General features: G+C 43.8%; 2 protein-coding genes across 3 annotated transcripts; one reads left to right on the top strand and one right to left on the bottom strand.

Moving 5' to 3' along the window:
• Positions 1–5,858: 5,858 nt before the first annotated feature.
• Positions 5,859–19,598, bottom strand: tut4 (terminal uridylyl transferase 4). 2 transcript variants are annotated; one of them, XM_087784654.1, is made up of 30 exons: positions 19,474–19,598; positions 17,559–17,985; positions 17,330–17,481; positions 17,043–17,159; positions 16,794–16,971; positions 16,406–16,494; positions 15,168–15,219; positions 14,647–14,716; positions 13,714–13,840; positions 13,516–13,635; positions 13,009–13,203; positions 12,514–12,688; positions 11,890–12,395; positions 11,663–11,813; positions 11,413–11,499; positions 11,032–11,135; positions 10,769–10,826; positions 10,376–10,479; positions 10,214–10,303; positions 10,020–10,133; positions 9,781–9,858; positions 9,417–9,594; positions 9,297–9,344; positions 8,345–8,427; positions 8,117–8,232; positions 7,878–8,032; positions 7,718–7,815; positions 7,001–7,520; positions 6,464–6,616; positions 5,859–6,381 (listed from the first exon to the last, which is right to left on the bottom strand). In XM_087784654.1, the coding sequence occupies exons 2-30, from the start codon at positions 17,959–17,961 to the stop codon at positions 6,293–6,295; spliced, it is 4,410 nt and encodes a 1,469-aa protein (XP_087640780.1). In that variant the 5' UTR covers positions 17,962–17,985; positions 19,474–19,598; the 3' UTR covers positions 5,859–6,292. The 2 variants fall into 2 exon arrangements, with proteins under 2 accessions (XP_087640780.1, XP_087640781.1); XM_087784655.1 differs by lacking the exon at positions 19,474–19,598 and adding an exon at positions 19,034–19,117.
• A 1,117-nt stretch (positions 19,599–20,715) lies between these two features.
• gpx7 (glutathione peroxidase 7) lies at positions 20,716–26,525 on the top strand. Its single transcript, XM_087782945.1, has 3 exons — positions 20,716–20,874; positions 23,805–24,066; positions 26,289–26,525. The coding sequence occupies exons 1-3, from the start codon at positions 20,743–20,745 to the stop codon at positions 26,450–26,452; spliced, it is 558 nt and encodes a 185-aa protein (XP_087639071.1). The 5' UTR covers positions 20,716–20,742; the 3' UTR covers positions 26,453–26,525.
• The last annotated feature ends 39,870 nt before the right edge of the window (positions 26,526–66,395 follow it).

The following is a 66,395-nucleotide window of genomic DNA, read 5'->3' as shown; positions in this document are numbered from 1 at the left end:
ATGAATCAACTTTTGTGTTGTGTTTCCAGCAGCCCTGCTACCTACTGGCTTTGAAGCTCAGAGTCAAGGGTGTACTTGCATGTGGCTGCAAGGCCCGAGATCCACTAAAAAAGCCAAAAATTAAATAGATTAAATTAAAACCCAGGAAACCCACGAAAGGGGTAAAATAAAGCCCCAGGAAGGCAAACGTGACACCATAAGTACCACTGCACAGTAATAGGAAACACAAACAATCAAGGGAAAATAATTAACTGCAAGACTACCTAAAAATAATTGACTTGACCATCAATATAATGTAGAATATAAATTTAAATAAATACCACAATAGTGAAAGCATGCATTCAGGATCATCCCAAAAATAATTATATCAGAAAAAAAAACTTTAAAATTAATAAAAAGTTTTATTATGGCAAACACTGTTAACTATTGATTTTTTTTCATTCAGTGGAAGTACATAATAGTCAACTGTATTGGTAAACAGTATTTAACAACCGTTTACAAAATAATCTGGTTATAAAAAGAAAAATGGATTTTAAAATCCATCTTCTTTCTCCCCACGTTCCAAAAACAAACAGATGTTAATAGAGAGCTCTAAGTGTCGGTAGATGTGTGTGTGTGGTTGTACGTCTTTGTGTGTCCTTCAACAGATGTGCGATCTTTTCGGGGTGTCCACCGCCTCTTGCCCGAAAAGGCTGGAATAGGCTCCAGCCCAGATATAATAACATCGAATAGCTTTGCAGCAATATCTTCAGCAAAATACCATGTCATCAGCAAACATCATGGACCACGGAGACTCCACCGTCATCTGTTCTTCACCTGATAAAACCAGAAAAGTTGATCCTTGATATCAACCGGCGCGCTTAGATAAATACTTTCCATCATCATGCTTCTCTACAAATCAGTGGTCCAGCTAATAACTCTGTAGCAGCTGGTCCTCGACGCCTCATCGACTTGATGGAATACTGATAAAAGCCGGATCACAACAGCATACCAAGTGTGTGATTAATATTCTAAAACACCCGCATGTGCACGAGACTCAACCCTGAAACCTTTAGGGTGGGAAAAAAAAGCTGCTTTTTACTTCCGTGCGTCCTCTGACAGCCCAGTGGGCTTCAGTGGTCTGCGTTTTCTGTCCCATCGCAGCCAGTCAGTGGATAAATCATCAGAATGTGTTGCTCCACAACAGCAGGTGGCAAGTGATGGTTTCAGGGGGAAATCAAAGTTTCTTAGCTTTCAGGTGACCTGAGGGGGAGAATCAAAAAGAATCTTGACATCAGGGTGAATGAGTTTCACCCTCGTAGCTCTCAACAGTAAAACACACCTGGAGAAAACTCAGAGTAGAACCACTTATCTGAAAGTGTCCCGTCATGTTCTACCAGGATGTCTTCAGGGTTCGAGCGACGATGTCTCTTTGCAATGACACGGAAGAGGACTAGGAGTCAAAGTATTGTTGACGAGTTTTAGGGACTATTCAGTTCAAGGACCACTACCCAATTTCCTAGGAGATCTCCGGAGGGATTAATAAAGTTTATTATTAATAATAATAAAAATAATACTATTGAGATATTTCCATGACGTATACAAGATAAGAGCAATACAAGGAGCTCTAGGAAAAGGAAAGAGTTTTTTGTGTGTTTTTACCCAGATGGAGTTTTCTAATCACCTTAGAAAACAATGTTTAAAACAAAAAAGGGATCTGAAGACTCCAAATTGGAGAGAGTTCACAAACATGTGGACATCTCGGGCTAATCGCAACATAACTGTCAAACGGTTCAACTCGACCTCCAGGTAATGCTGAGTTGAAAAATGTACCAAAAATTGGATAAAAAGCTGACAATGTTCCTCCATGATCAAAAATGTTCTGTCCACTGTAACATGAACCTTTCCTGTAGCAGATCGTAGATGAAGTTGTGTGGGTCTTCCTTTGATCACTTGAGGTTATCCTTCTCTTATAACAGTCTCACAGGTGTCGAGCATGAAGCTGATAATCCCAGAGCCCTTGGGTAATACAAGTCAAACTCGAAGCTAGGGGGCCCAAATCCAGCCTGCAAAATCATTTTATGTGTCCCGCTGGATGGTTGGTTCAAGATCAAAGTAGATTATTGTTGATATCCTGACCTATGAAGATGCCAGTGATCCAGTTAAGGAACAGAGATAATGGGAGTCAACAATTATACAAAGACACTGTAGGCGGTGATATTTCCATTAGAGTTTTATAATGGGCACTACAAAGAAGCAGGATGAGAGAGACCAGGTTTAAAAGCCCTAACCTAGACGTCCCCAACCTTTTTGGAACTGCAGACCAGTTGATTGTCTGGATTATATTAACGAACCAATGTTTAGTTAGAAAACTACCATAGCATAACCTTAAAAAAAAAATTAATTAATTAAGTGCATTCAAAACATCCTACTATAAGGCTGAATAAGAAAGCGATCTGGACTGGTTACTATAAGATGTTTGAGTATTTGCATTATTGTATATTTCATTGTATGCTGATGATGGTGTTTTGTATGTGTGCGTCTCCTTGATTTTAGAGACTTCAAGCCAATGTGCGAGCATGTTTGTGTCACATGCTAATGGGATTTCAGAAATAAAACGTTTTTCTTTTTCTAAATGAAACATCCTTTAGGCAGTAATAATAAATAGAACCATTTTTTTTATTTCTAAGCAGCCTGGTAACAACTGTCTCACGGACCGGTACTGGTCCCGAGGACGACCACTTCCCCGACTTACACAGAGCTTGTGTTGATACAAGCGTCTGTGCGGATGTGTGACTCTCAGGGAAGTCGACACATATATGTGATTACTCAGCACATCCCCACTGTTGGGATAAGAACCATGTTTTATCTGAACTGAGCCCACATTTGGAGTAGATTGTTCTGGAGGGTCACTGTAAGGCGTCTGGAGAAACTCAAACTGAGTCACAGGAAGAGCCACTCAGGGGGGTTAGAAGAACAATCTGACCGACTCGGTGGGGTTGAGCCCCCTAGTGATGGAGTTTAAAGAGGAAGAAGAATGTGTCCTTTGGGAGATTGAGTGAGTGTCCGATGGAGTAATGTGGCGTCATCTTTAGGTGAGTCACTTGTGCTCGAAGGACAGTTCCTCAAGAGCTTTGGAAGTTTCTCTCGGTTAAACCCTTGTGTTATCTCAGGGTCAAGGTGACCCGAAGGCCTGAAAAAAAAAGGTTTTAAAAGGTTTGTGGTATACCTTGTGATGCCTTTGTGTTCAAGGTGAACACATTTGTTAATGGGCCGTTGGGTCACCTTGACACTGAGATAACAAACAGGTTAAAAGGTGAACTCAATGCACAGGTGCAGTTCTTCTGGTGTCCACTTGAGGCTGGCCACATAATGCCAGAAGTCACATACACACCCAGCCAAAACAAGAGACATTACGTCATTAAAATTTGATACTTTGACTTAAAAAAAACAAAGTTCTGTAATAGCAAAACATTCCTGTCTTTAACAATAGCTTGAAGAATCAACAGACATTTATGAAATGAGGAGGAGGGAGTGAAGGAAAGAGGAGGAGGACGAGGGTGGGGGGGGGCAGTCGTCCACCTTCCTTGCGGCGAGAGAGATTAGAGGGCCGCGGGACTTATTGACTCAGATTCCTTCCTGCAGGTCGACGCTGATTAATGTAATTAGACTGTTTCTGCACTCACGTCTTATCAAAGCGGTTTCGTTATCGCGGCTGAAAATTTAATTAGAAAATATACTGGAATTAATGAATTGCAGGAATTAAGGAAGGTCGTTCACTCCTCGGTGGACCAGAGCCGGACGCTCGGGTGGGCAACATGCTTGAGATGATGAGTCTGGAGGGAACTTGTTTAGGAAAATGTTACCTTTATGGAAAGGTTAATATTTTCAGGAATTATTTTATCTTTGTGATTTTTTTTTTTTACGACAGCTTTTATTATCAATTTGTTAATTTTTTTAAGTCTGTGATTTAAGAGCTGTCGCCGTGGGTCAGGTCTTAGACCAGTTGTCTAAATAAATATACGACCTGTGGAAGAACAGACGGCATGTGGCGTCTCCAGACTAACACCTTCCAGCACAAAGCGACATGTGAGATTAATGCATTTCCTGCTCTGCCGTTCTCCTCCTGGGGATTCCTGTCACCTGCAGCAGGGCTCAGAGAGACGAGTGCAGACCAGTTTGTGGAGGCAGCGACAGGTAAACACGAGGAGACACAGATCCGATCATTTGACGGAGAATACAGAGTGAGTTGTACTTTTCCATGTCTATAACATTTTGGGTGCTGGTGACGATAGGTCTATGCCCTTCGATCTGGACAGAAGGTTTCTTCTTACCGAGAACCACGGTCCCAGATTTAGAGGAGCTGCTTTCATCCAGGCTGTTGGGTCTGAGGTCCGAGGCATCTGCAGCAAACCAAGACCACCAAAGTGAAGACTTGCTCAAACTTGCCTGTGCTAAGAATAATCGACTAGTTTGTAAAAATGAAACCTTTTATTTATTTTAACAATATAAATCTTGGTGTGAGTAATACTACGGGTACACAATGCAGCTTCGTTTTCTTTGTGTAGTACATCTTATCTTTATAATTTGAAGAATATGTTAATTAAAGTTTGTAATTTATCTGTTTAATACCTGTACCTATCAACGAAATTTATTTATTTTTGTCTGATAAGTACTGGAGGGCTTTGCTGTAATGGGATTAGGTGTTTAAATGGAGACAGAAACTTTTAGTGTTTATATAGCAAAACTGTGTGTAACCAACCAAATGGTTACAAGGCTTGATTACGCAACATTAATTGTAAACGCTGACTTTCAGAAATAAAGCCATGTTTTGAAAATGTTGTTGACTGAGTCCTGAAACTATAATGTAATTTAAAAAATGATTGAAGCCATAGAACCAAAAAGAACTCCGGGGGTCTGCAGGTCCTGGCTAGACTGTCTCTCATTCCTCGTGTGGGGAGGAAGGAGTCGAGGTAGAGAAGGTGTTTACATTTTTTTTGTCCATTTTCAAGTAAGCTCACGAGGTGAATGCCAAAAGTTAAGTATGTAAACAGGGAAAATATCATGTTTTAACCCTAGAAAATGCAAGATGATCCCATATTTTCAGAAAGTTTGATTAAAGGTATTTTTTTTATTATTCCTTGAGTAGAGCCTATTTTTATTATTATTATTATTTAAATAATAGTAATTAATATCTTTAATGAGGCACATGGTGGCGCAGTGGTTAGTCTGTATGTTCTCCCTGTGTTGCGTGGGTTTACTCTGTGAACTCCAGGTTTCCTTCCACAGTCCAAAAACATAAAGAGTATGATTGAGAACTTGGTGAAAATTGTGTTTAGGAATGAGTGTGTGTGAATGGTTGTCCGTCGCCCATAGAATCTGGGATAGGCTCTGCCCCTCGCATCTCCAATAAGGGATAAAGCGGTTAAGAAAATGAAGGAATATAAATAACATTTTATCTTTTGTATATAATATAGAAAAAGCAAATTAGCTTATTTCATAATTACCTTATTTATTTTCAAAACATTGAGTTCTCCCATCATATTAAAACTCTTCTTATTCATCTTATTTCTTTTGCCTCGATGGATCCTTACAAAAGTCACATTATAGTGCGGCCCCTCAGTATATCCGACTGCTCACTCCTGGACAACCAGTTTACTCCTAGTTGAGTTCATGGTGAACACTTAACTTCCCTTTGAACCTAGACTTCAGCAGCATCTTTTCCACCCTCTGGTGGACACTTTCGTCACTGCAAACGATGTGTGCTCCTGCTGTCGCTGTAGGATCAGTCAAAGATTCAAGTCTCACAGGTGCCATGACTCGCCAGCAGCTTCCCTAGAAGGTGTTATATTGAAGCAGAAAAAGGAAACCACAAGTGATTTGTTTTTCTTCTTTTTTGTTTAATGTTTTTTTTTTCTTTTTTCTCAGCGTTTGGCACTACAGTTTCCAGGTGACACGGTAAGACTGTTTTTTGAAACAAAAGTCTGTTGAGAACAACCTTCATCTGTGGACAGCAAAGTATGAATGCAGCTAAAAAAAAATAAAGGTTTACCATTTTTTTTTGTCACCCTGCCTTTCTTTACACACAAAATGCTTTTTCGAACCCCCTAAAAAACGGGAGTATTAAAATAGTCGACATTTGTATCACAAATCAATGTTATGGGGCCGTAAAAGGGGGGGGAAAAAAGAATGAAAGCATAAAAACTGTACAAAATGATAAAATTCATTTTAAAAACCCCGGCGATTAAAAAGATGCAGTACGCGAGTCGCTCGGCCGCCAGTGAGTATTTAACTCAAGAAAGGAGGTGCAAGTTCACTTTTTCTGTTGGATAAAATTCAGGTTGACCGGGTGACGGACGTGTGGGACCAGCGGGAAACCTGGACCGGGGTGCACCATGGATCCTGCAGTCCGCAGAGACACACACACAGAAGACGAGAAGTCACGTAAAAACATCTCCACCACATGACCTGGTCGCAGACTCACCTGGCTGGAAGCCTCCGTTGCCTTGCTGGATGAAGTTGTGGGGCATCCGGTAGGGCCAGGACGAGGGGGACAGAGAGAACTGGGACGCTTTGTTCTGCTCCCAGAGGCGAGAGCCTTGAGTCACGCCAACAAACTGGGCCGGGTGAGCAGCATCTGTCGGGAGAGGTTCGGGTTTAGTATGGATGTGAACCAGCAACACCCACCAAATCTTATTTTATAGGACAGTTTTCGTTTATGAGGTGTTGTACTTTAATTGATCAAATTTTGCACTGGAATGTTTTGCCAATAAAAATATAAATAAAAACCCATCAATGTAGATGTTCCTTAAATCTGTCATTTCCATCTAAATTCCATGGATCGACCTATACTTTGATTCAAGCACTTTAGGTACTATACAAAATTTTGACCAAAAATATTAAATATAAAAAAAGTGTTAAAGTAGAGACAATAATACTGGGGTGGTTGGAATCTTCAAAGAAAAGGGAGGGTGAAGTGGGGAAAAAGAGAAAGTGCCACCAAACGTCACCCGGTGAATACCTGACTTGACCACAGAACCGTTCCCCATGAGTGACCCCGACTGTGCCATGTGATTGTGCCAGTGTCCGTCCCGGCCCGGAGGAGCGCCCACGCCCAGCGGCCTCCCCGCCGGCTGAGCAAAGATGATGCTGGGGTCGTTCAGGTTCATCGGGTTCCCCGCCGAGCTGGTTGGGGTCACGCTCCCGGTCGCCGGGCGGACTGCGAATTTGAACCCGGGCGGGGAGGGGGCGGTGGGCGAGGACGAGGTCAGGACCGGGCCGTGGATGGGCCAGGAGGTGGCCGGGAGCTGGAGTGGGTGATGAGGCTGGGCCTGGTGCTGGTGAGAGGGGAGGAGGCCCAGTGCGGTGAGGGCCCCGGCGTGGTACTGTGCCGGGTGCTGGTTGGGGAAGCCAAAGAGCGAGAGCGGCACCTGGTGGTGTACGGGCTGCTTCTGGGGGGCCGAGGTCTTGCTGTGGGAGGACTGTGGAGAGCTGGAGGAGGTCAGCTGTGGGGAGAAGGGCGGGGTCTGACGAGTGTCCGACTGGAGAGAAAGAACACGTCACAAAGTCAAGAGTCGGACACATTTTACAGCGGACAACATCATCTGAGAGGGAATACTGTATTTGTTCCCTCTATAGTGAGCCGGCCTGGATTAGAGATTCCCTCAATATAATCAGAAATGCGCCTTATGTTGAATATAAAGCATCATTAAATGATGAGCCAGGATGTGCAACTCACACATTCCGAGGAGAGCCTTGTCCGCCCTGGTCCATCCGAGGAGGTCTGGGGAATGGGGATGGACTGGGAATTGGTGATGGTTCGTACCATGTGAGGAGCTGAGGATAAGAGAGGAGTCAGCAACAGTTTCCACACGTCAGGGCATCTCTTGCTCGGATACCTGGTGGTCCGGTGGCCCGCTGCTTTAGATGCCGGTACTCAGGGCAGTCTCGCCGCACGTGTCCCATGTCGCCGCACTGGAAACACCGTCTGTCCTTCTGCTCCCGCTCGTCCTCTTTCGTGTCCTCCTCTTTGTCGTTCTCCTTCTTCTTTATCCTGAGAAGAACATAATGACCTGAATATCGTGCACCCCATGATCTTTCACCAAAAATCAACTTTTTCTGAAGAATCCAGCCCAACCTGCGTCTCTTGGGACAGTCCTTCATGTAGTGGCCGATCTTCCCACAGATCCGGCAACAGCGGTCGTTAGGAGCCAACTCCCCGTCAGTCAACACCCTCGAGTCGAAGAAGTAGGCCTGCACAGCAACAGAACACACGCAGGAAGGTCAAACTCAATCACAAACATCAGAGACTCAAGTCAAAAAGTCACTTCGGAGGCTTTTCCTGAGAGGCTGCTTTGGAACTTACCGCTTCATTTCCACAGATGGGGTAGAACGGGGTGCCGAACAACTTCCTGCCATTGATAAAAGCCTTCATGATGAAGTTGGTCACTGAAAAAGGAACAAAGGATCGGTCAAAAAGAGGCAGAACACGCCACCAGAAACCAGGTGGAGGTAGATTTCATATACCATTTTTGTGGAAGCACAATATAGGAGGGCCAAGATGTCAAAGACGGATTAGTTTGTGGAAAGAGTAAAAATCATAAAAATGCAGTAAGCTCTCTTTAAAAAAGGGGGAAACTATATATTAAATATCAAATAAAGCAGTCTCCTTTTTAATGACTGCTTATATTAGCAAAAAATGTATGTGGGCATCTTCACGACACAAGAGCCACTACCGTTTCATTTTTTTGATTTCCCATTCTCCTTTTAACTGTCTCAATTTTAGGAGCTTCACAGAAAATGTAAGAATTCTAATCTTTGATGGTGATCCAAAATTTGTTGTGCTTAAAGTCCATATTAAATTACTTTTCGGTCCAAATGTAACCCATGAGTTGCGAGTTAGACGTTTTAGGATGCCAAAGTTGCAAACAAAAGTAAAAGTTCATGTTAAGATGTCAGAACCGAGAGGAATTTATTGCAGCATCTAAATATCCCTTTTTTTAGATTTTGAACTTGGGAAAATAATACAAAATCTTTAAGAATCAACGTTGTGGTTTATCAACCAATTGAAGATTCTAATTATGATCAGTATGATAAAGTTGAACTACCTATCTATCTATCTATCTAAATACATAAAAAAAAATTGGACTTGTTGGCAAGATTTTATTTCTTTAAGAAGATTTTGAAACAAAAACATTTTCAAGGTGAAGTATTGTTTTAATCAGAATACTGATGAAAAATAAATGCCTGACTTGACCAACTTGACAAAAAACGGACAGAAGTTGAAACAATTCAATCACAAAGGGACGACAACTTACTTTTGCGTGAAACGCCGGCACCAAGATTATGATTCAAATCAAACGGATCTGCGGGGAGAGCGGGAGAGTGAGTGGAAAAGATCGAGTTGCGAAACGTCCAAATGTGCTGCGTTCCTTTACCTTCAATGGCGATGCATTTGCTGGTCCACTGCTTCTCAAAGGTGGTGAGTCGTTTCTTCTGCCGGATGCTGATGACGTGCTCCTTGAAGTCGAACTCCTCGGTGTAGAAGCGCAAGAGGCCGAGCCAAAGTTCACCCACAGACTCTGTGTTTGGCTGCTCTTGTGACAGACGCCGACGCTGCACAAAAAAACATCATCATTAGGACACATCTTTTTTGGGCATTTTTAGGCATTGGGGTTGCACAATTTTTTATTATTTTTTTAATCAGCCAGCAGCTGCATTCATCTCCCCAGTTACTTTTCAATTCCCCGATTATTTTATGCTCAACGTCGAAGGAAACATGTTAAAAGATTACGTTCTCACCAGATCGTCCAGGTCGTTAAAAAAGAAAGCGTTCCATCCATCAACCATCCTCTGGGGGGCAGTGTTGCCATCAAAGATCTGACACAGAAACACCAAAACATAAGTTACATCAGCGGTTAACAAACATTTACTTAGTATATTGCCCCAGCACGTCAACATACTTCCCAGCATTTGATGCATTAACATTCCAAACTTTGTTTTACAGATCATCATTCTTATAGACTTGTTGGGGACATTACCTCCTGCAGGACAGGGATGACTGGCGGCTGCCTCTGCTGCAGGAAGTAAAGCACCATGAGGATGTAGGCGTACGAAGAAAGACTTCCCCTGGAGGCGTCTCCGATGTCACAGCGCTACATTGACATGGAGGTCGTTAGTAATTGAAAGAGTTAAAATTAAGTTATACATTTTGTGATACTGGATGAAAAATAACCTTTGCGAAGAACTTCATCGTGAAGCCCAGGTACTGGACTCGTGTGTCCAGCGCTGCGTACGTCGCCAGCATTCTGGTGTTGTGTTGCGCCTGCGAGGAGAATTTTCTTTTAATGCACCTAGCCTGAAAAAGGAGAAGCAGGTTGAAGAAGTGTTCACTCACCAGAGTGTTGTAGAGGCTGATGTCCCCCTCCAGCCCGCTCTGTCTGTGTTCAAACTTCACAATAGGCACTTTAGCAGTTGTGATGGGCAGGATGTTCCTCAGGCCTGCATTGAAAGTTAAACACATATAGATCATTATTTTTGACATCTTGATTCTTCTCAGGGCTGCCAGCTTAGACATTTCTTTTATGGATTTAGCTATTCACAGATAGCTTTGGTTTTGATAGTACGGCTGTAGACCTTTTAGAAAATATTCGTCACTTTCTAACTCAAGTTAGTTATTGTACTGAGAAGCCATAACTCGTGACTTGGCCACAAACAACTAATCATTAGTTGTCCGCAAAAACCAATTGCCAGAAGAGATCAGACCAACAAGGGTCACCCTCATACTTACCAGTGTGCTTCTTCAGAACTTTGGCGAGACCTTCGATGATCTCCTTGCAGTTCAGGTTCTGTTTATAGGAGGAGAGCCAAAGGTTTGATTCTTGAACCCCTTATTATCATTATTAGGATTATGTTCAATATGCAATTATATTCAGAGATCGTGTTTAAATTCAAACTCAAGTTAAATAAATGGTTCAAAATCTTTGCCCTGCAGCTTCCTACCAACTTTAAAATTAAAAAGAAAATGTACATTTACAAAAACTTTTGCCACACCTCTGCTGTCTCGTGTCCCTCTAGAGTCATGCAGATGTCCAGGTCACTGTCGTGGAAGCCAAAACCATTCTTGGAGGAGCCAAAGAGACACAGTTTCGCTTTATCTGCAAATGAATCAGACAAACTCGTCAATTAAAGGATGTGATAGATATGCAGACAAAGTTGCACTTTCCTATACACCAACTTAAAAAACATCTCATGAAAACTTAAAAAAGCCTTGCTGTTTGTAGCTAAAAAGAAAAACACAATCATTAAAAACCTTACAGGGAAAACCAGACTGTAGTACAAATTTCTCCAAGTTGACTGGTCAATGTGACTTTCCCTCATGACCTTTGACTGAACATCGATGCAGATGTGAAAAGATTGTGTAAAAAGCTTTACCGTTGTACTCTTTTCTGATGAATCGTTCTAGACCGACCAGGATCTGCTCCCTCTTCTGCTGCTCCAGATGGGACGGTGAAAGCTCGTCTAGGCATCAGAAAACCAGAAACTGATGACAAAACAGGCTCAACATGACAAAGAAGGTTTATAAATGAGGAAACTGGGTACAAATTGCATTGAGAAGTTGACTAGAAGCGTATTAAAAAAAGAAGAAAAATACAAATACAGCCGGAAAAAAGGTCTAACTTACTGTAGCACAGCTCTGACAGCCGGTCTAGAATGTCTCTAAACCGGTCGTTCATGGGCGGCAGCGGCTTCAGCTCGATCTTCTTGAAGTCTTCAGGACACTCATCTTTCAGGTGACCGTCACGCTTGCAGATGCTGCACACGACAGTCGGAGGCTGAACAAAATAGTTGGGTAAGTGAAATGAGGAAGTTAGCCATGTGGCCAAAGGTGAAATCAAATCACGGCACTACCTTCCCGCCGGTGAAGATCATCTTGTCGAACACATAGTGCAGCTCGTCTGGTCGCTCAGACATGACGCTTGCCTCCTTCAGGTCCTCTCCCTCGCCGTCGCTGTCCAGCAGCCCATTGGGGGAGAAAGAAGGCGTCCCTGGCATCTCTCTGGAGTTGACCTCTTCAATGAGAGCCAGGTCCTTGAGTCCAGACTCCAGCGTCGTCTTACCGGGCACATCTACACTGCCTTCATCGTCGCTCTCTGATGCTCCATCTTCTATCCCAACACAAGGTCCCTTCTGGGCAATCTCTTTAACATTCCTTCCTTCACCGTCTTTTCTCACACATGGAGGCTCTTTCCTCCTGCTTGCCTCCTTCGCCACAGTCTTTCCAGTTTTCTTGCTTTGCCCTCTTCTCTGTGGACAGGCAAAGTACTTGTACGCTGTGCGGAATCTTTCCTGGATGTACTCAAACACCATTTGGCTGTTTAAGCTTCGTGCAACATTCCTCTTCAAGGCAAAGGGATCTTCAGAGGATAAAGGAACACACCATCTCTTGTTATTGATACAGCATGACCAACAGTCTCTGTGTTGTAATTATTTGATTCATCTTCAATAAATCAATCTGTGCAGCCTTGTTCTTACCTTCAATAGCAAGCCTGCGACGAGGCCAGTTCTTCATTTCTCGGGAGAGCATCTCCTTCACTCGGATGCTGATGATGTTTTCTTCCAAAGCAAACTCCAGTGTGTAAAAGCGCAGCAGCTCCAACCACAACTGTCCCAGAGACACACCTTTGCCCTGTTTCAACGTCAGCCGAGACTTGGGGGACAAACATTAAAGGTCAGTCAAATATCGGCCATTAAATATCAGAGCAAAAGGCTCTTCAGATGAAAGATTAATTTTATATTTTACCATGCGAGACATTGCCATTTATAGATATAATATACAGGGTCAAAACAAACATTAAAATAAACACAAACAAAAAGTGTGCCTAGTTTGTAGGTGTGTGTGAGTGGATGCTCATTTCATGTGTAAATGGAAGTAACTCTTTCCCTTTTGGACTCAATACAAAAACATCCCCCAGATAATCCAATATATTAAAAAGGTCACATATCGGAACATACAGCTCTGGGACTCACCAGGCCCGACAAACACTCTGTGTCTTCTGGTCTCCTCTGCTCCTGTTTAGGTCTGCCCTCACCCCGCGACTCGCTTCTGTGTTCACCCCCGCGTTCTTCAGTGGAGGGAGGTCTATGCTCCCATCGGACGAACAAGTCCAGCGAGATTCCAGTGAGATGATATTCGTCCACGTGCTTCACATGAAAGCCTTGGATCTGGAATGTGTAAACTGAAAGTTAGTGGTGACTCCTTAATCAGACTCACATTTGTTAGTCGGTTTTGGACAAAATGATTTTAAATAACATAATAACATGACATTTCAAATAATTAGATAAAAACTGTTCGCACAACAGTAGCCTTTTTTCCCCCAGAATAATATGATGGAAAACTAGAAGAACATTTTTGTTGTTACTATTTGTACTTACTTAATCTTATTTAGAGGAGCAAATGTTACAAGTACGGCTACAAAGTACAGTAACAAAATATTTGTTCTTCTTGACACACTACCTTCGTTTTTCGTAACTCACCCAGTGGCCAAGGTAGACAGGGAGGATGGGCTCCTTCCTCTGCTGAAGGAAGAAGATGACCATGAAAGCAAAGGAGTATGATGGGATGCCACCTTCTGCTTGGCAGTCAATGTGGCACAGCTGCATGTGAAGAGAGACATGGGTGTTTTAAACTGTATTCTTAGAAAAATGTCTTCTCTACAGAAGTACAAGTCGTACCCTTGCCCAGTAGCGGAAAGCCAAAACCAGAGGGACCAGCCGAGGCTCCAACTTAGCCAGGGTTGCAAGGTGATTGGTGGTGAGACATGCAACTTCATTCCCTGCACTCACTTTGCACAGCAGTCCACTTAACACAAGAATACATTGAAAATAAGGCAACATCTTGTTAAACAAATTAGACTTTGACCAGGAAAAATATATCCATCACCAAAAGTGTTTTCCGATTCATGAAGTAAGAGAACTACATTATATCAGATTAATTGAGGAGATAAACGCAATCGATTTTAGACAAAAATATTTTGAATGGCTTGTTTTTATAAAGGTCAATTTACAACCCAAACGTGGCTTGTGTTGTCTCTGGTTCAAGGTGAACGACCTCCCTGGCTTCCAGAAATACATATACAGTGGCGGAGGTCATTCACCTTGAACCAGAGACATCGCAAGGGATAATAGCAAGACAAAAAGGCTTTATTTAACAGAAATATAATTAACATGTTGAGCAATCACCTAAATCCAATAACACATTTTAAGATACAAAATCCTGATCATTTACCAGTCTTGAATTAGAAAATGATTAGATTTTTCTTTTTTCTTGTTTTTTCTAAACAAAGTCACAGTCAAAATTCAAATGGCTGCCATGTTCTTAGAGGTTAAAGACAAAAAACATATGTTTACAGCACAAATGAGGATTTCCGGGAACTATTGTTGGCAAGTGTGCCAATACACTTTTTGGAAGGGTTTCAGGTTACATAACAAATAATCGTGTCGTTTTTTGTTCTCCCTTTGTACCAGTCTGTACTTATTTGGTAATCTCAAAACAATGTGATTTTTCCGGAATACAGACATCAATCATGAGCTGCTTATAGTCAACCAAATTTGTGGAGTTTGTGGAGTTCAGAAAACACGATCTAGAAAGACAGAAACTCGTCAAACCTCTTGACATCTTGACAGAAAATGGCAGGAACTTTGGCGTGGAAGTCCGACTCGACCTCGGAAAACTCAGCTAGGAAGAAGAAAAAAAAATGTCAGGTGAGGGAATTCCAGGATGCAGAAGCCAAAAAAATTGTTTGGTGGGACTTGCACTCTAACCAATCATGCACAAATCACTATGAGCATCAGAATGTAAGAAGAAAAAAAAGTTTTGTGGAAACTCGCTTTACCATTATTATAATCTTTGTGAAGAACTTTGTTACCCCTTTGTTCGTGGAAACCCCCAGAAAACAGACGTGAAAGAACTAGTCTTAGAAGTCTAAAGGAAATAAAATTGCACTGACGTACTAAAGTTTTAGCTTAGACAGATAATGCGCACAAACTACAAAAATGTTTAGGGTTTTTAAGCAAAAACTGAACTAGCAGATTGACCATAACCCATGAACTGCCGAAGAATAAAATAATGAATACTTAAATAAAATGCATGTGTAACAACACATACCTAGTTTAGCAAAAATACTCACCACAGTTCCTGATGATTTCAAGTACTTGAATGAGGACCTCTGGTTGGTTCATCTGAAAGCAAAATATACAAATCCCTTCAATTTAAACATATTAACATTTAGACTTGTACAAAGGACAGCTTGTGTGCACCATTGCAACCTCTTCAAATACAAATCTGGTGTTTCTTTTGGGCGTTTTTCAAGTTAAAAGCTACCATGTTACTTTGAACTTGGATCAAAAGTATTCCGAGGTGGGACGACTGGTGCAGACTTCCAGAGAACAAACATCTACTAAATGTATATAAAAGAGTCCCAGTAAATGTATATAGAGAGGAAATCTGGTCAAAGCTGTAAAAAAAATAAGCTGGTGGACACATTCATTTTCTCTAGTTCTTAAAAAAACCCAGTCCCTCTCTGCACTTGAGCTAATCTTGCAAAATGTTGTCAGTCACTAAAAACAAATGAAAAAATCGGTTGAAATGAAAATTGCAAATTTTAAAATAAAAATAATAACTTTTATACACAGAGAGCACAATAACCAAAAGTCATGTATACAAGTTTGGCCCAAGTACCAGACAAAACCTCAATTTCAACGTGCCTAAACACATGTCCAACAGGTGTCACTGTTGTACTTTACATCAGGTGTCTATTAAATTTTAATCTCTCACAAAAAACTTGCAGTCCCCTAATGGAGCAGATTTGGCACTGCTGTGCTCTGACAAAGGTAGATCAAAGTGTTTGTGGTAAATATTCTAATTAGCACTCTACTTTTGCAATTTGAATTTAAAAGTTCAATCTCACTGTTCAGAATGTTCACTGAAACCCCAAAGGCTGCACAGCATCAATTCTCACTTTCCTCATGGCTTTCCTGGCAGAGGTAGCGTTTGCATGACATTTTATCATCCAGTCTTTTAAAAGAGCAACTGAAAATTATACTTTTTATTTAAGTGAAAATGGTGATATTCAAATCATACAAAGGAGAAGAGGGACAAAGGCGAACAAACAAATTGTCCTCGGTGTGTGGAAATTAAAACAAATGTCATCCTTGTTGTATTCCGACATGTCTCTCCCTTACAGTAAGTTTATCGTTTTTATTCCCTTGTTTCTTTTAGATTGTTTTTCCCCTTCCTCTAAATGTATAGGAATTGGGTAAAAGGAAAAAATATGTTGTATATTCTTCAACAATGTTAATTAACAATCATAATAAATAAACAATCAAGCACAAAGATTAATCTCCGAAAAAAGAACATCAAACTTACCGAGGAGGGGTATGTGACATCAATGTTGACATCGCTGGTCTTGAAGGCAAAGCGCGTGAGACATGAACCATAGAGGCGAAGAGAACAAGCTAGAAAGAAAACGACTTGATCAGGTGTGATCAAGGAAATCAGGACTTCCTCTGGGATCTTTAAATTTGAACTCATGAGGGAAGGAAATAGAGATAGTAGGTGCAGATAAGAAAAACAACCGGCCTGGTTCACAGGGTTAAATAAGAACATGAGGTGGGTGATCAAGATATGTTATGATTGGGGAAATCGATGTTGCAAAATTGATGGGGAATGACCAAAGAAGGAAACTGCAGGTCACATTTTCACAATCACTCCAATTTCATAATGTTAGATATACCACTATGACGTAAGGGGCTACCTGGAAGATGTTTCTTGATGATCTCCTCCATCCTACTGACCACCGTTGTCCGGACCACGACGTCTTCCTCGGATATGCCATACAGCATTGCGGTTTCCAGGACGGCGGCATCTACGGCTTTCAGTTGAGCAGAAGAAGGTGGCGGCAAGGCTCGCAGTTCGTTGACTTCCTGCTTTTCCTAAAGAAAGAATATGTGGTCTTTGTTCATCTTAGCTCGGCTTCAGAAGCGAGTTCCACACTGAGACAAACCATGATGTTCTTCTTGTGCCGCTTCTCTTTGATGTGTTTGTGGGCTCCCTGGATGTTCTCGATGTGAACCGAACAGAGCTTGCATAAGTACTGGAAGTTGGGGTACTGAGGGGATTGCTGAGTGAACAGAGGTAAACATGGAGGTCAGGAGTTAAACAAGTAACTCATCGTTGACAATAGGTTTGTTGCATGCATAAAAACAATCTTTTGAAAAAACTTAATCACATGTATGTCTCTTTTAAAAATGTCAAGTTTTAATTTTATTCTGAAAATGAGGGGATGCTTACTTTTACTAGTCGGTGGATATAATCTCTGTAGAGTCGCTCCTCCGCCTGTCGGAGGCCCAACTGTTGCTCTGTTAATGGACCCTCACCCACAGTGGGACGCACTGCTGATCCCCTGTCCATGGACTGATGCATTGCTGCTGTAGGTTTCACCCCTTTAGAAAGAAAACAATGCTGTGATCCAGTGAAATGTTCATCCTCCCAATAGTGAACGTTTCAGTTGCAGGCCCACCTTGACACTTTACCGGGGTGACAATGGAGCCCTTGTTCTGCTGTGCGGGGCCTTTCTCAGGTGTACTGGGCACCACAGGAGAGTTGGTCTCTGTGTTTGTCGAGGGACTACTGTCTGTGGAGAGAGACGAACTGGACTCTCTTGCCTGCTGCTTCTGCGGACTCGACAATTTCCCTTTGCCCCCCTCTCCCGAACTGGCTCTTCCCGTCACTCGAGTAACCCTAGAGGGACGTCCTCTCTTCTTATCTGGGGTTTCAGTGGAAGTTTTTGGCCCCCGACCCCCATTATGCTCATCATTTGCGGGAATTTCTCTGCAATGATTTAAGGGCTTTGTTCCCTCTGCTTTGACTCCTTTTGGTTGAGACTGTGTGTGAGATTTTGCTGGACTTTTGGACGCATCCATCCCAAGATTACTAGAGGTTTGAAACTGTGAAGGAAAAAAAGATAAAGTGAACATATTTTTTTGGACAATGATCATAAAGCACTAGTCGTCAATACTTAACCAAAATATTATTGCATCTTTTTAGTTTAATACTTGAATAGAATGAAGAAAGAACCTCAACGATATTCATTTTCAAAGTGTTGGTAGTTCCTTTAGAAGTGGAATCGACCAGGATTTCACTCCATCAGCTCCAGGAACCCAGAGAGGGCAATTAATAATCAAATTATTCTTCTGTGTTCACTTAAGAATGCTATTAATTCATATTACTTGAGAGTAAACTGATGTTAACACCGATTTGAATGCATTTTAAATGTGTTTCCAGTTCATGTATCACAAACAAGTATAGTTTTCCTAAGTCATTTTATTATGTTTTAAGTGAAGATGGTTATGGTATTTTGATTATAATATTTTCCACAATACAAAGTACAGTTTGTGTAACATTTAAGACATTTCAAATAAACTTGGTGACTGAGGACATCGTCCTGGTGCAGTAAAGCATGAACATTAAAGATAGTATCAAAAAAATAGACTGAAGTCTCACAAAGATGAAAGATAGACAAGTAGACAGGCTTGCCATGGAAGGTAATGCTAGCAGAGCATGGATGCTAACACTCTTCCTAGGAAAGTTCCATTCAATAGATCAAGAGCTAGATACTTGAAAACTGCCCTGATGAATGGTTCAATATTGAAACAAGACTGAATATCCCAAAGGAGATAAAATACAACACAACTTTTAATATTCTTGAATGTGTTATTCATCAATGAATTACAACACTTTGTTTTGATTACTTTTTATGAAAAATTGCTGTATTTGCCGTGGATGATTTGGAAAAAAAAAAAAACAATTTCCCGAAGGAGACCTCCCGAGTGATCAATAAAGTTATACCTAACCTAACATACATACAACACCTCTTACATTGGTTAGCTATGAAACGTATTCAAAATACACGTAATCAAATAAAATGTCTGCTCTTTTAAATTATATTCATCTATCACGGTTGATTTTACATTATATTACATTAAGATAACTTACATGGAGAAGGTGTCAGCTGGATTCCCTTCAAGAATAGAGCTTCTTTCGTTTGCTTAACATTGACCCAGCATGCAGTTTCGTTTACTTGTAATGACAAACTGAGTTTCAGTTTTCATTTGATCTAATCTCGAAAATACAGGATTTCGAAATATAACCGGAATTTTACTGGACTTCCAAAACAACACAGACTTGATACCAACCCAGAAAGCTCATGACTTGAAGTCAAATGCATTACATTTTATATTAATATTCGTGCCTTTATTTAAAAAAAAAAGATTTTGTTTCAAGATTATATGTTTGCCGTTCGCGTCTATGGAAGCTAGGTAGCATTAGCTGATGCGGCTGGCTAACGGATAAATAACACTCTTGGAACATAACAAAGTCTGGTGTGGAAAGAACAAAGTCGATTACAAAACTGGCTGATTCGTTTATTGACTTACAATATCGGCTTGAAGTTGATTCCGAGTTGGTGTTTACTTCAGTCCATGATTCAGTTCTACATTATGTTTTAAAATAGGACGGCCCTGTTCAAAACAGCAGCCTCAGACGCCATGACCCGTCTGACTCTTCTTCGCTTTGTTTTTTAACTACAGTCGACCGTGAGCGAGCCCAGCGAAACAGCGCCACTGTCCGACTTAAAGGGAGAACTGCGGGTTAGTAACAACCCCCTACTAGAGCATCTTCAGGATGCTTTGGTTTAGCAGCCAAGGATTTTTGCCACCTTAAACAGAATGAGATACATATTTGATTTATCAGCTTCTTTAAAAATGATCAAAGTCACTTAGCAGGCGCAAAAGAAAAACAATAAAATCACAAACAAACAACCTACATAATTAAATAAAAGCACATAGTTAAAAGCAGTTTGTTTGCAGGTAAAGGAGGTACAGACTTAAATCTTACTGGTGCCATACAAAAACAAGGACAAGAATACTAATCCTGAATATAATGAAAGGACTTCATTATATTCTGTTGCTGGTATAAGGGGGGCACTAAGCAAAAATAAACTTTATATGTCGCAGAAACACATTAATAACAATACATTTCATACATGTATTTAGACATTATCAATCAAAAGGTAACATGCTCAAATAAATGTTGTAGTTTAATAAAATGGTTGTCATGTTGAAGGTCAGGAGGAGAATTAAATAAATCCTTAATGTGACCTGAAGAGAGAGAAATGGAGGTGAACAGAATGGGGAAGAAAAAAGAAAAAAATGGAAAGAAAAAACAGATTCCTGATTCGGAATAACAGTATATTCCTTGAATCCTAAATCAAAGCAAAATGCATTATTATTATTAAAAGACCCGCGCACCACGCACGGTGCAAAACCTTCAACACTTTTTTTTACACTCTATTAATGTATTATTTCCATATTTGCTTTTTCATGTAGAATTGAAAATACATGTGACTTACGTTTACTCTGTCCCAACAAGTGAGTAGTACAGGATCATGTTATTTACATTAGCTAGTTATTCCTATGTTTGAACTCTTTTGTAAGATAATTTGCTGTAATTTCATTTGTATAATTACTATTTATAATTAGATAAAAATGAAAAAAAAGGCAAAACATAAATACAACCATTTCTATGTACAATGTTCACTCAAGGGAACTTTTATTTTGTAGCTTCCGGCCATGATCGGAAGTCGTCCTCACCTGGTTTCTTGACAGAGTTGAGAAGGTTTTTGCTTCGTTGGCAGTCGTGCAAAGATGCTCTCCTCTGCTCTAGCTGTGTTGTTGACGTTATTCAGCCTCGTAGAGTGCAAACAAAAAGACTTTTATACGTTCAAAGTAGTGAACAGCAGAGGGAAGTTAGTGTCGCTGGACAAGTACCGGGGATCGGTGAGTTTGTATTTGTGCACGATCGCATGTTGGATGAAGAACACTTATGTATTCCTCGTAAATACGAGTTTTATGAAGTTGACGACAGCTTGGGATTCTTTGAAGTTGGATTTTGGGGGGTCTGATCACCAGGAGGAGCAGACAGTCTACGTGGCAGACCCGCAGTACTTTGAAGTCTTATAAGTTGTATCAATAAAGAAAAGAAAAAAACAATGAAGACGAAAATAACAATACAGCAAACAAATCCAACACAAATAGCTCTTATCCACCGCTTTGTCCCTTTAGATTAGCACTTTATACAAAACTTGCACTGCCCCCATCCTTTCAATGTGTCCTGAGTCTGTCATTTTATTCAGAACAATTCCATTGCATCGTGGATGACATTATGCATGTTTGAATGTCATTGATAAAATAAATCTTCATTAATGTCATCTACCTAACTTCTTCTAAATTTTGATTTGTTGTTTTTGTGCATTAAACACTGCAAACTACCTTTGTTCTCTTTCCTTTTCTCTTCCTTTCTATTTTAAACTAACATTTTTTTTACGTTGATGTTTAAAACTGTTTTCTCGATTCGTGTTATATACAATTTTATCAGCATCTTTTTTAATTATTATTATTTATTACTATTCACATGATTCATTTTTTTTATTTTATGTACAAACGGTATGAAACAAAGGTAATTTTACTTTTAAAAACAGTTAACATACATTAAATACTCAAATGAAAAGAAGTAAGAGAGAATTAGTCCTACAAAAAACAAACAAACCAATAACTGTAAAGGTAATATTAAGTCTTGAATCAGTAATGGGTACATTTTAAACCGTACATCGTTTTTATCAGCTATAAGAAACATTTTGTACAGTATTGTTTGTTTTCAGTTTTGTATGTGTTTTACTTTAAGCAAGGTATATGTATGTGATCGCTTATTTTGTGTATTATCTAATTTCATTCTTTTATATATATTCTATATTATTCTATATTCTATATATCTATATTTTGTAAACAGCAATGGCAATAAAATATTTTATTGCTTTGGTTTTTTTTTGTTTCCTCGCACTGGTCGTTGGCGTCTCAAAACCGTCTTTATCTCACCACTAGATGTCACTCTTCAGCCATCCTTGTGACTGATGGCGCGACTCTTCACAATGTAAACTTTACTAACCTGCACTGGTTACCTGCATGACCTCCTCACTAACACCCGACAAAGGTAACACTTCTGAAGTCTTGGTCATGGCTGATGTTTTTGTTTTTCTCTACTTGTGTTTATTCCAGGGCAGAAATGTGATTTTTAAACTTGTGACGCAACACATACGTTTGTGACGCATGGTCCAACTCTAGGAAGTCATTAATATGACTTTCATAAGATGCTTAAATACAGACACAATAGAATACAAACAATTATAAAAGAACAAGTGGATGAAAAGTTAAGTAAGGAAGATCTATATAGCTAAATTCAATTTGAAAAATGTACATTCCTTAATAAAAATGTGGCAAAAAGAGTGACTTAAAAAGGGGAAAAGAAATAATACATCTGATTTCATAATTTATTAAGAGGACAAAGTTTGTTTGTTTTTTTTAATTAAAATCATATGTTAAATTAAATATTCCCTAATGATTAATAGCCATAGGGAAAAAAACATACAAAAAGTGTATGAAATTGTCCTTAAAACAATATTTTTTTTTAAGTAACAAAGACAAATAATATTAATATAACATTAGGCAAACAAGTATTTAAACATGATCAGTCTACAGTGACCTGAGGATTGATCTAAAGTGTGACGTCTGTCATCAAGGTGTGTAAGAAATGTTGTGTATTTGGACAATAAATAACCTCTTAGACTCTGATCCCACACCCTGGCCGTACACTATTCCATAAGAATATCTGCTGACGGACAGAAGATGAAACACAATATGTTTTGTTTGTATAGTTAAGTAGGTTTTTGTCAATGAGTCAACTTTGTTTTCAAAATCATCTCCATTGTCCAAACTGTAATTTGTCAAGAGCTTTTGTGCTCTGAAGCACCCGGCTTAAGTCTCCTCTTCAGAGCCGTGAGTAAGTGAGCATTTGTGTAACTGCTGGGAGTTCCCTTAAAATAACGTGAAGGAGTCTGAGCGGTATTAAATATTATTAACAGTATTTCAGTCCTTCTATTATGGCCGTAACGCTTTATTAATGACTGAAGATTTAGTTCTGATTTATCGGGAGATGTGCAACAAGGGCTGAGTCATGATTTCTGCTGACAAATCACAAAGTACCTTCCAGTTGAAGGTCTTAAAATAGACTAGGATTATCTGGCAGTTTCTTTGAAGATTCAACAATCCGTGTCACTTTTAGTGACGGTAGAATAAATCTCTATAGCCCACTCCGTGAGGCGAAAAATAACATTTAATGAAACATTTTATGTGACAATTGTTTCTTTAGTACACATTGACATTTGACATTTTGTTAAATTGTTACATGGTTCAAAATAATTACTTTATATGTTTGAATGTCATTCTGTTCGTCAGAATAGTTGAATTTAATACCTTGAATTACTGTTAAAATTTGATTTTTTCTTGAATAGTTGCATTGTACATTTCGACATCATTTTAAATTTTCCATTTTAAATCTCTGAATCACTTTGAAGCTTCAGCCAATCCGCATTTAAACAAAAACACCTGAAAGTGCTGCCTAATGAAACATGAACTATTGGTCTTATGAAAAAAGAAGGTCAAAAAGTGCTAAAAATTAAACAGCAGCACTGATGAGTTCACTGAGAGGGAGTGAAACAGAAAGAGAGTAGTGTTGGAGCGATATGTTTATCGAGTTAGGGAGTTTTATTTAGAAGGCTGGTTGAGTGTTGTTTCACAATCATTAGTGAAGTAAAGAATGTGGAGTCTGGGATAAAGGGTCTTGAAGAAACCTCAAGGCATCTCTGTGCTCTCAGGTGTCTCTGGTGGTCAACGTGGCCAGCGAGTGTGGCTTCACAGAAGAGCACTACACGGCCCTGCAGCAGCTCCAGCGAGACTTCGGCCCGTACCACTTCAATGTTTTAGCCTTTCCCTGCAACCAGTTCGGCCAGCAGGAACCCGGAAGTGACAAGGACATCGACAGCTTTGTGCGCAGAGTCTACGGGGTCTCCTTCCCGCTGTTCAGTAAGATCGCCGTGGTGGGCCCCGGAGCCAACAATGTTTACAAGCACCTTGTTGGTGAGTTCTTATGATATCATCCACAGTATAAAAGACATGATCCACACTGATAGATGTGTGTTATTATTATAATTATTAGATTATTTCAACAATGGGACAATATAATAGTTAACAAAACAATGGGTCAGGTTTTATGTGCTCTTTCTGCACCTTTAATGGGATTATTTCTTTTCATCCATCCATCTTTTATTGTGCTTGCTCCTCCTTCTCACATCCAAATGATGATCTTTATAATCACATCATATATATCAAATTTAAGTTCGACTCACGAACCGTAGTAGTTTGACCGCAGTACAAGTTGTGGTTTGTGCTGAAATGAAAGACTTCAGTTCACTTTTTCCCTTTTCATGTGATTTACCATTTTTCTCCACTAATTTACAGCCATAAATAAAAACAGAGCTAGTCCAGCAGTAGATGACGTAGTTGGGTGTTCTCTACTGTAACACCATGATTGATTGATATGAATGTGTTTTATGATTACATGCAGGATTATACCCGGTAATGGTTTCATTGCCTTTATTTAACTTAAACCGAATAATGCGAACCAATCCGAGTGGATCACAAATCATCCTGTCACTCAAATATTGTTCTGTTGGTGATTCAGCAGGCGAGGCTGCAACTGGACTTAAAGCTCATTCAGAATGAGAGAGGCGAGCCTCAGGCGTGTTGTACATGGATGTGATTTCACATTGAAGCAGCAAAGTTGATATGTTTATTTGTCGCGTGTATTGGCAAGAATCTGGCAATATATTAGCAGTATTGACTTGACTCCGGTGTTGCATAATTTCCACAGACCACGTGACTCTTGACGAAGTCGTAACTAAATTTTTCTAAATATCGGCTTTAAAAGCGGCTGGAGTCAACTGTATCCTCTTGTCCTCAGTCATCGCCAGCATCTCCCAGGATTTTCTTGTTCCTTTAAAAAAATGTTGTTATCATTGCTTTATAAAGTGCTTTAACAAACAAGAACAATACACAGTTAAAACTATATACTTAAAAAAAGGTCAAGAAACAAAAGAAAAACACAGGAGTCCCAGAAAATCAGGGAAAAGCCTACACAAATAAGAATGTCTTAAGATTATAAGAGGAAGGTCAGCCAAGACACGTTCTTGTTTCATCTTTGTAAATAGGTCCTGATTCATCAATTTTCCAATTGATTCCTTCTCCGATTTGTTGTTTTTTTAAGGTTGATATGTCACCCAAAAAAAATATTTCATAGTACTCTTCAGAACAAACCTATTTGAAGTTAACCTCGTCCATCTAAAATCTAACGGAAGCGCCACATTATACACTGCAACTGTTGTACTGGGCCGTCAAGCCCGAAGAAAGAAGGGACCATTGAATGTTCGGAAAGTTAATAAATATAATAATATATATATAAGCTTTACTCTAAGTCTCATTGTATATCTTTTCATTTTTTAAATTAATTACATTTTAAGTTTTTTAAATGAAAATAAAAGACCCTAAATGAAAGGGATTATGCCATTAAACAATTTGAAAATTTGATTTTAAGATAAAATATAATATAAAAGTTTATTTAAAAAATGACAACAAAACAAACCTTGAAAAATAGATAAGAGGAAAACAGTTATATTTAGAGTTAATCAAATGTTTAGATACCCATCAGAAACATTTCTACATGGTCAGTTTTATATTATTGTTTTTAACTTCATGCGGACCGCATAGCGGGCCACAATTTCCTCTCCCAAGTGACCTGTACAGCACGAGTCCCCAAGCTTTATTTGCACCAGGGAGAGTTTAAATATTAGCCTTTTTTTCCTGGACCGACCTTCAGGTAAAAACAGAACGTCAGACATAAAAATTAGGTTTTACTCTATGAAAAAAAAAAAAACAGATAATAACGCTGAGTCAGCAGGAGCCCTGGGATGGTTCCCTAAAAGTCCATGAGGCGAAACACATTTCAGACAAACAGAAAAAAAGGTTTTCTTTTCTTTCTGTGTAAGAAAATCCAATTGGGGCTAAATGTGGGCCTCAACCCACCTTGGTAACTAGTGCTGTTTTGGAAAGGCAGAACCAACAATCACTGTGTGATGGTTTCTTGACGCTCTGAAATAAGCTCCACTGTGATCAATCATTCTCAGCACTGACAAAGAAAAAACAAATGGATTTTAGCGTCATTCATCTGGTGTGACACATTTAGCAGAGCAAACATTCTTCTGCAGATGATGTTCAAAGACTCTTCTCGTGACTGTCCTTCACAGAGTCCTCTGGGAAAGAGCCCGACTGGAATTTCTGGAAGTATCTCATCGATGTCGAGGGGAAGGTGGTGGACGCCTGGGGACCCCAAGTTCCCGTCAAAGAGATCCGACCTAAAATTGCAGAGATGGTGCGGCAGATCATCCTGAAGAAGAAAGAAGAGCTCTGAGAGATGGTGTTCTTTCTGGAGGCTCTGATCGAGTTTCTTCTTCTACTGTCAAATAAACGCACTGTGATGATGACCACTTCCAGGCAGTTTGTTTTCTTACTGTTTTACTCTGTGTATACGCCTGTCCTTTCGTCTTGATCTCACTCTCTCTGATGTCTTTCTGTCTTTGTATCTCGATCTCTGTGTAACTCACTCATCTCTGTCACTAACTCACACATGTTTATCTCCTTCAGTGTCTGACTGACTCTTAAACATCAGCTCTTCTTTCTGTCTCTCCATCTCTGTCCTTCTCACTGTTGCTCGTACTTTGTCCTTAGGCCTGTCTGTCTCTCCATCTCTGTCCTTCTTTCTATCTGTCTGTCGCTCGCCCTTTGTCCTTTGGTTTGTCTGTCCATCTCTGTCCTTCTGAATGTTGCTTGTACTTTATCCTTCGGTCTGTTTGTCTCTCCATCTGTGTGCATCTTTCTGTCTGTCTCTCTATTTCTGTCCTTCTGTCTGTCTGTCTCTCTATATTTGTCCTGACTGTTGCTCGTTCTTTGTCCTTCGGTCTGTCTGTCTCTCAACTTATATCCTGCTGTCTTTCTGTCAGTCTCTATCTCTGTCCCTCTTTCTGTCTGTCTCTCAAACTTTATCCTTCTGTCTTTCTGTCCATCTCTTTACCTATTTTCTTTCTGTCTGTCGCTCGTTCTTTTTTCTTCTTTCTGCCCATCTCTCCCTCTCTGTCCTTTTTCTGTTCATCTCTGTCTGTCTGTCTTTATTCAAGCATCAATTAAATTATTTATCATATTTTGCTACTCTTCTGAAGATTTCTTAAATACAATAACGATGAGCAAACACAAGTTTCATTGAAGGGAAACGTTTTTTCTCTGCGTGAATTTTCCTATGAAGTGACTCATCTTATTTCTTAGTAACCCCACAAAACATTTTTACTCAGGTTGTTTGTGCCTTCATGACAGTTAATCCACTTATATTGTAAACACTCAAATCCCTCTTTTGTGTGATTCTAACACACCCATAATTGATATTTAAAACACTCATTAGCAAACATAACAGAATTTCAAAGAGGCACCTGATCTGGTCTCTCTAGTGTGGCCAGGTGACAAACCAGTGTTGTGATTGATAGACTTTGTGTAATGCTCCAGCGTTCATCACAGGGATGTTTATTTTTGGACCTACTATCACCTTGAAACACGTGTACTCTTTATTTTGGCATTAACCAGACTCACCCAAAATCTATAGTGATTTCATATTGCAAAGCCTTTCGCTACATGATTTTATTTTGTTGAAAATTTGATACTTAATTATATTATCTTGGTTTGGATCAAGATTTTTCTTTCCCACATATTGATCAAATAATAGTGATATTAGACATTATTTAGCCTTAATATTTAATATACATATTTAGTATATTGTATTAAATCCCTCCTAACAATTTATTAAAATATTAATATGAATGTTCTATATAAATCTAGAAAGAGACAACACTTAGCAATTTTTAAGCTGACTCACCAAAATGTCAGAATATAATGGTCCACCTGCCCTCACACTACATCCAAGTAATGTGCTATTTATCTGAATGCATGCTGTTTGATAAAGTTGTTTGTAATTGGCTCCTTGGCAGAAGTATTCTCTACTAGTTTTCTTGATCGGATACATGCTTTGTTAACACTGGGGTGCGCTGTAATTCGTCAGCTGTACATCTGTACTTGGTTGCTTTTTTTTTCATACCAAAAGATTGTGATTACTGTCAAACTAAAAGGAATACAATATTTTTGCATTATTTGAATTTCCTCAATACAAATCAATAATTTGGGTTAGTGGATAGATGATCTTATTTAAGGGGAAAACACACAAACTTCATCATCTTTGCGAGCTTTGCAGAAGATTTATTGTATATGATGAAAACACCTGCACAGCAAATTACAGTGATCAGCAATAATTATTAAATAGGCTACATATTTAAGACAGTCAATAAATTAAAATCAACATCTCGAGTCAATTACAGATTTAAATATAAGAAGACACAAATTGATTGGAGCTTCAATAAATACATTGGTAAAAGTGTGTAATGATTAAGACTTCATGCCACCATCAATACTGAAAGAGACGTTTAGGTCCTTCATTCAATTTAAAAGAGCAAATATAGGAACAGTGTTAGCAGAAGAGGGCCGAGGCCAAGGCTGACTGAGCTACCAGCTGATGTTGTTGTGGGAGTGGGGGTTCCCGCCGGAATCACGATGACAGTCATTGGTTTGACCGTTTTAGGTACAGTGCTGTGTTTAATGGTTGACTTGAAAATAGTGGGCATCCTCGTGGTGGGTTTGGTTGAAGTTCTCTTTGTTGTCCTCAAAGCTGTAATGAGATTTTTCAGTGTGGAGAAAGTGGCCTTGGTCGTTGGACTGTCAACTGAAGGTCTAGTGGTTGCAGGAGCTGCGGTTGTTATTGACGTTGAGCACAAGCCCGTGGCACTTGAACCAGAATTAACTGGGCACAATGCCTTTAGGGTCGACTTGGGAGTTGTTGTGGGTGAATCAACTTTTGGGGAAGTTGAGCTTTGGACAGAGTTTTGTTTTGTCGTTGAAGTTCTTTCCCTTCTGTTCTGGGTTGTCAGCGCTGTTATGATTGCTTTCATTGTTGAAATTGCTGTCGTGTTTTTCAGTGGTTGTGTTGTTGCCAAGAAAGATCTTTCAGATGTTAACACCAGATTTGTTGCTGCTTGAGCTGCAGTTCCTGTCGTCACTTCAAATGCTGTTAAATAGTTTCCATGTGAAGTTGTACTAAGAGATGGGCTGGTTTTTAAGACAGTTGAAAATTGTGAATTAGACGTTGCTGTTGACGCTTTATTCGAGGAAACAGAGACGTCTGTACCGTCAGTAACTTGAGCTAGAGAGGTTGACTCAACTTCAATTGTGCTTCTTCCAGTCGTGAATGACTGTACTGCAAGTGTAGCTTGATCAGCAGTTGTTGGTTCTTCAGATGCTGATGTTTGAGAAGGTTTCGTTGGTGGTGATGTTAGATGAGCACCTGTTGCAGTTTCTGAGGTATGGACTGATGATGCAGTTGGTGTAACAGTTGTAAGAGCAACATAAGCTGAATTTGGTTCGCCTGTAGTTGTGTGGGACAGGTAAGTTGTGGTAGAGGCACCTGCTGTTGTTGACACTGACACTGTTGTTGTGGGAGTCGTTGTCGACCGTACTGCAACTGTAGCTCTATCAACAATTGTTGTGTGACCTGTAGCTCTTGTAATCACATCAAAGACTGTTGAGATTTTCCGTGAAGAGAGTGAAAATGCAGATGTGGTTGATCCAGGAGTTGCACTAGTCCTTGAATTAACAGCCATAGACACTGTTGTCTTTGGTTCTTCAGATGCTGATACTTCAGAAGGTTTTGTTAGTGGCGATGTTATATGAGCATCTGTTGCAGCTGCTTCTGTTGTCTGGACTGGTGATGCAGTTGGTGCATCAGTTGTTAAAGCAACAGACGCTGAATTTGGTTCACCTGTAGTTGTGTGGGACATTGTTGAAGGAGAATCTTTGATTATAATTGCAGAAGAAGTTGTTACAATTTCAGTAACTGTTGTAGAGGACACTTCTGTTGGTGAAGTAATAGTTGCAGTTGACTGTAATGCCACTGCAGCTTGATCAACAGTTGTTGTGTGACCTGTAGCTCTTGTAATCACATCAAACACTGAAGTGTTTTTTTGTAATCCAAGTGAAGTTATCGATGAAGTTTCTCCATGAGTTGCTGTAGTCCTTGAATCATCAATTGTAGTCTTGTCTGTTGTAGTGGCACCAACAGTTGTTGACAATGAATTTGATGTTGTTAGTTTGGAAGTTGTTGTAGTAACACCAGCAGTTGTTAGTTCGTAAGTTGTTGTAGAGGCTTCAACTATTGTTGGCACTGAATAAGTTTTTATTGGACGGAAAGTTGTGGTAAAGGCACCTACTGTTGTTGTAGACAATGACACTATTGTTGGATTGGGAGTGGTTGTTGAGAGACCAGCAGTTGTTGGTTTGGAAGTTGTTGTAGTGGCACCAACAGTTGTTGGCACTGATTCAGTTGTTCTTGGTTTGAAAGGTGTGGTATATGCACCTGCTGTTGTTGACACCGACACTGTTATTGTGGGATTGGGAGTGGTTGTCAAGTCTCCAGCAGATGTTGGTTTGGAAGGTGTTATTACAGCACCAACTGTTGTTGACACAGAATCAGTTGTTGGGGGGTTGGAGGTTGTTGTAGTGGCACCAACTGTTGTTGAGAACGATTCAGTTGTTGTTGGTCTGGAAGTTGTGGTAGAGGCACCAGAGGTTTTTGTTAAAACCTTTGTTGTGGGATTGGGAGTGGTTGTCGAGGCTCCAGCATTTGTTGGTTTGGAAGTTGCTGTAGTGGCACCAACGGTTGTTGGCACTGATTCAGTGGTTGTTGCCCTGAAAGTTGTGATGGACGCACCTGCTGTTGTCGTTGACACTGACACTGTTGTTGTGGGATTGGGAGTGGTTGTCGAGGCTCCAGCATTTGTTGGTTTGGAAGTTGTTGTAATCACACCAACTGTTGTTGACACTGATTCAGTTGTAGTTGGCCTGACATTTGTGATGGAGGCACCTGCTGTTGCTTTTGAATTAGACACTGTTGTTGTATTGAGAGTGGCTGTCGAGACACCAGCAGTTGTTGACACTGAATCAGTTGTTGTTGGTTTTGAAGTTGCGGTAGATGCACGTGCTGTTGTTGACTCTAAAGCTGATGTGTGTTCGGAAGTTGTTGTCGAGGCACCAGCAGTTGTGGGTTCTGAACCAGTTATAGAGGAACCAACTGTAGTTGACAGTGAATCAGTTATGGTTGGTTTTGAAGTTGTGGTAGATGCACGTGCTTTTGTTGTTGACACTGACACTGTTGTTGTGGGATCGGGAGTTGTTGTGGAGGCACCAGCAGTTGTTGGTTTGGAAGTTGTTGTAGTGGCACCAACACTAGTTGACACTGATTTAGTTGTTGTAGGACGGAAGGTTGTGGTAGAGGCACCTGCTGTTGTTTTTGAAACAGACACTGTTGTTGGATTGGGAGTGGTTGTTGAGACACCAGCAGTTGTTGGTTTGGAAATTGTTGTAGTGGAACCAACAGTTTTTGGCACTGATTCAGTTGTTGTTGGCCTGAAATTTGTGATAGAGGCACCTGCTGTTGTTTTTGAAACAGACACTTTTGTTGGATTGAGAGTGGCTGTCAAGACACCAGCAGTTGTTGACACTGAATCAGTTGTTTTTGGTTTGAAAGGTGTAGTAGATGCACCTGCTTTTAATGTAGATACTGAAGCTGATGTGGATTCGAAAAGTGTTGTCGAGACACCAACAGTAGTGGACAATGAATCAGTTGTTGTTGTTTTTGAAATTGCGTTAGATGCACGTGCTGTTGTTGACTCTAAAGCTGTGTGTTCGGAAGTTGTTGTCGAGGCACCAGCAGTTGTTGGTTTGGAAGTTGTTGTGGTGGCACCAACAGTTGTTGGCACTGATTCAGTTGTTTTTGGCCTGAAAGTTGTGGTAGAGGCCACTGCTGTTGTTCTTGACACTGACACTGTTGTTGTGGGATTGGGAGTTGTTATCGAGACACCAGCAGTTGTTCGTTTGGAAGTTGTTGTAGTGTCACCAACAGTTGTTGGCACAGATTCAGTGGTTGTTAGCCTGAAAGTTGTGAAAGAGGCACCTGCTGTTGTTGTTGACACTGGTGTTGTAAGATTTGGAGTTGTTGTGGAGGCACCAACAGTTGTTGGTTTGGAAGTTGTTGTTGTGGCACCAACACTTGTTGACACTGATTTAGTTGTTGTAGGATGGAAGGTTGTTGTAGAGGCACCTGCTGTTGTTTTTGAAACAAACACTGTTGTTGGATTGGGATTGGTTGTTGAGACACCAGCAGTTGTTGGTTTGGAAATTGTTGTAGTGGCACCAACAGTTTTTGGCAATGATTCAGTTGTTGTTGGCCTGAAATTTGAGATAGAGGCACCTGCTGTTGTTGTTGACACTGACAATGTTGTTGTGGGATTCAGAGTTGTTGTCGAGGAAACAGCAGTTGTGGGTTTGGAAGTTGTTGTGGAAGCACCAAATGTTGTTGTTGACACTGACACTGTTGTTGGATTTGGAGTGGTTGTTGAGACACCAGCAGTTGTTGGTTTGGAAGTTGTTGTAGTGTTACCAACAGTTGTTGGCACAGATTCAGTGGTTGTTAGCCTGAAAGGTGTGATAGAGGCACCTGCTGTTGTTGTTGACATTGGTGTTGTAAGATTTGGAGTTGTTGTGGAGGCACCAGCAGTTGTTGGTTTGGAAGTTGTTGTTGTGGCACCAACACTTGTTGACACTGATTTAGTTGTTGTAGGATGGAAGGTTGTTGTAGAGGCACCTGCTGTTGTTTTTGAAACAAACACTGTTGTTGGATTGGGATTGGTTGTTGAGACACCAGCAGTTGTTGGTTTGGAAATTGTTGTAGTGGCACCAACAGTTTTTGGCAATGATTCAGTTGTTGTTGGCCTGAAATTTGAGATAGAGGCACCTGCTGTTGTTGTTGACACTGACAATGTTGTTGTGGGATTCAGAGTTGTTGTCGAGGAAACAGCAGTTGTGGGTTTGGAAGTTGTTGTGGAAGCACCAAATGTTGTTGTTGACACTGACACTGTTGTTGGATTTGGAGTGGTTGTTGAGACACCAGCAGTTGTTGGTTTGGAAGTTGTTGTAGTGTTACCAACAGTTGTTGGCACAGATTCAGTGGTTGTTAGCCTGAAAGGTGTGATAGAGGCACCTGCTGTTGTTGTTGACACTGGTGTTGTAAGATTTGGAGTTGTTGTGGAGGCACCAGCAGTTGTTGGTTTGGAAATTGTTGTTGTGGCACCAACACTTGTTGACACTGATTTAGTTGTTGTAGGATGGAAGGTTGTGGTAGAGGCACCTGCTGTTGTTTTTGAAACCGACACTGTTGTTGGATTGGGATTGGTTGTTGAGACACCAGCAGTTGTTGGTTTGGAAATTGTTGTAGTGGCACCAACAGTTGTTGGCACTGATTCAGTGGTAGTTGGCCTGAAAGTTGTAATAGAGGCACCTGCTGTTGTTGCTGACACTGTTGTTGGATTGGGAGTGGTTGTTGAGGCACCAGCAGTTGTTGGTTTGGAAGTTGTTGTGGTGGCAACAACAGTTGTTGGCACTGATTCAGTGGTTGTTGACCTGAATGTTGTGGTAGAGGCACCTGCTTTGGTTGTTGACAGTGAAACTGTTGTTGTGGGATTCGGAGATGTTGTAGTGGGACCAACAGTTGTGGGCACTGATTCAGTTGTTGTTGGACGGAAGGTTGTGGTAGAGGCACCTGCTGTTGTTGTTGAAACGGACACTGATGTTGGATTGGGAGTGGTTGTTGAGACACCAGCAGTTGTTGGTTTGGAAGTTGTTGTAGAGGCACCAACAGTTGTTAGCACAGATTCAGTGGTTGTTGGCCTGAAAGTTGTAGTAGAGACACCTGCTGTTGTTGTTGACACTGTTGTTGGATTGGGAGTGATTGTTGAGACACCAGCAGTTGTTGGTTTGGAAGTTGTTGTGGTGGCACCAACAGTTGTTGGCACTGATTCAGTGGTTGTTGGCCTGAAAGTTGTGGTAGAGGCACCTTCTGTTGTTATTGACACTGACACTGTTGTTGTGGGATTCAGAGTTGTTGTCGAGGCACCAGCAGTTGTTGGTTTGGAAGTTGCTGTAGTGGCACCAACAGTTGTTGACACTGATTCAGTTGTTGTCGGACGGAAAGTTGTGGTAGAGGCACCTGCTGTTGTTGTTGAAACTGACACTGTTGTTGGATTGGGAGTGGTTGTTGAGACACCAGCAGTTGTTGGTTTGGAAGTTGTTGTAGTGGCACCAACGGTTGTTGGCACTGATTCAGTGGTTGTTGGCCTGAAAGTTGTGGTAGAGGCACCTGCTTTTGTTGTTGACACTGAAACTGTTGTTGTGGGATTTGGAGTTGTTGTCGAGGCACCAGCAGTTGTTGGTTTGGAAGTTGTTGTAGTGGCACCAACAGTTGTTGACACTGATTCTGTTGTTGTCAGACGGAAGGTTGTGGTAGAGGCACCTGCTGTTGTTGTTGACACTGACACTGTTGTTGTGGGATTCAGAGTTGTTGTCGAGGCACCAGCAGTTGTTGGTTTGGAAGTTGTTGTAGTGGCACCAACAGTTGTTGACACTGATTCTGTTGTTGTCAGACGGAAGGTTGTGGTAGAGGCACCTGCTGTTGTTGTTGACACTGACACTGTTGTTGTGGGATTCAGAGTTGTTGTGGTGGCACCAACAGTTGTTGGCACTAATTCAGTGGTTGTTGGCCTGAAAGTTGTGGTAGAGGCACCTTCTGTTGTTATTGACACTGACACTGTTGTTGTGGGATTCAGAGTTGTTGTCGAGGCACCAGCAGTTGTTGGTTTGGAAGTTGCTGTAGTGGCACCAACAGTTGTTGACACTGATTCAGTTGTTGTCGGACGGAAAGTTGTGGTAGAGGCACCTGCTGTTGTTGTTGAAACTGACACTGTTGTTGGATTGGGAGTGGTTGTTGAGACACCAGCAGTTGTTGGTTTGGAAGTTGTTGTAGTGGCACCAACAGTTGTTGGCACTGATTCAGTGGTTGTTGGCCTGAAAGTTGTGGTAGAGGCACCTGCTTTTGTTGTTGACACTGAAACTGTTGTTGTGGGATTTGGAGTTGTTGTCGAGGCACCAGCAGTTGTTGGTTTGGAAGTTGTTGTAGTGGCACCAACAGTTGTTGACACTGATTCTGTTGTTGTCAGACGGAAGGTTGTGGTAGAGGCACCTGCTGTTGTTGTTGACACTGACACTGTTGTTGTGGGATTCAGAGTTGTTGTCGAGGCACCAGCAGTTGTTGGTTTGGAAGTTGTTGTAGTGGCACCAACAGTTGTTGGCACTGATTCAGTGGTTGTTGGCCTGAAAGTTGTAGTAGAGGCACCTGCTGTTGTTGTTGACACTGTTGTTGGATTGGCAGTGGTTGTTGAGATACCAGCAGTTGTTGGTTTGGAAGTTGCTGTAGGGGCACCAACAGCTGTTGACACTTTTTCAGATGTTGTAGGACGGGAAGTTGTGGTAGAGGCACCTGCTGTTGTTGTTGACACTGACACTGTTGTTGTGGGATTCAGAGTTGTTGTCGAGGCACCAGCAGTTGTTGGTTTGGAAGATGTTGTAGTGGCACCAACAGTTGTTGACACAGATTCAGTTGTTGTAGGACGGAAGGTTGTGGTAGAGGCACCTGCTGTTGTTGGTGACACTGACACTGTTGTTGTGGGATTCAGAGTTGTTGTCGAGGCACCAGCGGTTGTGGGTTTGGAAGTTGTTGAAGTGGAACCAACAGTTGTGGACACTGTTTCAGTTGTTGTCGGACGGAAGGTTGTGGTAGAGGCACCTGCTGTTGTTGTTGACATTGACACTGTTGTTGTGGGATTCAGAGATGTTGTCGAGGCACCAGCAGGTGTTGGTTTTGAAGTTGCTGTAGTGGCACCAACAGTTGTTGACACTGATTCAGTTGTTGTAGGACGGGAAGTTGTGGTAGAGGCACCTGCTGTTGTTGTTGACACTGACACTGTTGTTGTGGGATTCAGAGTTGTTGTCGAGGCACCAGCAGTTGTGGGTTTGGAAGTTGTTGTAGTGGCACCAACAGTTGTGGACACTGTTTCAGTTGTTGTCGGACAGAAGATTGTGGTAGAGGCACCTGCTGTTGTTGTTGAAACTGACACTGTTGTTGGATTGGGAGTGGTTGTTGAGACACCAGCAGTTGTTGGTTTGGAAGTTGTTGTGGTGGCACCAACAGTTGTTGGCACTGATTCAGTGGTTGTTGGCCTGAAAGTTGTGGTAGAGGCACCTGCTGTTGTTGTTGAAACTGAAACTGTTGTTGTGGGATTTGGAGTTGTTGTCGAGGCACCAGCAGTTGTTGGTTTGGAAGTTGTTGTAGTGGCACCAACAGTTGTTGACACTGATTCAGTTGTTGTCGGATGAAAGGTTGTGGTAGAAGCACCTGCTGTTGTTGTTGACACTGACACTGTTGTTGGATGTGGAGTGGTTGTTGAGGCACCAGCAGTTGTTGGTTTGGAAGTTGCTGTAGTGGCACCAACAGTTGTTGACACTGATTCAGTTGTTGTAGTACGGGAAGTTGTGGTAGAGGCAACTGCTGTTGTTGTTGACACTGACACTGTTGTTGTGGGATTCAGAGTTGTTGTCGAGGCACCAGCAGTTGTTGGTTTGGAAGTTGTTGTAGTGTCACCAACAGTTGTTGGCACTGATTCAGTGGTTGTTGGCCTGAAAGTTGTAGTAGAGGCACCTGCTGTTGTTGTTGACACTGTTGTTGGATTGGGAGTGGTTGTTGAGACACCAGCAGTTGTGGGTTTGGAAGTTGTTGTAGTGGGACCAACAGTTGTTGACACCGATTCAGTTGTTGTAGGACGGAAGGTTGTGGTAGAGGCACCTGCTGTTGTTGTTGACACTGACACTGTTGTTGGATTGAGAGTAGTTTTTGAGACACCAGCAGTTGTTGATTTGGAAGTTGCTGTAGTGGCACCAACAGTTGTTGACACTGATTCAGTTGTTGTAGGACGGGAAGTTGTGGTTGAGGCACCTGCTGTTGTTGTTGACACTGACACTGTTGTTGGATTGGGAGTGGTTGTTGAGGCACCAGCAGTTGTTGGTTTGGAAGTTGTTGTAGTGGCACCAACAGTTGTTAACACTGTTTCAGTTGTTGTCGGACGGAAGGTTGTGGTAGAGGCACCTGCTGTTGTTGTTGACACTGACACTGTTGTTGGATTGGGAGTAGTTGTTGAGACACCAGCAGTTGTTGGTTTGGAAGTTGCTGTAGTGGCGCCAACAGTTGTTGACACTGATTCAGTTGTTGTAGGACGGGAAGTTGTAGTAGAGGCACCTGCTGTTGTTGTTGACACTGACACTGTTGTTGGATTGGGAGTTGTTGTCGAGGCACCAGCAGTTGTGGGTTTGGAAGTTGTTGTAGTGGCACCAACAGTTGTTGGCACTGATTCAGTGGTTGTTGGCCTGAAAGTTGTAGTAGAGGCACCTGCTGTTGTTGTTGACACTGTTGTTGGATTGGCAGTGGTTGTTGAGATACCAGCAGTTGTTGGTTTGGAAGTTGCTGTAGTGGCACCAACAGCTGTTGACACTTTTTCAGATGTTGTAGGACGGGAAGTTGTGGTAGAGGCACCTGCTGTTGTTGTTGACACTGACACTGTTGTTGTGGGATTCAGAGTTGTTGTCGAGGCACCAGCAGTTGTTGGTTTGGAAGATGTTGTAGTGGCACCAACAGTTGTTGACACAGATTCAGTTGTTGTAGGACGGAAGGTTGTGGTAGAGGCACCTGCTGTTGTTGGTGACACTGACACTGTTGTTGTGGGATTCAGAGTTGTTGTCGAGGCACCAGCGGTTGTGGGTTTGGAAGTTGTTGAAGTGGAACCAACAGTTGTGGACACTGTTTCAGTTGTTGTAGGACGGAAGGTTGTGGTAGAGGCACCTGCTGTTGTTGTTGACATTGACACTGTTGTTGTGGGATTCAGAGATGTTGTCGAGGCACCAGCAGGTGTTGGTTTTGAAGTTGCTGTAGTGGCACCAACAGTTGTTGACACTGATTCAGTTGTTGTAGGACGGGAAGTTGTGGTAGAGGCACCTGCTGTTGTTGTTGACACTGACACTGTTGTTGTGGGATTCAGAGTTGTTGTCGAGGCACCAGCAGTTGTGGGTTTGGAAGTTGTTGTAGTGGCACCAACAGTTGTGGACACTGTTTCAGTTGTTGTCGGACGGAAGATTGTGGTAGAGGCACCTGCTGTTGTTGTTGAAACTGACACTGTTGTTGGATTGGGAGTGGTTGTTGAGACACCAGCAGTTGTTGGTTTGGAAGTTGTTGTGGTGGCACCAACAGTTGTTGGCACTGATTCAGTGGTTGTTGGCCTGAAAGTTGTGGTAGAGGCACCTGCTGTTGTTGTTGACACTGAAACTGTTGTTGTGGGATTTGGAGTTGTTGTCGAGGCACCAGCAGTTGTTGGTTTGGAAGTTGTTGTAGTGGCACCAACAGTTGTTGACACTGATTCAGTTGTTGTCGGATGAAAGGTTGTGGTAGAAGCACCTGCTGTTGTTGTTGACACTGACACTGTTGTTGGATGTGGAGTGGTTGTTGAGGCACCAGCAGTTGTTGGTTTGGAAGTTGCTGTAGTGGCACCAACAGTTGTTGACACTGATTCAGTTGTTGTAGTACGGGAAGTTGTGGTAGAGGCAACTGCTGTTGTTGTTGACACTGACACTGTTGTTGTGGGATTCAGAGTTGTTGTCGAGGCACCAGCAGTTGTTGGTTTGGAAGTTGTTGTAGTGTCACCAACAGTTGTTGGCACTGATTCAGTGGTTGTTGGCCTGAAAGTTGTAGTAGAGGCACCTGCTGTTGTTGTTGACACTGTTGTTGGATTGGGAGTGGTTGTTGAGACACCAGCAGTTGTGGGTTTGGAAGTTGTTGTAGTGGGACCAACAGTTGTTGACACAGATTCAGTTGTTGTAGGACGGAAGGTTGTGGTAGAGGCACCTGCTGTTGTTGTTGACACTGACACTGTTGTTGGATTGAGAGTAGTTTTTGAGACACCAGCAGTTGTTGATTTGGAAGTTGCTGTAGTGGCACCAACAGTTGTTGACACTGATTCAGTTGTTGTAGGACGGGAAGTTGTGGTTGAGGCACTTGCTGTTGTTGTTGACACTGACACTGTTGTTGGATTGGGAGTGGTTGTTGAGGCACCAGCAGTTGTTGGTTTGGAAGTTGTTGTAGTGGCACCAACAGTTGTGGACACTGTTTCAGTTGTTGTCGGACGGAAGGTTGTGGTAGAGGCACCTGCTGTTGTTGTTGACACTGACACTGTTGTTGGATTGGGAGTAGTTGTTGAGACACCAGCAGTTGTTGGTTTGGAAGTTGCTGTAGTGGCACCAACAGTTGTTGACACTGATTCAGTTGTTGTCGGACGGAAGGGTGTGATAGAGGCACCTGCTGTTGTTGTTGACACTGACACTGTTGTTGGAGTGGGAGTGGTTGTTGAGACACCAGCAGTTGTTGGTTTGGAAGTTGTTGTAGTGGCACCAACAGTTGTTGGCACTGATTCAGTTGTTAATGGCCTGGAATGTGTAGTAGAGGCACCTGCTATTGTTGTTGACACTGTTGTTGGATTGGAAGTGGTTGTTGAGACACCATCAATTGTTGGTTTGGAAGTTGTTGTGGTGGCACCAACAGTTGTTGACACTGATTCAGTTGTTGTCGGACGGAAGGTTGTGGTAGAAGCACCTGCTGTTGTTGTTGACACTGACACTGTTGTTGGATTTGGAGTGGTTGTTGAGGCACCAGCAGTTGTTGGTTTGGAAGTTGCTGTAGTGGCACCAACAGTTGTTGACACTGATTCAGTTGTTGTCAGACGGAAGGTTGTGGTAGAGGCACCTGCTGTTGTTGTTGACACTGACACTGTTGTTGTGGGATTCAGAGTTGTTGTCGAGGCACCAGCAGTTGTGGGTTTGGAAGTTGTTGTAGTGGCACCAACAGTTGTTGGCACTGATTCAGTGGTTGTTGGCCTGAAAGTTGTAGTAGAGGCACCTGCTGTTGTTGTTGACACTGTTGTTGGATTGGCAGTGGTTGTTGAGATACCAGCAGTTGTTGGTTTGGAAGTTGCTGTAGTGGCACCAACAGCTGTTGACACTGTTTCAGATGTTGTAGGACGGGAAGTTGTGGTAGAGGCACCTGCTGTTGTTGTTGACACTGACACTGTTGTTGTGGGATTCAGAGTTGTTGTCGAGGCACCAGCAGTTGTTGGTTTGGAAGATGTTGTAGTGGCACCAATAGTTGTTGACACAGATTCAGTTGTTGTAGGACGGAAGGTTGTGGTAGAGGCACCTGCTGTTGTTGGTGACACTGACACTGTTGTTGTGGGATTCAGAGTTGTTGTCGAGGCACCAGCGGTTGTGGGTTTGGAAGTTGTTGTAGTGGCACCAACAGTTGTGGACACTGTTTCAGTTGTTGTCGGACGGAAGGTTGTGGTAGAGGCACCTGCTGTTGTTGTTGACATTGACACTGTTGTTGTGGGATTCAGAGTTGTTGTCGAGGCACCAGCAGGTGTTGGTTTTGAAGTTGCTGTAGTGGCACCAACAGTTGTTGACACTGATTCAGTTGTTGTAGGACGGGAAGTTGTGGTAGAGGCACCTGCTGTTGTTGTTGACACTGACACTGTTGTTGTGGGATTCAGAGTTGTTGTCGAGGCACCAGCAGTTGTGGGTTTGGAAGTTGTTGTAGTGGCACCAACAGTTGTGGACACTGTTTCAGTTGTTGTCGGACGGAAGATTGTGGTAGAGGCACCTGCTGTTGTTGTTGAAACTGACACTGTTGTTGGATTGGGAGTGGTTGTTGAGACACCAGCAGTTGTTGGTTTGGAAGTTGTTGTGGTGGCACCAACAGTTGTTGGCACTGATTCAGTGGTTGTTGGCCTGAAAGTTGTGGTAGAGGCACCTGCTGTTGTTGTTGACACTGAAACTGTTGTTGTGGGATTTGGAGTTGTTGTCGAGGCACCAGCAGTTGTTGGTTTGGAAGTTGTTGTAGTGGCACCAACAGTTGTTGACACTGATTCAGTTGTTGTCGGATGAAAGGTTGTGGTAGAAGCACCTGCTGTTGTTGTTGACACTGACACTGTTGTTGGATGTGGAGTGGTTGTTGAGGCACCAGCAGTTGTTGGTTTGGAAGTTGCTGTAGTGGCACCAACAGTTGTTGACACTGATTCAGTTGTTGTAGTACGGGAAGTTGTGGTAGAGGCACCTGCTGTTGTTGTTGACATTGACACTGTTGTTGTGGGATTCAGAGTTGTTGTCGAGGCACCAGCAGTTGTTGGTTTGGAAGTTGTTGCAGTGTCACCAACAGTTGTTGGCACTGATTCAGTGGTTGTTGGCCTGAAAGTTGTAGTAGAGGCACCTGCTGTTGTTGTTGACACTGTTGTTGGATTGGGAGTGGTTGTTGAGACACCAGCAGTTGTGGGTTTGGAAGTTGTTGTAGTGGCACCAACAGTTGTTGACACAGATTCAGTTGTTGTAGGACGGAAGGTTGTGGTAGAGGCACCTGCTGTTGTTGTTGACACTGACACTGTTGTTGGATTGAGAGTAGTTTTTGAGACACCAGCAGTTGTTGATTTGGAAGTTGCTGTAGTGGCACCAACAGTTGTTGACACTGAATCAGTTGTTGTAGGACGGGAAGTTGTGGTTGAGGCACCTGCTGTTGTTGTTGACACTGACACTGTTGTTGGATTGTGAGTAGTTGTTGAGACACCAGCAGTTGTTGGTTTGGAAGTTGCTGTAGTGGCACCAACAGTTGTTGACACTGATTCAGTTGTTGTAGGACGGGAAGTTGTAGTAGAGGCACCTGCTGTTGTTGTTGACACTGTTGTTGGATTGGAAGTGGTTGTTGAGACACCATCAGTTGTTGGTTTGGAAGTTGTTGTGGTGGCACCAACATTTGTTGACACTGATTCAGTTGTTGTCGGACGGAAGGTTGTGGTAGAAGCACCTGCTGTTGTTGTTGACACTGACACTGTTGTTGGATTTGGAGTGGTTGTTGAGGCACCAGCAGTTGTTGGTTTGGAAGTTGCTGTTGTGGCACCAACAGTTGTTGACACTGATTCAGTTGTTGTCAGACGGAAGGTTGTGGTAGAGGCACCTGTTGTTGTTGTTGACACTGACACTGTTGTTGTGGGATTCAGAGTTGTTGTCGAGGCACCAGCAGTTGTGGGTTTGGAAGTTGTTGTAGTGGCACCAACAGTTGTTGGCACTGATTCAGTGGTTGTTGGCCTGAAAGTTGTAGTAGAGGCACCTGCTGTTGTTGTTGACACTGTTGTTGGATTGGCAGTGGTTGTTGAAGCACCAGCAGTTGTTGGTTTGGAAGTTGCTGTAGTGGCACCAACAGTTGTTGACACTGATTCAGTTGTTGTAGTACGGGAAGTTGTGGTAGAGGCACCTGCTGTTGTTGTTGACACTGACACTGTTGTTGTGGGATTCAGAGTTGTTGTCGAGGCACCAGCAGTTGTTGGTTTGGAAGTTGTTGTAGTGTCACCAACAGTTGTTGGCACTGATTCAGTGGTTGTTGGCCTGAAAGTTGTAGTAGAGGCACCTGCTGTTGTTGTTGACACTGTTGTTGGATTGGGAGTGGTTGTTGAGACACCAGCAGTTGTGGGTTTGGAAGTTGTTGTAGTGGGACCAACAGTTGTTGACACAGATTCAGTTGTTGTAGGACGGAAGGTTGTGGTAGAGGCACCTGCTGTTGTTGTTGACACTGACACTGTTGTTGGATTGAGAGTAGTTTTTGAGACACCAGCAGTTGTTGATTTGGAAGTTGCTGTAGTGGCACCAACAGTTGTTAACACTGTTTCAGTTGTTGTCGGACGGAAGGTTGTGGTAGAGGCACCTGCTGTTGTTGTTGACACTGACACTGTTGTTGGATTGGGAGTAGTTGTTGAGACACCAGCAGTTGTTGGTTTGGAAGTTGCTGTAGTGGCACCAACAGTTGTTGACACTGATTCAGTTGTTGTAGGACGGGAAGTTGTAGTAGAGGCACCTGCTGTTGTTGTTGACACTGACACTGTTGTTGGATTGGGAGTTGTTGTCGAGGCACCAGCAGATGTGGGTTTGGAAGTTGTTGTAGTGGCACCAACAGTTGTGGACACTGTTTCAGTTGTTGTCGGACGGAAGGGTGTGATAGAGGCACCTGCTGTTGTTGTTGACACTGACACTGTTGTTGGAGTGGGAGTGGTTGTTGAGACACCAGCAGTTGTTGGTTTGGAAGTTGTTGTAGTGGCACCAACAGTTGTTGGCACTGATTCAGTTGTTGTTGGCCTGGAATTTGTAGTAGAGGCACCTGCTGTTGTTGTTGACACTGTTGTTGGATTGGAAGTGGTTGTTGAGACACCATCAGTTGTTGGTTTGGAAGTTGTTGTGGTGGCACCAACAGTTGTTGACACTGATTCAGTTGTTGTCGGACGGAAGGTTGTGGTAGAAGCACCTGCTGTTGTTGTTGACACTGACACTGTTGTTGGATTTGGAGTGGTTGTTGAGGCACCAGCAGTTGTTGGTTTGGAAGTTGCTGTAGTGGCACCAACAGTTGTTGACACTGATTCAGTTGTTGTCAGACGGAAGGTTGTGGTAGAGGCACCTGCTGTTGTTGTTGACACTGACACTGTTGTTGTGGGATTCAGAGTTGTTGTCGAGGCACCAGCAGTTGTGGGTTTGGAAGTTGTTGTAGTGGCACCAACAGTTGTTGGCACTGATTCAGTGGTTGTTGGCCTGAAAGTTGTAGTAGAGGCACCTGCTGTTGTTGTTGACACTGTTGTTGGATTGGCAGTGGTTGTTGAGATACCAGCAGTTGTTGGTTTGGAAGTTGCTGTAGTGGCACCAACAGCTGTTGACACTGTTTCAGATGTTGTAGGACGGGAAGTTGTGGTAGAGGCACCTGCTGTTGTTGTTGACACTGACACTGTTGTTGTGGGATTCAGAGTTGTTGTCGAGGCACCAGCAGTTGTTGGTTTGGAAGATGTTGTAGTGGCACCAACAGTTGTTGACACAGATTCAGTTGTTGTAGGACGGAAGGTTGTGGTAGAGGCACCTGCTGTTGTTGGTGACACTGACACTGTTGTTGTTGGATTCAGAGTTGTTGTCGAGGCACCAGCGGTTGTGGGTTTGGAAGTTGTTGTAGTGGCACCAACAGTTGTGGACACTGTTTCAGTTGTTGTCGGACGGAAGGTTGTGGTAGAGGCACCTGCTGTTGTTGTTGACATTGACACTGTTGTTGTGGGATTCAGAGTTGTTGTCGAGGCACCAGCAGGTGTTGGTTTTGAAGTTGCTGTAGTGGCACCAACAGTTGTTGACACTGATTCAGTTGTTGTAGGACGGGAAGTTGTGGTAGGGGCACCTGCTGTTGTTGTTGACACTGACACTGTTGTTGTGGGATTCAGAGTTGTTGTCGAGGCACCAGCAGTTGTGGGTTTGGAAGTTGTTGTAGTGGCACCAACAGTTGTGGACACTGTTTCAGTTGTTGTCGAACGGAAGATTGTGGTAGAGGCACCTGCTGTTGTTGTTGAAACTGACACTGTTGTTGGATTGGGAGTGGTTGTTGAGACACCAGCAGTTGTTGGTTTGGAAGTTGTTGTGGTGGCACCAACAGTTGTTGGCACTGATTCAGTGGTTGTTGGCCTGAAAGTTGTGGTAGAGGCACCTGCTGTTGTTGTTGACACTGAAACTGTTGTTGTGGGATTTGGAGTTGTTGTCGAGGCACCAGCAGTTGTTGGTTTGGAAGTTGTTGTAGTGGCACCAACAGTTGTTGACACTGATTCAGTTGTTGTCGGATGAAAGGTTGTGGTAGAAGCACCTGCTGTTGTTGTTGACACTGACACTGTTGTTGGATGTGGAGTGGTTGTTGAGGCACCAGCAGTTGTTGGTTTGGAAGTTGCTGTAGTGGCACCAACAGTTGTTGACACTGATTCAGTTGTTGTAGTACGGGAAGTTGTGGTAGAGGCACCTGCTGTTGTTGTTGACACTGACACTGTTGTTGTGGGATTCAGAGTTGTTGTCGAGGCACCAGCAGTTGTTGGTTTGGAAGTTGTTGTAGTGTCACCAACAGTTGTTGGCACTGATTCAGTGGTTGTTGGCCTGAAAGTTGTAGTAGAGGCACCTGCTGTTGTTGTTGACACTGTTGTTGGATTGGGAGTGGTTGTTGAGACACCAGCAGTTGTGGGTTTGGAAGTTGTTGTAGTGGGACCAACAGTTGTTGACACAGATTCAGTTGTTGTAGGACGGAAGGTTGTGGTAGAGGCACCTGCTGTTGTTGTTGACACTGACACTGTTGTTGGATTGAGAGTAGTTTTTGAGACACCAGCAGTTGTTGATTTGGAAGTTGCTGTAGTGGCACCAACAGTTGTTGACACTGATTCAGTTGTTGTAGGACGGGAAGTTGTGGTTGAGGCACCTGCTGTTGTTGTTGACACTGACACTGTTGTTGGATTGGGAGTGGTTGTTGAGGCACCAGCAGTTGTTGGTTTGGAAGTTGTTGTAGTGGCACCAACAGTTGTTAACACTGTTTCAGTTGTTGTCGGACGGAAGGTTGTGGTAGAGGCACCTGCTGTTGTTGTTGACACTGACACTGTTGTTGGATTGGGAGTAGTTGTTGAGACACCAGCAGTTGTTGGTTTGGAAGTTGCTGTAGTGGCACCAACAGTTGTTGACACTGATTCAGTTGTTGTAGGACGGGAAGTTGTAGTAGAGGCACCTGCTGTTGTTGTTGACACTGACACTGTTGTTGGATTGGGAGTTGTTGTCCAGGCACCAGCAGTTGTGGGTTTGGAAGTTGTTGTAGTGGCACCAACAGTTGTGGACACTGTTTCAGTTGTTGTCGGACGGAAGGGTGTGATAGAGGCACCTGCTGTTGTTGTTGACACTGACACGGTTGTTGGAGTGGGAGTGGTTGTTGAGACACCAGCAGTTGTTGGTTTGGAAGTTGTTGTAGTGGCACCAACAGTTGTTGGCACTGATTCAGTTGTTGTTGGCCTGGAATGTGTAGTAGAGGCACCTGCTGTTGTTGTTGACACTGTTGTTGGATTGGAAGTGGTTGTTGAGACACCATCAGTTGTTGGTTTGGAAGTTGTTGTGGTGGCACCAACAGTTGTTGACACTGATTCAGTTGTTGTCGGACGGAAGGTTGTGGTAGAAGCACCTGCTGTTGTTGTTGACACTGACACTGTTGTTGGATTTGGAGTGGTTGTTGAGGCACCAGCAGTTGTTGGTTTGGAAGTTGCTGTAGTGGCACCAACAGTTGTTGACACTGATTCAGTTGTTGTAGGACGGGAAGTTGTGGTAGAGGCACCTGCTGTTGTTGTTGACACTGTAACTGTTGTTGTGGGATTCAGAGTTGTTGTCGAGGCACCAGCAGTTGTGGGTCTGGAAGTTGTTGTAGTGGCACCAACAGTTGTGGACACTGTTTCAGTTGTTGCCGGACGGAAGGTTGTGGTAGAGGCACCTGCTGTTGTTGTTGACACTGACACTGTTGTTGGATTGGGAGTGGTTGTTGAGACACCAGCAGTTGTTGGTTTGGAAGTTGTTGTAGTGGCACCAACAGTTGTTGACACTGATTCAGTTGTTGTAGGACGGGAAGTTGTGGTAGAGGCACCTGCTGTTGTTGTTGACACTGACACTGTTGTTGTGGGATTCAGAGTTGTTGCCGAGGCACCAGCAGTTGTGGGTTTGGAAGTTGTTGTAGTGGCACCAACAGTTGTGGACACTGTTTCAGTTGTTGTCGGACGGTAGGTTGTGGAAGAGGTACCTGCTGTTGTTGTTGACACTGACACTGTTGTTGTGGGATTCAGAGTTGTTGTCGAGGCACCAGCAGTTGTGGGTTTGGAAGTTGTTGTAGTGGCACCAACAGTTGTGGACACTGTTTCAGTTGTTGTCGGACGGAAGGTTATGGTAGAGGCACCTGTTGTTGTTGTTGAAACTGACACTGTTATTGGATTGGGAGTGGTTGTTGAGACACCAGCAGTTGTTGGTTTGGAAGTTGTTGTGGTGGCACCAACAGTTGTTGGCACTGATTCAGTGGTTGTTAGCCTGAAAGTTGTAGTAGAGGCACGTTCTGTTGTTGTTGACACTGTTGTTGGATTGGGAGTGGTTGTTGAGACACCAGCAGTTGTTGGTTTGGAAGTTGTTGTGGTGGCACCAACAGTTGTTGGCACTGATTCAGTGGTTGTTGGCCTGAAAGTTGTGGTAGAGGCACCTGCTTTTGTTGTTGACACTGAAACTGTTGTTGTGGGATTTGGAGTTGTTGTCGAGGCACCAGCAGTTGTTGGTTTGGAAGTTGTTGTAGTGGCACCAACAGTTGTTGACACTGATTCAGTTGTTGTCGGACGGAAGGTTGTGGTAAAGGAACCTGCTGTTGTTGTTGACACTGACACTGTTGTTGGATGTGGAGTGGTTGTTGAGGCTCCAGCAGTTGTTGGTTTGGAAGTTGCTGTAGTGGCACCAACAGTTGTTGACACTGATTCAGTTGTTGTAGGACGGGAAGTTGTGGTAGAGGCACCTGCTGTTGTTGTTGACACTGACACTGTTGTTGTGGGATTCAGAGTTGTTGTCGAGGCACCAGCAGTTGTTGGCACTGATTCAGTGGTTGTTGACCTGAAAGTTGTAGTAGAGGCACCTGCTGTTGTTGTTGACACTGTTGTTGGATTGGGAGTGGTTGTTGAGACACCAGCAGTTGTTGGTTTGGAAGTTGTTGTAGTGGCACCAACAGTTGTGGACACTGTTTCAGTTGTTGTCGGACGGAAGGTTGTGGTAGAGACACCTGCTGTTGTTGTTGACACTGACACTGTTGTTGTGGGATTCAGAGTTGTTGTCGAGGAACCAGCAGTTGTGGGTTTGGAAGTTGTTGTAGTGTCACCAACAGTTGTGGACACTGTTTCAGTTGTTGTCGGACGGAAGGTTGTGGTAGAGGCACCTGCTGTTGTTGTTGAAACTGACACTGTTGTTGGATTGGGAGTGGTTGTTGAGAAACCAGCAGTTGTTGGTTTGGAAGTTGTTGTAGTGGCACCAACAGTTGTTGGCACTGATTCAGTGGTTGTTGGCCTGAAAGTTGTAGTAGAGGCACCTGCTGTTGTTGTTGACACTGTTGTTGGATTGGGAGTGGTTGTTGAGACACCAGCAGTTGTTGGTTTGGAAGTTGTTGTGGTGGCACCAACAGTTGTTGGCAATGATTCAGTGGTTGTTGGCCTGAAAGTTGTGGTAGAAGCACCTGCTGTTGTTGTTGACACTGACACTGTTGTTGGATTTGGAGTGGTTGTTGAGGCACCAGCAGTTGTTGGTTTGGAAGTTGCTGTAGTGGCACCAACAGTTGTTGACACTGATTCAGTTGTTGTAGGACGGGAAGTTGTGGTAGAGGCACCTGCTGTTGTTGTTGACACTGACACTGTTGTTGTGGGATTCAGAGTTGTTGTCGAGGCACCAGCAGTTGTGGGTTTTGAAGTTGTTGTAGTGGCACCAACAGTTGTGGACACTGTTTCAGTTGTTGTCGGACGGAAGGTTGTGGTAGAGGCACCTGCTGTTGTTGTTGTTGACACTGACACTGTTGTTGTGGGATTCAGAGTTGTTGTCGAGGCACCAGCAGTTGTGGGTTTGGAAGTTGTTGTAGTGTCACCAACAGTTGTGGACACTGTTTCAGTTGTTGTCGGACGGAAGGTTGTGGTAGAGGCACCTGCTGTTGTTGTTGACACTGTTGTTGGATTGGGAGTGGTTGTTGAGACACCAGCAGTTGTTGGTTTGGAAGTTGTTGTGGTGGCACCAACAGTTGTTGGCAATGATTCAGTGGTTGTTGGCCTGAAAGTTGTGGTAGAGGCACCTGCTGTTGTTGTTGACACTGACACTGTTGTTGTGGGATTTGGAGTTGTTGTCAAGGCACTAGCACTTGTTGGTTTGGAAGTTGTTGTAGTGGCACCAACAGTTGTTGACACTGATTCAGTTGTTGTCGGACGGAAGGTTGTGGTAGAAGCACCTGCTGTTGTTGTTGACACTGACACTGTTGTTGGATTTGGAGTGGTTGTTGAGGCACCAGCAGTTGTTGGTTTGGAAGTTGCTGTAGTGGCACCAACAGTTGTTGACACTGATTCAGTTGTTGTAGGACGGGAAGTTGTGGTAGAGGCACCTGCTGTTGTTGTTGACACTGACACTGTTGTTGTGGGATTCAGAGTTGTTGTCGAGGCACCAGCAGTTGTGGGTTTTGAAGTTGTTGTAGTGGCACCAACAGTTGTGGACACTGTTTCAGTTGTTGTCGGACGGAAGGTTGTGGTAGAGGCACCTGCTGTTGTTGTTGTTGACACTGACACTGTTGTTGTGGGATTCAGAGTTGTTGTCGAGGCACCAGCAGTTGTGGGTTTGGAAGTTGTTGTAGTGTCACCAACAGTTGTGGACACTGTTTCAGTTGTTGTCGGACGGAAGGTTGTGGTAGAGGCACCTGCTGTTGTTGTTGACACTGTTGTTGGATTGGGAGTGGTTGTTGAGACACCAGCAGTTGTTGGTTTGGAAGTTGTTGTAGTGGCACCAACAGTTTTTGGCACTGATTCAGTGGTTGTTGACCTGAAAGTTGTAGTAGAGGCACCTGCTGTTGTTGTTGACACTGTTGTTGGATTGGGAGTGGTTGTTGAGACACCAGCAGTTGTTTGTTTGGAAGTTGTTGTGGTGGCACCAACAGTTGTTGCCACTGATTCAGTGGTTGTTGGCCTGAAAGTTGTAGTAGAGGCACCTGCTGTTGTTGTTGACACTGACACTGTTGTTGTGGGATTTGGAGTTATTGTCGAGGCACCAGCACTTGTTGGTTTGGAAGTTGTTGTAGTGGCACCAACAGTTGTTGACACTGATTCAGTTGTTGTCGGACGGAAGGTTGTGGTAGAAGCACCTGCTGTTGTTGTTGACACTGACACTGTGGTTGGATTTGGAGTGGTTGTTGAGGCACCAGCAGTTGTTGGTTTGGAAGTTGCTGTAGTGGCACCAACAGTTGTTGACACTGATTCAGTTGTTGTAGGACGGGAAGTTGTGGTAGAGGCACCTGCCGTTGTTGTTGACACTGACACTGTTGTTGTGGGATTCAGAATTGTTGTCGAGACACCAGCAGTTGTTGGTTTGGAAGTTGTTGTAGTGGCACCAACAGTTGTGGACACTGTTTCAGTTGTTGTCGGACGGAAGGTTGTGGCAGAGGCACCTGTTGTTGTTGACACTGACACTGTTGTTGTGGGATTCAGAGTTGTTGTCAAGGCACCAGCAGTTGTGGGTTTGGAAGTTGTTGTAGTGGCACCAACAGTTGTGGACACTGTTTCAGTTGTTGTCGGATGGAAGGTTGTGGTAGAGGCACCTGCTGTTGTTGTTGAAACTGACACTGTTGTTGGATTGGGAGTGGTTGTTGAGACACCAGCAGTTGTTGGTTTGGAAGTTGTTGTAGTGGCACCAACAGTTGTTGGCACTGATTCAGTGGTTGTTGACCTGAAAGTTGTAGTAGAGGCACCTGTTGTTGTTGTTGACACTGTTGTTGGATTGGGAGTGGTTGTTGAGACACCAGCAGTTGTTGGTTTGGAAGTTGTTGTGGTGGCACCAACAGTTGTTGGCACTGATTCAGTGGTTGTTGGCCTGAAAGTTGTGGTAGAGGCACCTGCTGTTGTTGTTGACACTGAAACTGTTGTTGTGGGTTTTGGAGTTGTTGTCGAGGCACCAGCAGTTGTTGGTTTGGAAGTTTTTGTAGTAGCACCAACAGTTGTTGACACTGATTCAGTTGTTGTAGGACGGGAAGTTGTGGTAGAGGCCCCTGCTGTTGTTGTTGACACTGACACTGTTGTTGTGGGATTCACAGTTGTTGTCGAGGCACCAGCAGTTGTTGGTTTGGAAGTTGTTGTAGTGGCACCAACAGTTGTTGACACAGATTCAGTTGTTGAAGGACGGAAGGTTGTGGTAGAGGCACCTGCTGTTGTTGTTGACACTGACACTGTTTTTGGATTGGCAGTAGTTGTTGAGACACCAGCAGTTGTTGGTTTGGAAGTTGCTGTAGTGTCACCAACAGTTGTTGGCACAGATTCAGTGGTGGTTGGCCTGAAAGTTGTGGTAGAGGCACCTGCTGTTGTTGCTGACACTGTTGTTGGATTGGGAGTGGTTGTTGAGGCACCAGCAGTTGTTGGTTTGGAAGTTGTTGTAGTAGCACCAACAGTTGTTGACACTGATTCAGTTGTTGTAGGACGGGAAGTTGTGGTAGAGGCCCCTGCTGTTGTTGTTGACACTGACACTGTTGTTGTGGGATTCACAGTTGTTGTCGAGGCACCAGCAGTTGTTGGTTTGGAAGTTGTTGTAGTGGCACCAACAGTTGTTGACACAGATTCAGTTGTTGTAGGACGGAAGGTTGTGGTAGAGGCACCTGCTGTTGTTGTTGACACTGACACTGTTTTTGGATTGGGAGTAGTTGTTGAGACACCAGCAGTTGTTGGTTTGGAAGTTGCTGTAGTGTCACCAACAGTTGTTGGCACAGATTCAGTGGTGGTTGGCCTGAAAGTTGTGGTAGAGGCACCTGCTGTTGTTGCTGACACTGTTGTTGGATTGGGAGTGGTTGTTGAGACACCAGCAGTTGTTGGTTTGGAAATTGTTGTGGTGGCAACAACAGTTGTTGGCACTGATTCAGTGGTTGTTGGCCTGAAAGTTGTGGTAGAGGCACCTGCTGTTGTTGTTGACACTGAAACTGTTGTTGTGGGATTCGGAGTTGTTGTCGAGGCACCAGCAGTTGTTGTTTTGGAAGTTGTGGTAGAGGCACCTGCTGTTGTTGTTGACACTGACACTGTTGTTGTGGGATTCGGAGTCGTTGTCGAGGCACCAACAGTTGTTTGTTTGGAAGTTGTTGTAGAAGCACCAACTGTTGTTGTTGACACTGAAGCTGATGTGGGCTCGGCAGTTGTCGATGAACTAACTGTGGTTGTGGGTTTTGAAGTTGTTGTCATGGCACCAGCAGTTGTTTGTTTTGAAGTTGTTGTAGATGCACGTGCTGTTGTTGTTGGCTCTGACACAGTTGTTGTGGGGTTGGAAGTTGTTGTAGTGGCACCAACAGTTGTGGGCACTGATTCAGTTGTTGTTGGATGGAAGGTTGTAGTAGAGGCACCTGCTGGTGTTGTTGAAACAGACGTTGATGTTGGATTTGGAGTGGTTGTAGTGGCACCAACAGTTGTTGGCACAGATTCAGTTGTTGTTGGCCTGAAAGTTGTAGTAGAGGCACCTGCTGTTGTTGTTGACACTGTTGTTGGATTGGGAGTGGTTGTTGAGACACCAGCAGTTGTTGGTTTGAAAGTTGTGGTAGAGGCACCTGCTGTTGTTGTTGACACTGAAACTGTTGTTGTGGGATTTGGAGTTGTTGTCGAGGCACCAGCAGTTGTTGGTTTGGAAGTTGTTGTAGTGTCACCAACAGTTGTTGGCACTGATTCAGTGGTTGTTGGCCTGAAAGTTGTAGTAGAGGCACCTGCTGTTGTTGTTGACACTGTTGTTGGATTGGGAGTGGTTGTTGAGACACCAGCAGTTGTTGGTTTGGAAGTTGTTGTAGTGGCACCAACAGTTGTTGGCACTGATTCAGTTGTTGTTGGCCTGAAAGTTGTAGTAGAGGCACCTGCTGTTGTTGTTGACACTGTTGTTGGATTGGGAGTGGTTGTTGAGACACCAGCAGTTGTTGGTTTGGAAGTTGTTGTAGTGTCACCAACAGTTGTTGGCACTGATTCAGTTGTTGTTGGCCTGAAAGTTGTAGTAGAGGCACCTGCTGTTGTTGTTGACACTGTTGTTGGATTGGGAGTGGTTGTTGAGACACCAGCAGTTGTTGGTTTGGAAGTTGTTGTAGTGGCACGAACAGTTGTTGACACAGATTCAGTTGTTGTAGGACGGAAGGTTGTGGTAGAGGCACCTGCTGTTGTTGTTGACACTGACACTGTTGTTGGATTGGGAGTGGTTGTTGAGACACCAGCAGTTGTTGGTTTGGAAGTTGTTGTAGTGGCACCAACAGTTGTTGACACTGATTCAGTTGTTGTAGGACGGGAAGTTGTGGTAGAGGCACCTGCTGTTGTTGTTGACACTGACACTGTTGTTGTGGGATTCAGAGTTGTTGTCGAGGCACCAGCAGTTGTTGGTTTGGAAGTTGTTGTAGTGTCACCAACAGTTGTTGGCACTGATTCAGTAGTTGTTGGCCTGAAAGTTGTAGTAGAGGCACCTGCTGTTGTTGTTGACACTGTTGTTGGATTGGGAGTGGTTGTTGATACACCAGCAGTTGTTGGTTTGGAAGTTGTTGTAGTGGCACCAACAGTTGTTGACACAGATTCAGTTGTTGTAGGACGGAAGGTTGTGGTAGAGGCACCTGCTGTTGTTGTTGACACTGACACTGTTTTTGGATTGGGAGTAGTTTTTGAGACACCAGCAGTTGTTGATTTGGAAGTTGCTGTACTGGCACCAACAGTTGTTGACACTGATTCAGTGGTTGTTGGCCTGAAAGTTGTAGTAGAGGCACCTGCTGTTGTTGTTGACACTGTTGTTGGATTGGGAGTGGTTGTTGAGAGACCAGCAGTTGTTGGTTTGGAAGTTGTTGTGGTGGCACCAACAGTTGTTGGCACTGATTCAGTGGTTGTTGGCCTGAAAGTTGTGGTAGAGGCACCTGCTGTTGTTGTTGACACTGACACTGTTGTTGTGGGATTTGGAGTTGTTGTCGAGGCACTAGCACTTGTTGGTTTGGAAGTTGTTGTAGTGGCACCAACAGTTGTTGACACTGATTCAGTTGTTGTCGGACGGAAGGTTGTGGTAGAAGCACCTGCTGTTGTTGTTGACACTGACACTGTTGTTGGATTGGGAGTGTTTGTTGAGACACCAGCAGTTGTTGGTTTGGAAGTTGTTGTAGTGGCACCAACAGTTGTTGACACTGATTCAGTTGTTGTAGGACGGGAAGTTGTGGTAGAGGCACCTGCTGTTGTTGTTGACACTGACACTGTTGTTGTGGGATTCAGAGTTGTTGTCGAGGCACCAGCAGTTGTTGGTTTGGAAGTTGTTGTAGTGTCACCAACAGTTGTTGGCACTGATTCAGTAGTTGTTGGCCTGAAAGTTGTAGTAGAGGCACCTGCTGTTGTTGTTGACACTGTTGTTGGATTGGGAGTGGTTGTTGATACACCAGCAGTTGTTGGTTTGGAAGTTGTTGTAGTGGCACCAACAGTTGTTGACACAGATTCAGTTGTTGTAGGACGGAAGGTTGTGGTAGAGGCACCTGCTGTTGTTGTTGACACTGACACTGTTTTTGGATTGGGAGTAGTTTTTGAGACACCAGCAGTTGTTGATTTGGAAGTTGCTGTACTGGCACCAACAGTTGTTGACACTGATTCAGTGGTTGTTGGCCTGAAAGTTGTAGTAGAGGCACCTGCTGTTGTTGTTGACACTGTTGTTGGATTGGGAGTGGTTGTTGAGAGACCAGCAGTTGTTGGTTTGGAAGTTGTTGTGGTGGCACCAACAGTTGTTAGCACTGATTCAGTGGTTGTTGGCCTGAAAGTTGTGGTAGAGGCACCTGCTGTTGTTGTTGACACTGACACTGTTGTTGTGGGATTTTGAGTTGTTGTCGAGGCACTAGCACTTGTTGGTTTGGAAGTTGTTGTAGTGGCACCAACAGTTGTTGACACTGATTCAGTTGTTGTCGGACGGAAGGTTGTGGTAGAAGCACCTGCTGTTGTTGTTGACACTGACACTGTTGTTGGATTTGGAGTGGTTGTTGAGGCACCAGCAGTTGTTGGTTTGGAAGTTGCTGTAGTGGCAACAACAGTTGTTGACACTGATTCAGTTGTTGTAGGACGGGAAGTTGTGGTAGAGGCACCTGCTGTTATTGTTGACACTGACACTGTTGTTGTGGGATTCAGAGTTGTTGTCGAGGCACCAGCAGTCGTGGGTTTGGAAGTTGTTGTAGTGGCACCAACAGTTGTGGACACTGTTTCAGTTGTTGTCGGACGGAAGGTTGTGGTAGAGGCAACTGCTGTTGTTGTTGACACTGACACTGTTGTTGTGGGATTCAGAGTTGTTGTCGAGGCACCAGCAGTTGTGGGTTTGGAAGTTGTTGTAGTGTCACCAACAGTTGTGGACACTGTTTCAGTTGTTGTCGGACGGAAGGTTGTGGTAGAGGCACCTGCTGTTGTTGTTGACACTGTTGTTGGATTGGGAGTGGTTGTTGAGACACCAGCAGTTGTTGGTTTGGAAGTTGTTGTAGTGGCACCAACAGTTTTTGGCACTGATTCAGTGGTTGTTGACCTGAAAGTTGTAGTAGAGGCACCTGCTGTTGTTGTTGACACTGTTGTTGGATTGGGAGTGGTTGTTGAGACACCAGCAGTTGTTGGTTTGGAAGTTGTTGTGGTGGCACCAACAGTTGTTGGCACTGATTCAGTGGTTGTTGGCCTGAAAGTTGTAGTAGAGGCACCTGCTGTTGTTGTTGACACTGTTGTTGGATTGGGAGTGGTTGTTGAGACACCAGCAGTTGTTGGTTTGGAAGTTGTTGTGGTGGCACCAACAGTTGTTGGCACTGATTCAGTGGTTGTTGGCCTGAAAGTTGTGGTAGAGGCACCTGCTTTTGTTGTTGACACTGAAACTGTTGTTGTGGGATTTGGAGTTGTTGTCGAGGCACCAGCAGTTGTTGGTTTGGAAGTTGTTGTAGTGGCACCAACAGTTGTTGACACTGATTCAGTTGTTGTCGGACGGAAGGTTGTGGTAAAGGAACCTGCTGTTGTTGTTGACACTGACACTGTTGTTGGATGTGGAGTGGTTGTTGAGGCTCCAGCAGTTGTTGGTTTGGAAGTTGCTGTAGTGGCACCAACAGTTGTTGACACTGATTCAGTTGTTGTAGGACGGGAAGTTGTGGTAGAGGCACCTGCTGTTGTTGTTGACACTGACACTGTTGTTGTGGGATTCAGAGTTGTTGTCGAGGCACCAGCAGTTGTTGGCACTGATTCAGTGGTTGTTGACCTGAAAGTTGTAGTAGAGGCACCTGCTGTTGTTGTTGACACTGTTGTTGGATTGGGAGTGGTTGTTGAGACACCAGCAGTTGTTGGTTTGGAAGTTGTTGTAGTGGCACCAACAGTTGTGGACACTGTTTCAGTTGTTGTCGGACGGAAGGTTGTGGTAGAGACACCTGCTGTTGTTGTTGACACTGTTGTTGGATTGGGAGTGGTTGTTGAGACACCAGCAGTTGTTGGTTTGGAAGTTGTTGTGGTGGCACCAACAGTTGTTGGCACTGATTCAGTGGTTGTTGGCCTGAAAGTTGTGGTAGAGGCACCTGCTGTTGTTGTTGACACTGACACTGTTGTTGTGGGATTCAGAGTTGTTGTCGAGGCACCAGCAGTTGTGGGTTTGGAAGTTGTTGTAGTGGCACCAACAGTTGTGGACACTGTTTCAGTTGTTGTCGGACGGAAGGTTGTGGAAGAGGTACCTGCTGTTGTTGTTGACACTGACACTGTTGTTGTGGGATTCAGAGTTGTTGTCGAGGCACCAGCAGTTGTGGGTTTGGAAGTTGTTGTAGTGGCACCAACAGTTGTGGACACTGTTTCAGTTGTTGTCGGACGGAAGGTTATGGTAGAGGCACCTGTTGTTGTTGTTGAAACTGACACTGTTGTTGGATTGGGAGTGGTTGTTGAGACACCAGCAGTTGTTGGTTTGGAAGTTGTTGTGGTGGCACCAACAGTTGTTGGCACTGATTCAGTGGTTGTTAGCCTGAAAGTTGTAGTAGAGGCACGTTCTGTTGTTGTTGACACTGTTGTTGGATTGGGAGTGGTTGTTGAGACACCAGCAGTTGTTGGTTTGGAAGTTGTTGTGGTGGCACCAACAGTTGTTGGCACTGATTCAGTGGTTGTTGGCCTGAAAGTTGTGGTAGAGGCACCTGCTTTTGTTGTTGACACTGAAACTGTTGTTGTGGGATTTGGAGTTGTTGTCGAGGCACCAGCAGTTGTTGGTTTGGAAGTTGTTGTAGTGGCACCAACAGTTGTTGACACTGATTCAGTTGTTGTCGGACGGAAGGTTGTGGTAAAGGAACCTGCTGTTGTTGTTGACACTGACACTGTTGTTGGATGTGGAGTGGTTGTTGAGGCTCCAGCAGTTGTTGGTTTGGAAGTTGCTGTAGTGGCACCAACAGTTGTTGACACTGATTCAGTTGTTGTAGGACGGGAAGTTGTGGTAGAGGCACCTGCTGTTGTTGTTGACACTGACACTGTTGTTGTGGGATTCAGAGTTGTTGTCGAGGCACCAGCAGTTGTTGGCACTGATTCAGTGGTTGTTGACCTGAAAGTTGTAGTAGAGGCACCTGCTGTTGTTGTTGACACTGTTGTTGGATTGGGAGTGGTTGTTGAGACAACAGCAGTTGTTGGTTTGGAAGTTGTTGTAGTGGCACCAACAGTTGTGGACACTGTTTCAGTTGTTGTCGGACGGAAGGTTGTGGTAGAGACACCTGCTGTTGTTGTTGACACTGACACTGTTGTTGTGGGATTCAGAGTTGTTGTCGAGGAACCAGCAGTTGTGGGTTTGGAAGTTGTTGTAGTGTCACCAACAGTTGTGGACACTGTTTCAGTTGTTGTCGGACGGAAGGTTGTGGTAGAGGCACCTGCTGTTGTTGTTGAAACTGACACTGTTGTTGGATTGGGAGTGGTTGTTGAGAAACCAGCAGTTGTTGGTTTGGAAGTTGTTGTAGTGGCACCAACAGTTGTTGGCACTGATTCAGTGGTTGTTGGCCTGAAAGTTGTAGTAGAGGCACCTGCTGTTGTTGTTGACACTGTTGTTGGATTGGGAGTGGTTGTTGAGACACCAGCAGTTGTTGGTTTGGAAGTTGTTGTGGTGGCACCAACAGTTGTTGGCAATGATTCAGTGGTTATTGGCCTGAAAGTTGTGGTAGAGGCACCTGCTGTTGTTGTTGACACTGACACTGTTGTTGTGGGATTTGGAGTTGTTGTCAAGGCACTAGCACTTGTTGGTTTGTAAGTTGTTGTAGTGGCACCAACAGTTGTTGACACTGATTCAGTTGTTGTCGGACGGAAGGTTGTGGTAGAAGCACCTGCTGTTGTTGTTGACACTGACACTGTTGTTGGATTTGGAGTGGTTGTTGAGGCACCAGCAGTTGTTGGTTTGGAAGTTGCTGTAGTGGCACCAACAGTTGTTGACACTGATTCAGTTGTTGTAGGACGGGAAGTTGTGGTAGAGGCACCTGCTGTTGTTGTTGACACTGACACTGTTGTTGTGGGATTCAGAGTTGTTGTCGAGGCACCAGCAGTTGTGGGTTTGGAAGTTGTTGTAGTGTCACCAACAGTTGTGGACACTGTTTCAGTTGTTGTCGGACGGAAGGTTGTGGTAGAGACACCTGCTGTTGTTGTTGACACTGACACTGTTGTTGTGGGATTCAGAGTTGTTGTCGAGGAACCAGCAGTTGTGGGTTTGGAAGTTGTTGTAGTGGCACCAACAGTTGTGGACACTGTTTCAGTTGTTGTCGGACGGAAGGTTGTGGTAGAGGCACCTGCTGTTGTTGTTGAAACTGACACTGTTGTTGGATTGGGAGTGGTTGTTGAGAAACCAGCAGTTGTTGGTTTGGAAGTTGTTGTAGTGGCACCAACAGTTGTTGGCACTGATTCAGTGGTTGTTGGCCTGAAAGTTGTAGTAGAGGCACCTGCTGTTGTTGTTGACACTGTTGTTGGATTGGGAGTGGTTGTTGAGACACCAGCAGTTGTTGGTTTGGAAGTTGTTGTGGTGGCACCAACAGTTGTTGGCAATGATTCAGTGGTTGTTGGCCTGAAAGTTGTGGTAGAGGCACCTGCTGTTGTTGTTGACACTGACACTGTTGTTGTGGGATTTGGAGTTGTTGTCAAGGCACTAGCACTTGTTGGTTTGGAAGTTGTTGTAGTGGCACCAACAGTTGTTGACACTGATTCAGTTGTTGTCGGACGGAAGGTTGTGGTAGAAGCACCTGCTGTTGTTGTTGACACTGACACTGTTGTTGGATTTGGAGTGGTTGTTGAGGCACCAGCAGTTGTTGGTTTGGAAGTTGCTGTAGTGGCACCAACAGTTGTTGACACTGATTCAGTTGTTGTAGGACGGGAAGTTGTGGTAGAGGCACCTGCTGTTGTTGTTGAAACTGACACTGTTGTTGTGGGATTCAGAGTTGTTGTCGAGGCACCAGCAGTTGTGGGTTTGGAAGTTGTTGTAGTGGCACCAACAGTTGTGGACACTGTTTCAGTTGTTGTCGGACGGAAGGTTGTGGTAGAGGCACCTGCTGTTGTTGTTGACACTGACACTGTTGTTGTGGGATTCAGAGTTGTTGTCGAGGCACCAGCAGTTGTGGGTTTGGAAGTTGTTGTAGTGTCACCAACAGTTGTGGACACTGTTTCAGTTGTTGTCGGACGGAAGGTTGTGGTAGAGGCACCTGCTGTTGTTGTTGACACTGTTGTTGGATTGGGAGTGGTTGTTGAGACACCAGCAGTTGTTGGTTTGGAAGTTGTTGTAGTGGCACCAACAGTTTTTGGCACTGATTCAGTGGTTGTTGACCTGAAAGTTGTAGTAGAGGCACCTGCTGTTGTTGTTGACACTGTTGTTGGATTGGGAGTGGTTGTTGAGACACCAGCAGTTGTTTGTTTGGAAGTTGTTGTGGTGGCACCAACAGTTGTTGCCACTGATTCAGTGGTTGTTGGCCTGAAAGTTGTAGTAGAGGCACCTGCTGTTGTTGTTGACACTGACACTGTTGTTGTGGGATTTGGAGTTATTGTCGAGGCACCAGCACTTGTTGGTTTGGAAGTTGTTGTAGTGGCACCAACAGTTGTTGACACTGATTCAGTTGTTGTCGGATGGAAGGTTGTGGTAGAAGCACCTGCTGTTGTTGTTGACACTGACACTGTGGTTGGATTTGGAGTGGTTGTTGAGGCACCAGCAGTTGTTGGTTTGGAAGTTGCTGTAGTGGCACCAACAGTTGTTGACACTGATTCAGTTGTTGTAGGACGGGAAGTTGTGGTAGAGGCACCTGTCGTTGTTGTTGACACTGACACTGTTGTTGTGGGATTCAGAATTGTTGTCAAGACACCAGCAGTTGTTGGTTTGGAAGTTGTTGTAGTGGCACCAACAGTTGTGGACACTGTTTCAGTTGTTGTCGGACGGAAGGTTGTGGCAGAGGCACCTGTTGTTGTTGTGAACACTGACACTGTTGTTGTGGGATTCAGAGTTGTTGTCGAGGCACCAGCAGTTGTGGGTTTGGAAGTTGTTGTAGTGGCACCAACAGTTGTGGACACTGTTTCAGTTGTTGTCGGATGGAAGGTTGTGGTAGAGGCACCTGCTGTTGTTGTTGAAACTGACACTGTTGTTGGATTGGGAGTGGTTGTTGAGACACCAGCAGTTGTTGGTTTGGAAGTTGTTGTAGTGGCACCAACAGTTGTTGGCACTGATTCAGTGGTTGTTGACCTGAAAGTTGTAGTAGAGGCACCTGTTGTTGTTGTTGACACTGTTGTTGGATTGGGAGTGGTTGTTGAGACACCAGCAGTTGTTGGTTTGGAAGTTGTTGTGGTGGCACCAACAGTTGTTGGCACTGATTCAGTGGTTGTTGGCCTGAAAGTTGTGGTAGAGGCACCTGCTGTTGTTGTTGACACTGAAACTGTTGTTGTGGGTTTTGGAGTTGTTGTCGAGGCACCAGCAGTTGTTGGTTTGGAAGTTTTTGTAGTAGCACCAACAGTTGTTGACACTGATTCAGTTGTTGTAGGACGGGAAGTTGTGGTAGAGGCCCCTGCTGTTGTTGTTGACACTGACACTGTTGTTGTGGGATTCACAGTTGTTGTCGAGGCACCAGCAGTTGTTGGTTTGGAAGTTGTTGTAGTGGCACCAACAGTTGTTGACACAGATTCAGTTGTTGTAGGACGGAAGGTTGTGGTAGAGGCACCTGCTGTTGTTGTTGACACTGACACTGTTTTTGGATTGGCAGTAGTTGTTGAGACACCAGCAGTTGTTGGTTTGGAAGTTGCTGTAGTGTCACCAACAGTTGTTGGCACAGATTCAGTGGTGGTTGGCCTGAAAGTTGTGGTAGAGGCACCTGCTGTTGTTGCTGACACTGTTGTTGGATTGGGAGTCGTTGTTGAGGCACCAGCAGTTGTTGGTTTGGAAGTTGTTGTAGTAGCACCAACAGTTGTTGACACTGATTCAGTTGTTGTAGGACGGGAAGTTGTGGTAGAGGCACCTGCTGTTGTTGTTGACACTGACACTGTTGTTGTGGGATTCACAGTTGTTGTCGAGGCACTAGCAGTTGTTGGTTTGGAAGTTGTTGTAGTGGCACCAACAGTTGTTGACACAGATTCAGTTGTTGTAGGACGGAAGGTTGTGGTAGAGGCACTTGCTGTTGTTGTTGACACTGACACTGTTTTTGGATTGGGAGTAGTTGTTGAGACACCAGCAGTTGTTGGTTTGGAAGTTGCTGTAGTGTCACCAAGAGTTGTTGGCACAGATTCAGTGGTGGTTGGCCTGAAAGTTGTGGTAGAGGCACCTGCTGTTGTTGCTGACACTGTTGTTGGATTGGGAGTGGTTGTTGAGACACCAGCAGTTGTTGGTTTGGAAATTGTTGTGGTGGCAACAACAGTTGTTGGCACTGATTCAGTGGTTGTTGGCCTGAAAGTTGTGGTAGAGGCACCTGCTGTTGTTGTTGACACTGAAACTGTTGTTGTGGGATTCGGAGTTGTTGTCGAGGCATCAGCAGTTGTTGTTTTGGAAGTTGTGGTAGAGGCACCTGCTGTTGTTGTTGACACTGACACTGTTGTTGTGGGATTCGGAGTCGTTGTCGAGGCACCAACAGTTGTTTGTTTGGAAGTTGTTGTAGAAGCACCAACTGTTGTTGTTGACACTGAAGCTGATGTGGGCTCGGCAGTTGTCGATGAACTAACTGTGGTTGTGGGTTTTGAAGTTGTTGTCATGGCACCAGCAGTTGTTTGTTTTGAAGTTGTTGTAGATGCACGTGCTGTTGTTGTTGGCTCTGACACAGTTGTTGTGGGGTTGGAAGTTGTTGTAGTGGCACCAACAGTTGTGGGCACTGATTCAGTTGTTGTTGGATGGAAGGTTGTAGTAGAGGCACCTGCTGGTGTTGTTGAAACAGACGTTGATGTTGGATTTGGAGTGGTTGTAGTGGCACCAACAGTTGTTGGCACAGATTCAGTTGTTGTTGGCCTGAAAGTTGTAGTAGAGGCACCTGCTGTTGTTGTTGACACTGTTGTTGGATTGGGAGTGGTTGTGGAGACACCAGCAGTTGTTGGTTTGAAAGTTGTGGTAGAGGCACCTGCTGTTGTTGTTGACACTGAAACTGTTGTTGTGGGATTTGGAGTTGTTGTCGAGGCACCAGCAGTTGTTGGTTTGGAAGTTGTTGTAGTGTCACCAACAGTTGTTGGCACTGATTCAGTGGTTGTTGGCCTGAAAGTTGTAGTAGAGGCACCTGCTGTTGTTGTTGACACTGTTGTTGGATTGGGAGTGGTTGTTGAGACACCAGCAGTTGTTGGTTTGGAAGTTGTTGTAGTGGCACCAACAGTTGTTGGCACTGATTCAGTTGTTGTTGGCCTGAAAGTTGTAGTAGAGGCACCTGCTGTTGTTGTTGACACTGTTGTTGGATTGGGAGTGGTTGTTGAGACACCAGCAGTTGTTGGTTTGGAAGTTGTTGTAGTGTCACCAACAGTTGTTGGCACTGATTCAGTTGTTGTTGGCCTGAAAGTTGTAGTAGAGGCACCTGCTGTTGTTGTTGACACTGTTGTTGGATTGGGAGTGGTTGTTGAGACACCAGCAGTTGTTGGTTTGGAAGTTGTTGTAGTGGCACGAACAGTTGTTGACACAGATTCAGTTGTTGTAGGACGGAAGGTTGTGGTAGAGGCACCTGCTGTTGTTGTTGACACTGACACTGTTGTTGGATTGAGAGTGGTTGTTGAGACACCAGCAGTTGTTGGTTTGGAAGTTGTTGTAGTGGCACCAACAGTTGTTGACACTGATTCAGTTGTTGTAGGACGGGAAGTTGTGGTAGAGGCACCTGCTGTTGTTGTTGACACTGACACTGTTGTTGTGGGATTCAGAGTTGTTGTCGAGGCACCAGCAGTTGTTGGTTTGGAAGTTGTTGTAGTGTCACCAACAGTTGTTGGCACTGATTCAGTAGTTGTTGGCCTGAAAGTTGTAGTAGAGGCACCTGCTGTTGTTGTTGACACTGTTGTTGGATTGGGAGTGGTTGTTGAGACACCAGCAGTTGTTGGTTTGGAAGTTGTTGTAGTGGCACGAACAGTTGTTGACACAGATTCAGTTGTTGTAGGACGGAAGGTTGTGGTAGAGGCACCTGCTGTTGTTGTTGACACTGACACTGTTGTTGGATTGGGAGTGGTTGTTGAGACACCAGCAGTTGTTGGTTTGGAAGTTGTTGTAGTGGCACCAACAGTTGTTGACACTGATTCAGTTGTTGTAGGACGGGAAGTTGTGGTAGAGGCACCTGCTGTTGTTGTTGACACTGACACTGTTGTTGTGGGATTCAGAGTTGTTGTCGAGGCACCAGCAGTTGTTGGTTTGGAAGTTGTTGTAGTGGCACCAACAGTTGTTGACACAGATTCAGTTGTTGTAGGACGGAAGGTTGTGGTAGAGGCACCTGCTGTTGTTGTTGACACTGACACTGTTTTTGGATTGGGAGTAGTTTTTGAGACACCAGCAGTTGTTGATTTGGAAGTTGCTGTACTGGCACCAACAGTTGTTGACACTGATTCAGTGGTTGTTGGCCTGAAAGTTGTAGTAGAGGCACCTGCTGTTGTTGTTGACACTGTTGTTGGATTGGGAGTGGTTGTTGAGAGACCAGCAGTTGTTGGTTTGGAAGTTGTTGTGGTGGCACCAACAGTTGTTGGCACTGATTCAGTGGTTGTTGGCCTGAAAGTTGTGGTAGAGGCACCTGCTGTTGTTGTTGACACTGACACTGTTGTTGTGGGATTTGGAGTTGTTGTCGAGGCACTAGCACTTGTTGGTTTGGAAGTTGTTGTAGTGGCACCAACAGTTGTTGACACTGATTCAGTTGTTGTCGGACGGAAGGTTGTGGTAGAAGCACCTGCTGTTGTTGTTGACACTGACACTGTTGTTGGATTTGGAGTGGTTGTTGAGGCACCAGCAGTTTTTGGTTTGGAAGTTGCTGTAGTGGCACCAACAGTTGTTGACACTGATTCAGTTGTTGTAGGACGGGAAGTTGTGGTAGAGGCACCTGCTGTTATTGTTGACACTGACACTGTTGTTGTGGGATTCAGAGTTGTTGTCGAGGCACCAGCAGTCGTGGGTTTGGAAGTTGTTGTAGTGGCACCAACAGTTGTGGACACTGTTTCAGTTGTTGTCAGACGGAAGGTTGTGGTAGAGGCAACTGCTGTTGTTGTTGACACTGACACTGTTGTTGTGGGATTCAGAGTTGTTGTCGAGGCACCAGCAGTTGTGGGTTTGGAAGTTGTTGTAGTGTCACCAACAGTTGTGGACACTGTTTCAGTTGTTGTCGGACGGAAGGTTGTGGTAGAGGCACCTGCTGTTGTTGTTGACACTGTTGTTGGATTGGGAGTGGTTGTTGAGACACCAGCAGTTGTTGGTTTGGAAGTTGTTGTAGTGGCACCAACAGTTTTTGGCACTGATTCAGTGGTTGTTGACCTGAAAGTTGTAATAGAGGCACCTGCTGTTGTTGTTGACACTGTTGTTGGATTGGGAGTGGTTGTTGAGACACCAGCAGTTGTTGGTTTGGAAGTTGTTGTGGTGGCACCAACAGTTGTTGGCACTGATTCAGTGGTTGTTGGCCTGAAAGTTGTAGTAGAGGCACCTGCTGTTGTTGTTGACACTGTTGTTGGATTGGGAGTGGTTGTTGAGACACCAGCAGTTGTTGGTTTGGAAGTTGTTGTGGTGGCACCAACAGTTGTTGGCACTGATTCAGTGGTTGTTGGCCTGAAAGTTGTGGTAGAGGCACCTGCCTTTGTTGTTGACACTGAAACTGTTGTTGTGGGATTTGGAGTTGTTGTCGAGGCACCAGCAGTTGTTGGTTTGGAAGTTGTTGTAGTGGCACCAACAGTTGTTGACACTGATTCAGTTGTTGTCGGACGAAAGGTTGTGGTAGAAGCACCTGCTGTTGTTGTTGACAATGACACTGTTGTTGGATGTGGAGTGGTTGTTGAGGCACCAGCAGTTGTTGGTTTGGAAGTTGATCTAGTGGCACCAAAAGTTGTTGACACTGATTCAGTTGTTGTAGGACGGGAAGTTGTGGTAGAGGCACCTGCTGTTGTTGTTGACACTGTTGTTGGATTGGGAGTGGTTGTTGAGACACCAGCAGTCGTGGGTTTGGAAGTTGTTGTAGTGGCACCAACAGCTGTGGACACTGTTTCAGTTGTTGTCGGACGGAAGGTTGTGGTAGAGGCAACTGCTGTTGTTGTTGACACTGACACTGTTGTTGTGGGATTCAGAGTTGTTGTCGAGGCACCAGCAGTTGTGGGTTTGGAAGTTGTTGTAGTGTCACCAACAGTTGTGGACACTGTTTCAGTTGTTGTCGGACGGAAGGTTGTGGTAGAGGCACCTGCTGTTGTTGTTGACACTGTTGTTGGATTGGGAGTGGTTGTTGAGACACCAGCAGTTATGGGTTTGGAAGTTGTTGTAGTGGCACCAACAGTTGTGGACACTGTTTCAGTTGTTGTCGGACGGAAGGTTGTGGTAGAGGCAACTGCTGTTGTTGTTGACACTGACACTGTTGTTGTGGGATTCAGAGTTGTTGTCGAGGCACCAGCAGTTGTGGGTTTGGAAGTTGTTGTAGTGTCACCAACAGTTGTGGACACTGTTTCAGTTGTTGTCGGACGGAAGGTTGTGGTAGAGGCACCTGCTGTTGTTGTTGACACTGACACTGTTGTTGTGGGATTCAGAGTTGTTGTCGAGGCACCAGCAGTTGTTGGTTTGGAAGTTGTTGTAGTGTCACCAACAGTTGTTGGCACTGATTCAGTGGTTGTTGGCCTGAAAGTTGTAGTAGAGGCACCTGCTGTTGTTGTTGACACTGTTGTTGGATTGGGAGTGGTTGTTGAGACACCAGCAGTTGTTGGTTTGGAAGTTGTTGTAGTGGCACCAACAGTTTTTGGCCCTGATTCAGTGGTTGTTGACCTGAAAGTTGTAGTAGAGGCACCTGCTGTTGTTGTTGACACTGTTGTTGGATTGGGAGTGGTTGTTGAGACACCAGCAGTTGTTGGTTTGGAAGTTGTTGTGGTGGCACCAACAGTTGTTGGCACTGATTCAGTGGTTGTTGGCCTGAAAGTTGTAGTAGAGGCACCTGCTGTTGTTGTTGACACTGTTGTTGGATTGGGAGTGGTTGTTGAGACACC

Source organism: Callionymus lyra, chromosome 2 (genome assembly GCF_982586985.1).
Source record: "Callionymus lyra chromosome 2, fCalLyr1.hap1.1, whole genome shotgun sequence".
Classification (NCBI taxonomy): domain Eukaryota; kingdom Metazoa; phylum Chordata; class Actinopteri; order Syngnathiformes; family Callionymidae; genus Callionymus; species Callionymus lyra.
This window is presented reverse-complemented; position numbering and strand designations above follow the sequence as displayed.

Excerpts from the sequence above, each read along its gene's own strand:
- tut4 (XM_087784654.1), bottom strand. The coding sequence starts at position 17,961 with ATGGATGCGTCCAAAAGTCCAGCAAAATCTCACACACAGTCTCAACCA. Across the intron at positions 14,717-15,167 it reads TGAAATCATCAGGAACTGTG|CTGAGTTTTCCGAGGTCGAG; the intron begins GTGAGTATTTTT and ends TCTTCTTCCTAG. Across the intron at positions 9,859-10,019 it reads TCATCCCTGTCCTGCAGGAG|ATCTTTGATGGCAACACTGC; the intron begins GTAATGTCCCCA and ends TTTCTGTGTCAG.
- gpx7 (XM_087782945.1), top strand. The coding sequence starts at position 20,743 with ATGCTCTCCTCTGCTCTAGCTGTGTTGTTGACGTTATTCAGCCTCGTA. Across the intron at positions 20,875-23,804 it reads TGGACAAGTACCGGGGATCG|GTGTCTCTGGTGGTCAACGT; the intron begins GTGAGTTTGTAT and ends CTGTGCTCTCAG. Across the intron at positions 24,067-26,288 it reads TGTTTACAAGCACCTTGTTG|AGTCCTCTGGGAAAGAGCCC; the intron begins GTGAGTTCTTAT and ends TGTCCTTCACAG.